Source organism: Chrysemys picta, chromosome 11 (assembly GCF_011386835.1).
Source record: "Chrysemys picta bellii isolate R12L10 chromosome 11, ASM1138683v2, whole genome shotgun sequence".
NCBI lineage: Eukaryota > Metazoa > Chordata > Testudines > Emydidae > Chrysemys > Chrysemys picta.
Genome location: NC_088801.1, coordinates 72,609,343 through 72,670,290, shown reverse-complemented (window position 1 = coordinate 72,670,290; position 60,948 = coordinate 72,609,343). Strand labels below are relative to the sequence as shown.

General features: G+C 47.7%; 1 protein-coding gene and 1 long non-coding RNA gene across 2 annotated transcripts; both read left to right on the top strand.

Annotated features, from left to right (window-relative positions):
* Positions 1-1,068: 1,068 nt before the first annotated feature.
* Positions 1,069-17,122, top strand: LOC122174099 (uncharacterized). The gene is made up of 4 exons (XR_006175453.2): positions 1,069-1,417; positions 12,652-12,796; positions 15,441-15,495; positions 16,288-17,122. It is a non-coding gene; the product is annotated as an uncharacterized LOC122174099 (long non-coding RNA).
* Positions 17,123-21,909: 4,787 nt separating this feature from the next.
* On the top strand, positions 21,910-45,224 carry SPP2 (secreted phosphoprotein 2). Its single transcript, XM_065562162.1, has 7 exons — positions 21,910-22,068; positions 22,158-22,282; positions 25,723-25,845; positions 28,247-28,357; positions 33,997-34,051; positions 34,826-34,934; positions 44,919-45,224. The coding sequence occupies exons 1-6, from the start codon at positions 22,017-22,019 to the stop codon at positions 34,897-34,899; spliced, it is 540 nt and encodes a 179-aa protein (XP_065418234.1). The 5' UTR covers positions 21,910-22,016; the 3' UTR covers positions 34,900-34,934; positions 44,919-45,224.
* The last annotated feature ends 15,724 nt before the right edge of the window (positions 45,225-60,948 follow it).

The window sequence follows — 60,948 nt, the reverse complement described above, 5'->3', positions numbered from 1 at the left end:
AGTGTCACCTCTGGTTGCAGTGTAGACCTAAACCGAAGTGTTTTGATTTCAGGAAGCTGACAATGACGGTGCTACTCGCCACCGCAATAAAGGGAAGAGAATGTCATCTAAGGTAAGAGGAAGGGAAACCTCCCTCCCTGCCTTCTGTGCAGGGCGGGGAAGAGGAGCATCAGTCACATGTACTCTTGCTCTCCATGGCCTTGTCTCCCTTGTCCCAAATTGGAGCCCATTAGTCACTGCTGATGCAGCTGCACTAGTGTGAGGGTGAATGGAAAGCCCCGAGTCCATGGATTTTGTGGAGGAAAGCAGGTTAAGGTTAGAGGGATAGACCCCACAGCTCCATGGCTGTTACTCCAGTCTGTCGTCTGGAACAGAGCCTGTGCCCCAGAGGACACCCCTCTCTGCCAACCTATGCAGCACAAGCACAGAGAGTGCTGCAGTGCAGCAAGGGGCGGCCTGGGGGAAGCCCCTTCGGCACCAAGGTTTAGGCCACCTTCATTTCATTTAAAACCTATATTTCTCGTTGCAGGGCGAACGCCCGGAATAGAAACCGAGGCCAGTGCTGCCTGCCGGAGTCTGAACATAGCCTGAAACAATAGCCCTAAGCTAGGGGTTGTAAAGATGTGCTGGGGGTTTATGTCCCGCCTGCCCTTCCCATGCTGCTAAATAGGACGGGAGCTCTGGTATGGAAAAATCCAGCAGGGGGCGCCCAAATAACAAGGAGAATTGGTCCTAGCACCCATGTTTCAGTAGTATGAGGCTTCTCAGCGTGGGAGTCCATTACTCCTGATCCAGTGCAGCCGGTCCCCAGCTGAGCTGTTCTGCTCAGGGCTGGACGCTGAGCACTCTGCTTGGGCGCAGAGGGATGTTCCTCTCTTCGAACCCTGTCAGCTAAAGCAAAGGGCAGAGTGCTGTAAAACTGGGCCAGTGATGCAACTGGATTTCATTTCACGCCCTGCTAGGCTGGTTCAGAGGGCTCAGGTGTTTGGGTTGATGCCAGGGGCTGGAGCCACGTTTCCCAATGACCCTGAACGGCAGCAGCTAAATAGCTTTCCGGCGAGTCACATCCTAGGGGTTTGCCTGACGCATGCAAATGCTGCTCTGAATCCCCTTCATTCTCCCTACAGTCCATTTACCCTGGTTCACTGCACCTCGGCGAGGCTGATGAGGAAAAGCACCAGCCAACGCTGATCTCTCCACTCGTTCCACAGCTGCCCTTTGGACAGCTACCACGTACATGGACAGGAGTCTTGGAACCCAGCGTCAGGGTTGCTGCAGCCAGGAATGCTGGCACTGAGCTTGGTCTATGAGACTTGTGCCAGCACTGTCAGATCTCAGTCTGATCGACCCTGGGTACTTGGAATCAGCCCCGTACACCTGGTTCCCAGAGCTATGTCATGGACTCAGAGCGGACGAGGTGAGATGAGTTTCTCTCTGTACATAAATTGAACATTAAATGTAGCAAGAGGGAGGCTGTCTCTCTCCTCTGGCTTTGTGCCACGTAATGCCATTGACATGGGTGCGGAGGTTTTAGTAAAGTGATCAGCTCTGCCACGCTATCGGTAGCAGGAAGTACCCCTGGTGTTCCATCTCCTCCTTCATTCCTACGCGGTCAGCCCCATTCTTTCCCTCTGCTCCTGGGCTTCCTGCCAGCATCCAACTGTGCAATTCGTATCGGCACGGTCCTGTCCCGAGACATCATTCTAACCCCAGATACATTTACAGGGTGCTCGGCTGCCGCAGATGGCTCTGCATACTCCAAGGGTTCGTTTTACTGACATTCACAGCTGTGTCAGCTGGTGCTTTACCAGGACCTATGGATTAAGACCTATACATAAAGAGCTAGAGATTACCATCCCAAAGGCAATTCTATTTTCCAGGCACTGGCAAAGGATGCGCACACAAGTTAGCTGACCACCTTAAGATTTCGGACTCCAGTGCTCAAGCATCTGAATCTCTATCTTGTGCCCTCACTTGTGTCTGTCCCGTGTGACTTAGCACAGCAGTACATGACTGCAGCAAGGTGGAGAAGTAGGTCCAGCATCTCCCTAGGTGAAATCCACTGAGGCTCAGAGTCCGTACAAGGCTGCTGTGGTGCATAACCCTCCTTCTGGCCCTCAGCACCACAGTGAATTTCACCCTATGAGATGCAAACTAGCCTGGCTTCCCTTTAAGCTTCCATAGCTTAAACCTTGCCACAGCCTTGGCCCCTCGCCGGGAGGCAGAATTCTTACATTTAAAGCGGCAGAGCACAGCAAATAGAATCAAAGTTGCATGCACCGTGACCTGAGTTATCCACTTGAAAGGGCACCAGGTAACAGCCCCATGCAAAATGCACTGGTGAGGCATGAGCCATGAAGTTAGCAGCAGCAGTAATGAACACTGTGCTCAAGCAAAGCCTGGCTCCAGAATAAAGCATTTTGTTCCCAGAAGTTCCAGAAAGGAGGTGACTGCTACTTCCGTGCCACACATCTTTTTCTGGCAGCCTCCTGGGAGATTTACGAGAAGCCCCTTTGTCCGGCCAGCTGGCTGAAGGGAGGGCCAATGGGTTATATCAGGAAAGAAGCCAATTCTTCAGAAGGAAGAACCTGGTTTTGTGTTCCATGTCTTACTGAGTTTGTCATAAAAGAAGCAGGGTAAAACATAAAGGCCCAGATTCTCCTCTGCTGAGAACCACGCGGGGCAGATTTGGGAGCAACTGAGAGCCAGCTCCAGCTCTGATTTTTCAGGGAGTACTTGCACTCACTGCTGCTTAGAGCAGAACTGCCTACGGCACCTTTAAATTATGCAGGAGACAAAGCCCCCCTGGCCTTTGACATGCCCCCTACACTAGAGCTTGGTGGTGCAGTTTCTGTAGGCGCCAAGTATGTTAGTTTGATATGAGCGGAGACCAATGCCGTGGTGGGGAATTCTTAACAGCCCCGATTCAGCTGTTTTCTAGCCTCTTTCCACCGCCTGGATGGTTTGAAGAAGCTAGAGAGAGAGTGTGTGTGTGTGTGTGTGCGTGCACACATGTGTACACACAGATGTGCCTTAATCCTGTGAGAGAGGATAAACTTAAACTGGGAGCCCTGATCTTCCAAGTGCTCAGATCCTATTTAGACACCTCAATTGTCTTGAAAGACATCCCTTTTTATCACACACTTCATTCGGTGCAAACGCATCTGACGGAAACCCCCAGCAATCAGGAAGAACTTTGGGGATAGATTGTACCGACTGGACACAGCCCATTGTAAAGTCGTTGGCGAGCCATCCGCCTCTGAACAGAGCACCGGCTCAGCATGCCTCCATCAGGCCTAGGTGCACACAGCCTGGGTGTTTACTACTACGCTCTTCTCGGGTGTGCAGCTTGCTGTGCTCATGTGGTTGGTTTGTTTTGCTGCTTCTTCATTCCACCCACTGGCTCCAGGAACAAACAAAAAAACCGTGAACTCCTACTTGGGAAGGGGGGAGGTGGGCAGGGGCACAGCTCCGGGACCACCTGCTCGCTCTTTGTGAAACTTGATGGAGAAATGCCATCTTAGCCCTAGAGGCCAATTTCCAATTCCATTGGCCCATAGGTATAGCTAGGGGATGAAAAGCAGGGTTTTGTGACGGAATGAGCAGGCGCTGAGAGTTAAAGATGAGCCCTGGGGAAGCAGGCGCTGCTTTTTAACAAGCAGAGCTTATCCTTCTTGTTTGTCTGGGAGGCCCCGGAGAGAAAGGAGAGGGGAGCCCGGTTTCCTCCCATTGTTAACATTCATTGGTGGTTTGGTTTCAGAGGAAAACACCATGAAACGTCCTGTGATACCTTAGTCCTCACCTGGGGGATGGATTCCAGATGTTGGTGGAGAGAGGGCTGGTTCTCCTGAGAAAAGTGGGAAAGACTGGGCTATCTGTCAAGCTCCTTATAGCAAAGCATGCTGGGAAGGGGAGGAGTCTGGAGCCTTTATAAGACAGGCGCTTTTGGCTCTTGCATGATATTTGGAGAAAGAGAACCAGAGAAAGGGGCGCTGAAAAGGATGTTAGCAGAGTACTTCGGTGGAACTCTACAGGTGAGGGATTTGCTGCTTGAGCAGGCTGTTCTATATGGGGAGGGATCTATAATGGCGGGAGGGATAGCTCAGGGGTTTGAGCATTGGCCTGCCAAACCCAGCGTTGTGAGTTCAACCCTTGAGGGGGGCATTTAGGGAATTGGGGTAAAAATCTGTCTGGGGATTGGTCCTGCTTTGAGCAGGGGGTTGGACTAGATGACCTCCTGAGGTCCCTTCCAACCCTGATATTCTATATACTGGAGAAGATTTTGGCGACTGCTCTTCTGTGGAGTGCACTGTCTGTTGGAAGACTAGCGCTGTAGTTTCTAAGACCCAGCTGTTCTGCTGGGTGAAGGACAGCCTGACTCGGCTGTGGGCAGTGAGAGGTTTGTATTGACATATGCTGTAACCTTTATTATGGGGAAAGTGCTGGTGACTCCTAATACTGTCTCAGGTTCGACGTGTCTTGCTCATCATTGTTTTGTTTATAATTAGGCCTCTGAGACAATCGTGATTTCATGGACTGGGCAGAAATCACTAAATTAGCCCAATACTGTGATTTCTCTCCCCCCCCCCCCAACAGCAGGGAGGCAGAAAGGTGCACTAGACTCGTGCTTGGTGTGGCTCACAACGCCCCTCCTCCACCGCTACTCTGACACTACGCTGCTGCGCGCGACAATCCGCACTTAGCACGAGACTGATGCATGCAAATGCCGGCTTCTGCCTCTCTGCGGTTGGGAAAATTGCTTCATTCTGGCCGGGGCGGGGGAAGAGACTCAGTGGCCGGTTTTCTGCAAAGGACGGTGGCAGTGACCTTTTGCCAACTGCTTTCCGTGCCTTTCCCATGAAATTTTCTACGTTACCTGTGATGCTGCTGGGATTTAAAAAAAAAAATCTGATTTTTCTCAGGGCTCTATTTATAATGCAAAATTCATATCTGTGCAATGCAAAGGTCCTGAAACCCGACCTTTCCACCCCCGCCCTCACTGTCGGCCTGTTGGCTGACAAACGCACCGACCCAGTGCAATAGGGGAGTTTGCCCATAAGCTGTTCCACGGCCTCTGCCAACAGCTTTATAGTGGTTCGTGATCATTCAATAAGATGTTGAGTTTGTGGTTGGGGACCATTGAAAGGCAGGGAAGTGTGGTGGCCTTCCCATCCCACATGCAGCCCCAGAGAAACAGGGATCGGATGTAGGTGGGGAGGGTGGGATTTGAACGTATCAGCCTTGGGTTCAGGTTCCCGCTCAGTCTGGATCGTCCTCTGGCTCATCAGGAAGGGCGGGCTGAGCTGGGTCCTCCGGGTGGAGGTGCAGGATAATGTGCTCCTCATCCTCTGGGGCCACCGCCTCCAGGGTCACTGCTGCCTCCATGCCCTGTCCTTCCTCGGCATCCCATTGGACAATGAGCTTGGTGGGGCTGAGGAGGGGTGTGTGCATCACCTCAGGCTCGGTACTGGGAGCTTTGGAGAGCACCCGGGCCAGCTCTTTCAAGAATGGGCATGTTGGGGGACCCCTCCCAGAGCCGGAGTCTTTCGCCTTCTGGGCATGCCTGTCTGCACCATCCTCTCTGAAATGTCCTGATCCCGGGGGCTGCGGGAGAAGGGTGAAGTCTGACCACCCATTTATCAGGACCCGGGGGTGTTTGGCTGACCGGGCGGCAGCTCTTGGGTGTAGCATGTTCTACGTTCACGTGTACTGGGGAAAAGAGGCCAGCAGAAAATGGTTGTGAAATGGTCAGTGCCGCTCGCTACAATGGGTGAGAATCAGGGGGGACAGGGACCTTTACAGATGTGGGTAAAGGTCAGGCAGGAAAGCGTTCAGAGCATTGTGGGAACAGAGCTGGAGGACTATTGGACACGAAACACGCCCCCTTACCCCTATCCACACGACAAACTGACATGGGTATGTGGCCGGGCCACAGCATAAGGAGTGTTTATACCCACACCCTCAGACGTGCTAGTGTTCTTATCTCGTTCACACTTGAAACCCGTGTTTCAGGGGTTTAGATGTAGACAGTAGGGGGCTCTGGCACAATCCCGATATTGGACTAGTGTCCTGTCACCAGTCTAGACATAGCCTAAGTGCAAATGAAGTGTCTGTGTCTTGTAAATAAACTATTTTGTATTTCCTTATTTGGGGGAGAAGGAAGCTTACATTTTTTTCTCCAAGCAGTCTTCTGCTTTTCCATTACTAATTTGCTTTAACATAGATGTAGTATTATCTCGAAGCAGTTTTGCATCCATTTCCCCCCGTATCGTTAGTATTTCAGTAATAATTGTTGAGTTTTTACATCATGCCATTTAATTTTGTGTAGGATGTTAATGTATTGCCAATAACACAACTGGCTAAAGCCATATCCAAAGTAACATGTAAATCCAATTATCTCTCCACTAATTTATAATGTGGGATTATACCACTAGGACAATCTCTTTCGATAACAGAACATTAAACAGATTGCATAAAATGCCTTTGGTTTATGATTTAGCTGGCTTCTGGAAGGAATTCATTTTCCTTTTGCTACTTTCAATCAGATAACTGAAATAAATATTGTGGTTCATCTGAAATGCCGGTTAGCTCTGGGATACATTAAAATGACACAACTTGAAATCTCACCTCCACTGAGGATGAGGGACTAAATGAATGTTGAAAAGGTTCTATCAATTCAGGCTGCTGTCTGCTTGCAGATATCGAAGCACGGGGAAGAAAGATTTACCCAACTTAGAAAATTTAATCATGGCCATAATTAAGTCTTGATTACAATAAATCGTCTTCACTTTGTGAAATCTTAGCTTCATTAATATCGGAGTGTTTCAGGGGCAGGGATAGAAATGTGAAATGAGAGTCCGGCTGGGTGGTTCCGCTAGCTGCTGTTGAATTTTTTGACATGAAATGCGTCCGTGTTTGCTCAGTTCCCTGTACTCGAATGGAGGGAATAACTTGCAATGAATAATGTATTCACTAACTTCAGCTTTTTTGTCTGCTCACAAAATATCAGGCAGTCGGTTGCTTCCTACTGTTGATTTGTTGTTTGGATGTCTTTGAACTTGGTTATGAATGTAAAAGTTGAGCTGTTAAGTACTCAGGGCTGCTCACATGGTATCTTGCGTATACTTTGGTTGCATGTGTGTACAAAATACTTACCGCAGGTGGACTCACATATGCAAACTGAAACCTTGATTTCCACAAACAGCTGCCCATGTTCCTGGAACACGAAAACTCCAAATTGGATTTCCGCACATTTTTCTAATGAATCTCAGTCCAGACAAACACAAAATGATCAAGACTTTACGCATCAGCTTTTTTAGTTTCCTGGCTTACTGGTGGTGCATCATATTAGGTGTTGCCACCACATAGCACGAGCCTTGTAATAATACTGTTGCAGTAAAGGGGTCATAATAGAGTTAACTGGAGCATTGTGGGATGTATCCATGCTCCCCTGCCCCCTTACAACCTGTGTTATTAGTGGGAATTCCCCCCACCACATGCACTCTGTTTTGATGCAGTTAAATAAAGCAGCAAGTTCCCAGCCTGCAGGCCTCTGGAAGTAGATTTATTTTTTGTTGCACTGAGCGCTCCCTTTACCAAAGGTGTGTCTATGCCCTAGCTTCTTCAATCATGTTACTACAGTAAAAGCTGTGTTCTCCTGCCCTGTACCAACTGGAAAGTTCTATAAACCAGCATTTCTAATCTTCATAGAAAGTCTGGTATATAGTCAGGTTGGCGTGGAGCTGGCAGGCTCCCTACTTGGCTCCGCGTGGCTCTCCAGAAGTGGCGACCTGTCGCTGATGCTCCTAGGTGGGGGCGTGGCTAGGTGGCCTCCACCCGCAGGTGCCGCCCTTGCAGCTCCCATTGGCCGCAGTTCCCAGCCAATGGGAGTTGCGGAGCCAGCGCTCAGGACAGGGCGGGATGGGGGCAGCGTGCAAAGCCACGCCTCCACCTAGGAGCAGCAGGGACAGGTCGCCACTTCTGGGGAGCCACCCAAGATGAGCGCCCCCTGGATACAGCACCCTGAAACCCCTCCCACACCCCACACCCCTGCCCCAAGCCCCCTCCCACACCCGAACTCCCTCCCAGAGCCTGTGCCCTGAACCCCCTCCTGTGCCCCAACCCCCAACTCCCAGCCCCACACCCAAACTCCTTCCCTCTTAGTTAACTGGAATTTTTCACTTACCGGCACCCGCCATTCTCCCAACATCCTGGATAAAAAAGCTTTTACTGTATATGGGCATCATCTTCCAGTTTTTAAAGTACATTTCTAGTGCTCATGGGTTCAGAGAACCTTGAAAATACAAACCCTGGAGACTCAAACCCAGGAAGGCCAATAAGATCCCAACATTGACTATTTCTTAATTTTAAAAAAAAATTGTCCTGATGTTTTGGGGCCTGGCAGATGTTTGAATGGCTGGGATCGGTAATACGGTACTGCTGCAATTGTGGACTTCAAGTTTGTGGTTAAAAGGAGCCCTGGAGAGGGCTGTGGCTGGGGAACAGCTGACTGGGGAAGCAGCCACAGCTGAGGCCACACCCCAATCAGCTGACTGGGAATGCCCCACAGCTGGCCCTATAAAAGGGCTGTGAGCCAGGCGCTCAAGAGGACTCTTTCTCTAGCCTTTTGAGAGAGCAGGACCTGGCTGCCTGGGAGCTGAGCAGGGTACCTGAGGTGGAGCAGGGCCGGGGAAGGGCAGAGGGTGCTGGGGAGCTCCAGCCTAGCAAAGCCTCAGGCTGCAGGCTGAGTTAAGGGCCCCAAAAGTACTGGGGCTGCAGAGGGGCAGCCTAGATATAGGCAGAAGCAGCTGGTCCAACCCCCCTTGCCGATGATGAGTGGTTTACAGACTGCCCTCTGCCCCAGGGAGCAGGAGCTAAGTGGAGACTGGCAGTAGCCACTGAGGCAAGGTGGGGATGGGGTTCCTCAGGGTGGGGAGACCCAAATTGCGCGTTCCTGCTGGGGGCAGGACCTGACATAGAGGGGCACCAGGGTCGGGGAGGGACACGGGGGCCAGCAGCAGGCAAGGCATCAGCCGGCAGAGGGCGTGCCGGAGCTGGAAAAGAGTTAATTCCCTGGACAACCAGCAGGAGGCACTACACCGGTGAGTCTCACCCTGCCACACATACCATGGTAGAATCCAGACTAATGAGTGACAGTCACCCCAACTTGTAACTTGGGGTGCCCTTTACAATGCCTTGCTGCTAGCACCTCCAGCCTGGACCACTCACAAACAGCCTCCAGCATGTGTCACTCCCAGCTAGGTCTGAGTGTGCCGCAGCCAGTCAGACACACCTTGGCTCTTATCAACCTTCAAGCTTACCCTGGGGTGACCCCACCACACTCCCAGTCTCTGATTTCCCCCCAGAACTCGAACATACTGGATCAGATGAAACAAGTGTATTAACTACAAATAGATAGATTTTAAGGGAGGGCAAGTAATGAGGCATAAAAGTCAGAAATGGTTACAAGAAAAATAAAGATAAAACGCTTACTGGTATCTACTTAAACTATCTTAGTTGCAAAGCAAACTTTGTCACCATATGTTCTAGCCGATTACTGACCAAACTCAGGTCAGGACCCCTCCCCCAGAATCCAATCACTGCTTCCCTTTGTCTCTTCAGGTGCAGAGAAGGGGAGGGAGGGCTTGCGGGGGTTTGTTCCTCCTTTTTATAATTTCAGTCCCAGTCTTGAAAAACACTTCCAGCTGAGAACCAGGAACCAGAGTCTATGTGGAAGGATATTCCCTGCTCATTGCTGGGTTTTTTCACCTGGGTGAGCGGCCTTTGTTTTCCCTTCCTGGTTGATGACTCTGTTTACTGCTTAAATGCAAATTAAGCAGCACACACATTCCTTGGTTTAGGACAGTCCTGTTTGTCAACTTCTGTTTGGGCAGGGTTGTGAGATTCGGAACACATGTTAATAACATCATACAGGGGAATCTTATAAATTCACATACAATGTTGACCAGCAAATTAGAAGATTTCAAACGATGCCTTACAAGGTGTACCTTATACAAACGTTATTGCAATAGAGTGTAGGGTGTGAACACGCGTATATTCTGTCACAAAGTTACATTAACGGCACTTATTGCTTGTGGGATAGGCAGAAATTTTGCAACAAAGAAATTAACTGTTTGATTATCTTAATGAGTAGAGAGGGGAGACTAAAGCAGCAAGTACTTCAAGAATACCGTGAATTTCTAAATCAATTCAATTCAGTCATGTGCATGCACCTGTTTCATTCACTGTCTGCCAATTCTGTGTAATTGCATTTTACTAATATAAATGCTCTTGGGATGTTCGAGTTTGCAGGCTTGATACTTGCAGAAAATGAATTTGAATCACTTTGTCACTTGGCACTGGAAATCTAATTGCAATGGCTAAATTAATCCAGTCAGGGAACAGAACCAGTACCACATGATGCATGTGACTAGTTGCAATCAAACAGCTTGAATTTCAAATAAGTGTTTGAATACACTTGAGAAAATAATGATCTGTCCATGGACATTCCATAAGAGGAGGCAAAATTCAAAAAAGTTCGCTTTGAATTATTCACTCAAATCTGCCCAGTGCAAGGATACCTGAGTGATTTGTTGGCAGTCAGGAGTTCACTGATAACACTTAACAATTCTATTGCACCTTCCAGCCAAGGATCTCAAAGCATTTTGCAAATGTTAATGGACTAACCTTCGCAGCCCCCTGTGAAGTAGGTAAGAATTTGCAGTCCCCTCTTCACAGATGGGGGTAACTGCCACAGATTTTCTGAGCAAGGACCAGAAGCCACAGCTAAGGGGGGTTTTATATGCTCCATGCACCCAAGAGGGAAGGAAAGGGTGGTGCAGGGCCTAGGAAGCACTCACTACAAAGACTTTCCTTCAGAGAAGTCGACTGGCTGGGAGCAGAGGCTCTGATCCGAGCTCCCCAATGGGCTGTAGCTGTTCAGAACCCTTCCCCCACGTACCCCGGCAAAGGTGCAGTTCTCACATAACTAGTCACTGCAGACTGGAGGTACACCTCTACCCCGATATAACGCTGTCCTCGGGAGCCCAAAAATCTTACCGCGTCATAAGTGAAACCGCGTTATATCGAACTTGCTTTGATCCACCCGAGTGTGCAGCCCTGCCCCCCTGGGAGCACTGCTTTACCGCGTTATATCCGAATTCGTGTTATATCGGGTCGCATTATATCGGGGTAGAGGTGTACTAGAAAATGGAAGGCTGTCTCACGCTTGCTCCCACATCCACGGTATCCGAGCACCTCCCAGCTCTGAATGCACTAAGCTGCATAACACACCCTGTCAAGTCTGTGGCAGAGGGAGGGACTTGAACTCTGGGAGCCTGAAGCCCAAGCTAGAGGTCTAACTGCTCTCCCTCACCTATTTTTTTTCTGTAAAGGGAAAGTGGTCAGACCTCTGCTGTGAAACTGAGAGTCTGGAAGTTGGGACAAGGGGCTCTTCCTGTTAGTAATAAATACACCAAACTGGAGGGGCCGAGCCTGGGCTTGTGTGGTAACATTACCGAGGTAGGATTGGTGTCCGAGTACCCCAGGACGAATTGGAAAGGTTATTGACCAGAGGGTGCTCTGAGCTAGTTATCAGCAAATCTGTAAGACGGGTTCCTCGTGGGACATATCACCTAAGCAACGGTTTGATGCCAAAGCACAAACCCGGAACAATTTCATAAAGCTAATCGCCCTGAGTCTTTCAATGAGTCACAATTAAGCAAACGCACTTCTGTGCTACCTTTTGTCAACAGAGCAGATAGGGATGTTGAAGCAATCTCTGTGGAGGGAAGACAGTTCTCAGAGCACGGGAAAATGACTCTTGCAGATGGACCCACTAATGGGGGCCGGGAGGGGAAGAGCCAGACAGGTGTGAGACTAGCTGGTAGGTGTTTTCCCAAGTTCGGACCTGAAGGGTCCAGCTTCAAGCACCAGCTTTAAGCTGGCCTCCAGTTCTGCACATTTTGGCATACACAACTGAGTGAGCATGCAGTCATTCAGCACAAATCATGCCAGTGGGCGTGCACACCGGCTGGCTGGGGCTCAGAAGGCTCCTGACATCCATTCAATGGAAGTGAAGAGCCTAAATGCCTTTGAGGATCTGGGCCTGGGTGCCCAGCTGCCTGGCTTTCAGGTGTGGTGGCTGTCAGGGACCTCCAGAGAGAAAAGCACGAGTTACTGCTGCTTGAGTGTGAGAGCCGGGCTCTAGCTGGGAGCTGTAAGAGACCCCCCTCCTTTGTTGATTGGCACAGCACATGGGCAGAGGGTCACTTGCAGAGCAAGTGCGATCCCATGTTTGCATGCTCAGCCTTCAGTGTGTTTATGGCTTGCCAGGGTGGGGTGGGAAGCTGCTTCTGCGGGAGCTGTTACAGGGTGCGGGGAACCTACAGCACCCTTTGACTTCACTGGGCATTGTGGGTACTCGGGAGCTCTGAGGCTAAAGCCGTGAGTGGGAAAGACATAGCAGCAGGTCTTGGACAGCTGTGACCCAGGATCTCTTTACTTCTTGCTTTGCTCAAATGCCCGAAAGCTTGTCCTCTGGGGCTGTCAAATGGCTGACTGCTTGGATGGCTCGCTACGCTTCACTTAGCCATCATGCTTAGAGATGTACCCAGTGTGAATGCCTGCATTGATCAGACTTCTGTGCTGTAGGTCACGCCAGCTGGGGCTACTTCTGACACTCAGACCTGTTGACAGTTTCCAAATGTCCCCCACTAGCAAGAGAACCTACCACGCTGCCGGCTAGCTGCTTCACACTTGGTAGAGGAGACAACGGCGGGGGTTGCAAATGAAACTGGTAAAGTATCTTTTTGTTTGGAAAAATATGTAGCTAGCCTGTGCGATAAGCTGTGTTCCCCATACTCCCCCTGAAGGTGAGTAGGAATAGGACAGTAGCAATAGGGCAATGAAGGAGTTAATGGAGGCCAGAGGGACCAATTAACCTATTAGGTTGCAAGCTGAGGGAGTTAAGGCTGAGAGGAAGGCCTTAATTAGGAGATGCTCACCTGTGCAGGAAAAGGTGGGGCTTCTGTAAAGCCAGGGAGCTGATAGCAGATAGGAGCTGCAGGGCAGTAGTCTGCAGTCACTCCCGGAGGAGGTGTGTTTGGGGCTATAGAAACTAGTCCAGTTATTCCCTGGGAGGAGGAAGTTTGAGTTGGCAAACCCAAAGGGGGGAGACAGAAGGTATAGGAAAGGCTCAGGGAAAAGGCAGCAAGATTCACAATGGTGCAGACCTTGGTTGTGGATTACAGGGTCCCTGAGCTGGAACCTGAGTAGAGGACAGGCCCAGGGTCCCTTATCAGCCTAGAGGCAGTGAATGGGAAGACTGCCTAAGACTGCTGGTGAGGAAAGACTTGGATATCCCCCAGAGAGTGAGAGACCGGCAGCAGGGCATGCAGTGAGTATGAACCTGGAAAGAGCTAATCCCCAGAGCGGCCAGGAGGAGGTTCTAGCTATGGTATGTGGACCTCATGACAGTCTGAGGAAGTTGTCTTTTGTACCACTTGCAAACAGGCTGAAATTCATGACCATCATGCTACTCACAATGCTCACAAACACAGCAAGGAATGCACATTACTTATAAATCAGACTGCTGCAGTAGCAATAGGGCATTGACAGAGAAACTCTTATAATGGGCCAATACCTTAATTTAGCAACAGGAAGGCCGTCCAGAGTGTACCAATGATAGAAGGCTTTCAACAGAGGGAAGAGTGAGGGTTGACTGGGTGTCACCTTGAAGACACTGGTTGGCTACTGTTGATTTGCCTGGCATAGGGAAGATGTGTGTGGGAGAGGCTGTGGGTTTTAGTCTAAATTTCCTGGCTCTTGTGGGCATTGATTTGCTTATTTGCTGTTAACAGCCTTAACTACGTAAACTGAAACATACAGAAAACAACATACCTGCAGAGTGCACATGTCCTGCATATTGGACTACAGAACTTTGTGAAACTTAATGAATATAGTCTTTAAAAAATCTGTCCCTTGCTTCATACTTGCCAATTCTTTAGATTTCTAGGTTAAAGTTTGACTCTCAGTAACAAAACTAAAATGTGTCCCCGTGACTCCGTATCAGAGCTGATAACTGCTGAGCGTGCAGAAACAGCAAACATAAATATTTAAGTTTCAAAGGCAGCTAGGTTCAAAGAAATGAGAACTAAAAGCTGTGGGATTCTCATGCACCCTCTGATGTTTCATAAGGGTTGTACGGTGTTATCAAGGTTTTGTTTGAGGTTATAAAATGTTTCCTACACTCCAGGTTCAAAGTCCACTTCCAGGAACACCAGTGGAAATTGTGAGCGTCTGAGTGCCTTCTCTGTACCAACCAAAACCTTTTCACACACAACAAGCCAGGCCCTACCTATAAATACTTGTTTAAGGGGCTAAACTAAATCCCAGTGAAGTCAACAGAAAGGCCATAAAAGAACAAGGCAGTAACTTTGTTGGGTGCGTCTCTAAGGCTGATGAAATATAGAATTGCTTTAGGCTGGAGCTCTTACAGGGGCATACAGTCCTACCCTCAATTTGATAGCTATGGGAGAATACGCTCTCCTCTGGTGGCACATGACTGTTTGAGTTTGCTTCCTGTTCCTGGCATTTCTGTTCTTTCACTGTTCTTGCCCACATGAAGCTCCAAGCCTTCAGCTGCGTTGCTCTTTGCCAATCTTTAAAACAAAGGGCTCACCCTTGGTGGGCCGGAGCTCGCCCTCTGCTCTTGTTGACAATGAGGGCACGTGTCACATCGCAGGACTGAATCTGAGGAGAGAGCTTGAGAACAATCAGGGAGAAGCTAGAAGAACAAGCAGAATCCATCCAGTTCTCTTCCATCCCATACTCCATCGTAGGGACATGTAGGGCAACAATGTTCAAGCGTGTTTGCAGGGAGTGACTGTGGGCTGGTCAGGGCAGACTTTTAGCCCGTTTCTTAAAGGAAATATGAGCCTGATCCAAAGCCTATTGAAGTCAATGAGAGTCTTTCCAGTGGGCTTTGAATCAGGCTCCATAACCTTTGTGGCTGACTTTGGTTTAACCAGTAGAGTCATAGAATTACTGTTTCTGGATTCTGCCCAAGCACAATAGTGCCACTCTTCAGAGGTTCTAAGGAGGAAATCTACCATGGAGGAACAATGAAGAGGCAGAAGGTTATCGACAAAACCAACAGTATCTTCCTAGGAAGCTATGCAGGGAGAATGATAGTTCTAAATGCCCGAGATGATGCAATTGGGCATGTTCTCAGAAGTGTAAACACGCAGTACTGCCTCATGATTTACCCTTTTAGATGACCGTGTATGTTGTAATTATCTAAACATCTCTCCTAAAGGGAAATTATTGTTCTCTCAATTTTCTAGGAAAGGAGTAGTTTTGTTGCAGGGAATGAAACTGGCCTGCAAATTGTCATCTAACTGAGGGCTATTAAGTTCCTTAATTTTCTCTTTTCATTGCAGAAATGAAATTGGATACAAAAAGCTCCTCCGAGATCTTGGCATCTGGAACTTGCTGGTAGGGGATCTAATGAACAACACTTAAATTGCCTTAAAGTATCTCTTTTCCCCCTTAAGTTTCAGGAGATTTAAGGTTATCCTGAAAGACAGACTCAGTTCTGTTTCCAAAGACATTTTTGTTTGTGTCCATAAGGTTTTCTATCAGTTGTGTGAGTTCAGGCTCTCTTTGAAAGTCTCCTAGACCTTCCCAAATCTGATTAAGTTGGAAATACTGTCCAGATAGTACAGAAATGCTGTGAGTTTTCTCTCTCTGGCCCTGGCAGAGAGAGAGAGAACCAAAACGTTAAGGCTGTATTTCAAGTGCTCCATATTGGCGTAGCTCTGTTTCCTTGAAGTCAATGTAACTCCCATTGGCTTAAGTGGGAGCAGAGTTGGATCAACAATGGAGTACCTTTGAAAAAAATCAAATGGTTTAACTTTTTGATCCTTCCACATCTCCCTCCATGCCCTAAAAAGTCTGGTTTTGGTTCTGTTTGCGACATCTGATGGATACAACTATACACTTGCCTTATGATTAGTTCATAGCATTAAATAGCTAATAGTAGAGTCTTCTCCCAAAGATACTTGTATACAGTGAAGATACTTGTAGGCGAACTTTTGAATTGAGGTACATAATCCAGGTAGGCCATAATGCAAATCCTCTTCAGAAACATATGTGCTGTTGAAAGTCATGTGATATGTTCTATGTAATTGCTTTGGGTTTTTACTTTTTTTCAACTGATTTTATAAAGAAACCGTGAAAAATAAAACAAGGTGAATGACTTCCAGCTTGTGTATGTTTCCAAAACAGCATGCTACATGGGATCTCCAATCTTACAACTCATCAAAGCTGCAGGAGCAGACAAGACAAAACCACACACTGCTACAAAGACATAACTCGTTAAGGTGGGGGCGACAGTAATAAATGTGTTTGTTTTTAATACAGTTGAAAAACAGCCTTGGGTCTGGATGTTGAACACTCTGAGGTGTTTTGGATTGGGGGATTTGATCTGGCCTCTACCAAAGCTATGGCCACACTCAAACTTCAATCTGGATCTAAATTCAAATTATAACAACCTTCCTAAATTCAGGTATGTTTAAATCTTGAGTCTAGTTTAGGGCAGTCTCTAGTTCATAGGCAGTGTGCTAGGGGCTGTCAGACCTACTTAACTTTGAAAGGCAGAGCTCGTAAGAGTGATGGGTGAACTGGCTGGACTTCTGCAACAGATCTGAGCAGAACCCTTCAGATCTTCCTTTCTACTTCTTCAATGGATAAGCCTCTGGTCTGTGACTTGGGAGAATGAGGTTGGCTTCCCAGCCCTGCCACAGACTTCCTTTTCCCTCCCCCCGGTGTCCCCTGTTTCTTTCCATTCTTCTACTTGTAGACAAGATTCCTCCTCCCTGCCTCCAGATTTCTGAGAGTCTCTTTTCCCAGCTCTCCCTGTACCCATCCCTTATCTCTCCCATGGTTCCTGCCCTGGCTTCATCAGAGTCCCCCATGCCTGGGGCCCACTCTTCCCCCCCCCCATCCTCTCTCCACAAGCTACCTCCTCCTGTATCCTCTCCCAGTTCTCTTGTGCCGGCCCCCATCTCCCTTCCCCACCACAGGTCCCTTCTGTCTTGTACTCCTAGTTCATCCCATCCCCACCAAAGATCAACACCCCCCCAAGTTCTACTGGTGCCCCCCAAAAGTTCCTTTCCTTCTAGGAGTCCTTTCTTCCCACCCACCCTGCAGCTACCTGTCTCCTAAAGGGTGGAGAAGCTGCTGGTGGTGGCTGACTGCTTCTTGACTGGCCCAGCTCCCTCCTGTGGGGACAGATGCCAGGCTACCTCTGCCTCACTAGCTCTTGGCTCCTTTGGAAGTGCAGGGAAAGAGGTGGGCTAGCTGAAGAGAAGCTCTCTGCTGACCGTCTGCCTAACCAGGAGTGGGGTGGAACGGCCCTTGCTGGCAGGATGCTGCAGTGAGATTCCTGCTGAGGCCAGGAAGTGAACCGCTATTAGCCAGCTAGCCAGAGGGAGGAGAGCCTAAGGCTCAAAGCAGCCACCTCAACTGCACTCCCCATCCCACCCTTTTTAAGCAAGCCGAAAGCTGGGGAAATATTAGGGTGGGGAGAGGGGTAATTTCACCCATCCCCCTGCTTACGATAATACCTCTGGACCCAAGAGTCAATCTGGGGTTGGATATCTCAACTGAACCCAAACTTGCCTCTCCTTAAACTCGCCTGCTACTAATACCTTGAGCAAAACCAGTTTTGCTAAACTTCAAGAACTACTGGAGTGTCTAAAGTATCGACCGAGACACGGGGGAAATATTTACCGAGCTCATTACAGACTTAATGAGCCAAACTTCAGGTAGATGAAATGCACAGTGTCCAAGTTTACTAGGCAAGCCAGAAAGAGGCAGAGGAAGTTTTTATTTCAGTAAGTAATTATTTCTGAGCACCCATCGGCACCTCTCCTATCTCCGCGTGGGGAATGTCTCGCTGTAGCTGTGATAAGACTGGAATCTTCAAAACACTCAATCAATTCCTTCGTTGAAATGACTATTTATTTTATGATGGAGCTTGGCATTTCTATGGCATTCTATGTGTTCAGCCCCCTGGATGAACAGTCTGTGTTCAACCTGTCTAAGATGGGTAAATGTTGCTATTTCTCACCTGGAGAAACTGAGATGATGTGACTCTGAGATGGGGGATGTAACTTGCCATGGTCTCACAGTGAGTCATTGTTAACCGATCCCGAGTGCATGCTAACTCCTCATCCTGAGCGTGGTACTCCAGAGGGCACGGTCTGAACTCTCATTTTCCTCTGTGTTGCATTTTGCTGGTTCTCTTATGGCCTCTGGGGGCTACCCTGGAGATGGCGCATTGACTGACTTTGGAGAAGATTAAAGAGCTGGTCTCCAAAGCAAGCTTCTGAAGAGTTTCCTCTAGAGCCCAGGCAATGTACTGTATCTCTGCGGCACAGCAAAGCCAGTCTCCAGTTGGACAGACTGCAGCAAGGCCTGGTTCTAGACATGCCCGGGTTTGCAGTAGTTCAGGGTAAAAAGACTGGATTACGGTGTGACGTCCCCTTGGGAGGAGGAAGCTTGCAACAGCCTGTCTGCAGTGTCACGGGTACTGGAGCTAGTGGATACTGACCTCTGTGACATGAGGGGAGTACTAATCTTTTTATATCCCTGATCCACACTGAGTAGCAAGAGCTGGGGGGGGTTCAAACTCTTAACAGCACTGCTGTGTGCCACTCCTGTATGGCATACTGTAACAATAATGCCTAGCTCTGTCATAGCACTTTTCATCAGTAGATTTCAAAGTGCTACCCAAACTAGGGATTGTGAATCTTCACCACCCCCCTGTGAGGCTGGGCAGCTCTATTATCGCCATTGTACAGATGGGGAACTGAAGCACGGAGATGCAAAGTGACTCACCGAAGGTCCCACGGTCTGCGGTGGAGCAGGGACTCATACCCAGATCTCCCAAGTGTAGCTTCATTATTAACTGGGGTTGCAAATGCACTTGTTGCTAATAACAGGTTTGTTCTTTGGTGGCTGCATAGAGATTAATGAAGACACGCAGAGACTGAGTTTTATTAATACCACCATCAATATAAGCAAAATTACAGAACTAGAAAAACAATATGAGAATAACAGCAGAGACGGTATCCCTTATACTCACGAATCTGGGGGGCTGTGGGTTCCCTTTCAAGCGAGATTAAGTATGAAGGTTGATTCCCTTTTATCCCCACCTATTTCTGAGAACATATTTAATGAAGTCGTGGCCTCTTGTCCATATTTGTCATTCCTGCTACCCATTTTGGGGGTTGACAATTGTCGTGAGCATTTGCTCAGCTGGGAAGGTACTCTGAGCAATGTGGTTAAGGAAGTCTTTGCTGATTGGTTAACTGCCTTGAGGTGTTAGTGGTGGTGTTGGCGGCCAGGGCCGGTTCCAGGCACCAGACGAGAAAGCACGTGCCTGGGGCGGCACATTGTAAGGGGCGGCATTCTGGCCAATTTTGGGGGCAGCCAGCCCAGCCCTGCAGGGGCACGAACTAGCAATCCCCGCCGCTCACCGTGCCGCTGGGCTCCCTGGGACGCGCCACTCCCCACCGCCTGCATCGACCTCCGCCTCCCGCACCGCTCTGAGCCCAGCCCGGCCGAGCTGCGTTTAAAGGAGTGGCTGAGCCAGCACCTCCTGCAGCCCCCAGGGGCTCTACCTGCCTGGCCGGGAGAGGCATCCCAAGGCCGGAGGGCTGCCCAAGGGCTGCCCTTCACCCCCCTGCAAGCCACCTTGACCGCCCTCGACGCGCTCCCTGTGGCTGCCGTTTTTTTGTTTTGTTTTTTGTTTTGCTTTGGCAGTCCGGCCGGATTTTTTTTTTGCCTGGGGCAGCAAAAAAGCTAGAGTCGGCCCTGTTGGCGGCAGATGGAGTCCCCCTAGAGTGTTTCTGGCCCTTTCTTTGCAAGTTCCCAGAGGCTGCTTCTGAGGGCTCTGATACGTAAGGCTCTGTCTCATCACCTCACCTGCTCAAGGTGTGTGTGAGGCAGCTAGACGGATTATCCAGGAAGCACAAGATCAGTGGTCCGGAGGGCTGATAGACTCCACCAAGCCTTGTTTGTCCCAGCCCCCAGCAATCTAATGTAATGTTTCTCCCCCTCATTTCTGCAGTACTTATTAAATCTGGGCTTCTGACCCAGTACATTCCGGTACTTGACATGCAGCTGTCTAGCAAGTTCCCTTGTGTCCTCTATGTTCAGGAAGGTCAAACGAGGACTCAGCCACCTATATGGTAAGAATAATCCTGCTGTTTTCAAGGCTATGTCAGAAATCTTAGCGGTCAGATCTGCAAACGTATTGTGTATCAGGCACTAGCTTAATGCACAGAATAACATTCATGACAGTCCTGTTACTCCAGATAGGCTTGTAAATCACTTGAGTGTCCTCACTCTCACGGAAAGTTAGCGAGGCTGAGGCACCTACATTACTTAGGTTCTTTGGAAAACTTTACCCAGACTTGTTGGGTGGCTTCCCTGTGGTACAGGCACCAGAGCTGCCTCAGACATCTGATAATGTGGAAAAATTGGAAAGAGTCCAGCGGAGGGCAACAAAAATGATTAGGGGTCTGGAGCACATGACTTATGAGGAGAGGCTGCGGGAACTGGGATTGTTTAGTCTCCAGAAGAGAAGAATGAGGGGGGATTTGATAGCAGCCTTCAACTACCTGAAGGGGGGTTCCAAAGAGGATGGAGCTCGGCTGTTCTCAGTGGTGGCAGATGACAGAACAAGGAGCAATGGTCTCAAGTTGCGGTGGGGGAGGTCCAGGTTGGATATCAGGAAAAACTATTTCACTAGGAGGGTGGTGAAACACTGGAATGCGTTACCTAGGGAGGTGGTGGAGTCTCCTTCCTTGGAGGTTTTTAAGGCCCGGCTTGACAAAGCCCTGGCTGGGATGATTTAGCTGGGAATTGGTCCTGCTTTGAGCAGGGGGTTGGACTAGATGACCTCTTGAGGTCCCTTCCAACTCTGATATTCTATGATTCTATGAATCTGAACTGAAGGATTGACTGGTGCTTAATCGCTTCGCTTTTGGCATGTTTGAAATCACATCTCATGAACCTCTTGATTAGCTGCCTTCTGGCAAAATAGAAGCATGAAGGCTTTAAATCATCTGTGAGCTGACCTGTCATGTGTCCAACTCCTGTTGTGTCCGATTTCACCCTGTAAACTCTTAGAGCTTGAGCAAAGATCACTAACTTTAAAAGTTGACTAAATATCCATAATTACTCTGCAGCAACTCAGATCGGCTTACCGCAGCATCAGCGGGGTATCAGGGAGCTGGTTCTGGCCATAATTTCTTTGCTTAGCTTGGTTCTAAACTTGGTAAAAGTTAGAGCAGCCTAGAGGCTTCTCTAGTCTGCACCAGCTGGCAGTGGTTCTTGGCAGGACTGTCCGCCAGCTGACAATAGCCAGAGTGCAGCAGTGCCCTGGCCATGCCCCTGCCACCAGCAGCACATCCCTTACACCTGGGCCAGGTGCAGGGGTGGCTTAAGAATTGGCCAGACCAGCTTTACATGGACAAAAAAATCCCCATGCCAGGGGAATTCTCTGCTGCCCAAATGGGACCAGAATGTGGACCCTTTGTCTCAGGAGTAGTGCAAAGGGGCTGGATTAGGTCTGATCCCGTGGCTTTAAACTGAAGAGCAAAGGCCAGAAGCAAACTGATATAACTGGACGTGGAGCTTGTTAGGAGCTGTATTTCTGATGCTCCCTGAGGTCTCTAATTTGGTCGCAGACTTGTGGAGAAGTATTGCAGACAGTACTCCTTTGATGAAGAAATCCCACAAGCAGTAGAAAGCCTAACAAATATTTGCCATTAGATCAATCCTTTCTGTTTAAAGTGCAATGTTTGTAGTTAAACTCTGACACCAGAAGGTCAGGTGGAGTATCAAGGTTGCAGTATATAAAGGCAGAGAAATATATGCTGGAAAGCTGATGGGAAGAGTTCGCTGCTTTGAGGGGAAAAGTTAGGTTTTCCAGAAGAGAAACCATGAAGACCTTATTCATTTTTGCCCTTGTGATGAGTGTTTGGTCTTGTTCTGGTAAGTTCCTCTAAACAGGAAGAGCATCCATTCTTGCTGGATGAATGACCAATGCTTGTTTTAATGGGCCTGTGATATGTTTGTGTCAGGATTGCCGGTGTATGACTATGAACCATCCATCATGGAAGAAGCTCTGCGTGCCTCCATTGGAAGAGTGAATTCTAGATCACAATGGCCAGCCCTGTTTGGCATCGTCAGGAGCTACGTTAGAGGGGTGAGTGTGGAGCTGGTCAAAAGAATGTCACTGACATGTTTGTGGTTGGGAAAAACCAGGAAATGTCAACCAATTTTCTTTTGGTTTGGAATGCACTAATTTTCTTCCCCAAAAAAAGTCAACATTCTTGGTTTTCAAAAACTAAAATCATGGTTTTTGGAAAACCAAAATGTTGTCGGTTTTCAGCTTTTCATTCGCCATAAAAACTTTTTTTTGTTTTTTGAGGGACACTTCAAGGAAAAGCAATGTTTTCAAAATCTTCCATGGAAAAATAATTGGCATTTTCATTCAGCTCTAGAAAAGTGCTCTCCAGTTTTGGGTGCATTGTAATGTGGCTCAGTTAAATGTTTCTTGGCCAGCATTTATAATATTTAGTAGATGCACTTGTCCTTATCACTTATGGTCACCATTCATGCAGTCTAAACATAGACTCATAGACTCTAAGGTCAGAAGGGACCATTATGATCATCTAGTCTGACCTCCCATATGATGCGGGCCACAAAAGCTGACCCACCCACTCCTGGAATAATTCTCTCCCTTGACTCAGCTGTTGAAGTCCCCAAATCATGATTTAAATACTTCAAATCGCAGAGAATCCTCCAGCAAGCGACCCCTGCCCCATGCTGCGGAGGAAGGCGAAAAACCTCCAGGGCCTCTGCCAATGTACCCTGGAGGAAAATTCCTTCCCGACCCCAAATATGGCGATCAGCTGAACCCTGAGCATGCGGGCAAGATTCTCTAGCCAAACCCTCTGGAAAAAGTTCTCTGTAGTAACTTTTAATATCCCATCATTAACCATTGTTACTAATTACCAGCGATGGCACGTTATTGACCTATTGACTAAAATCACTTTATCCCATCAAACCATCCCCTCCATAACCTTATCAAGCTTAATCTTAAAGCCAGAGAGGTCTTTCGCCCCCACTGTTTCCCTCAGAAGGCTGTTCCAAAACTTCACCCCTCTGATGATTAGAAACCTTCGTCTAATTTCAAGCCTAAACTTCCCGACGGACAGTTTATATCCATTTGTTCTCGTGTCCACATTAGTACTGAGCTGAAATAATTCCTCTCCCTCCCTGGTATTTATCCCTCTGATATATTTAAAGAGAGCAATCATATCCCCCCTCAGCCTTCTTTTGGTTAAGGTAAACAAACTGAGCTCCTCGAGTCTCCTTTCATACGACAGATTTTCCATTCCTCGGATCATCGTAGTGGCCCTTCTTTGTACCCATTCCAGTTTGATTTCATCCTTTTTAAACATGGGAGACCAGAACTGCACACAGTACTCCAAATGAGGTCTCACCAGTGCCTTGTATAACGGAACCAGCACCTCCTTATCCCTACTAGAAATACCTCACCTAATATTCAATCATCTGTATGTAGTATCATGGCAGCAATTCTACTGGTCATGTGTCGCTGGCACTAGCTGCCTTCAGTGCCTACAGCTTCCTCAGAAAATTGCTTTAACAGGCTCACGTTTCTTATGCTCAATTGTTATTCCACAATGGACTTTTTGAAAAGCAAAAAAAAAAACAAATGTGATTGTTACCCCCCTAGCCCCAGTGACATATGCTGTAACTACTGCATTTTGATATAAAATTAAGAGGCTTGCATTCCCGGACAAACCCAAAGCCCCACTTTGTTTCTAAACTTTGAACTTGGAATGTACCTAGTCCTGCATGATGAGTGGTCCCATGGTCCTGCTGGAATAAATCTAGTTTGGAAATATTGCGGGTAGCAAGGTTGGAAAATAAGGTGCTGAAAGTGAAAGGGAGATTCACTGGGTCTGAAAGGTCAATAAGAATGGGAGGAAGAGGAGAGAAGACCTTAATACATATAACTGCAAATGTACCTACCAGTCTTTAAAGTTTTTCACGTTTCCTGCTGGACGGTACAACTCAGCACCTGTTCCGTTAATAGTATTATTGAACACTTCTATTGTGAGTAGTGCCAAAAGGCAACAACCAGATTTGGCCCCAAGGTGCTAGGCACTGTACAGACACTCTTTTTAAGGGTCTCACTTTGGAAATTGATTGTTACACAGCTTCTGTGACATTTATAAGCTAAAACAATGAGATGACAGACTTATAACATAGCTGGGCATGAATAAACCATGGGGTGAACGGTAAGTTGCAATTGCAGGAGTAATGACTGAAAGAGGAAACGCAGGAAAGATTTCCTTTTAGCTCAATAGGGAGCTTTCTTCCTAACACAATCATCCTTGGGGTTTTTTGGTATAACAGATTCCTCATAAATAAGGTTAGTTAACAGTAGATACAGGTTAACTGTCACTTGTCTGTGATTCTCCACCCTTGACAGCTCATTGTTGGAACCTTTTACAACACACAAGGCAGAGCTGCAATTCAACAGTAGCTTTGCTGTTGAGCTGAAAGGTGCTAATGACGTGTGTGTGTGTGTGTGTGTGTGTGTGTGTGTGTGTGTGTGATATGCATAACCAGCCTGACTCTCTCATTAGGGAGACCATGTGAGTTTCCAGTGTCAGCCCTTAGAGCAGGGGTGGCCAACCTGAGCCTGAGAAGGAGCCAGAATTTACCAATGTACATTGCCAAAGAGCCACAGGAATATGTCAGCAGGCCCCCATCCGCTTCCCCCTCCCAGTGCCTCCTACCCACTGGCAGCCCCCCCAATCAGCACCTCCCCACACCCCCGCATCAGCTGTTTCGTGGCGTGCAGGAGGCTCTGGGGGGAGGAGGGGGAGGAGCGAGGGCATGGCAGGCTCAGGGGAGGGGGCAGGAAGGGGTGGAGTGGGGGCAGAGCCAGGGGTTGAGCAGTGAGCACCCCCCCGGCACATTGGAAAGTTGGCGCCTTTAACTCCAGCCCCAGAGTCGGTGCCTATACAAGGAGCTGCATATTAACTTCTGAAGAGCCGCATGTGGCTCCGGAGCCACAGCTTGGCCACCCCAGCCTTAGAGCTCCAAGGTTCTTTTTGGATGGCAAAGCAGCCACCCAGGAGAGCTGATGCCCAGACTCTTTCAAAGCTCATATACTCCCAGAGGAAGATCTGTGAGCTCCAGGGGTGCACCAGGTGTAAAATTCCAGGACTGGGGCAGAAAGGGAACTGTTTAATTAAGCAATTTACACTGGCAAGAGACCATAGAGAGTGAGGTGCTGCTTGGGGCCATCACGCCTTACCTGAGGCTTCTGCAGGAGGAGTTGCTAGTGTGGAGCTTTTACCGACTCTGATCAAGGAAATAAGATGTGGTGTAACTGGTTTATTTACAAAATGTCCACAAGAAAATACGCTGACCCAGTCCCTGATATTCTGCTCCAGTCCCTGATATTCTGGTGGGATACTGACTCTCAAGGCCCTGATTTCTGCCACAGTTTGGCAAAGAGGCAGTAGTACTGTGTACTTTACACAGGGGAAAAAAAACCCAAGCAGCAATCACACATGCTATTGGCCTTTCCTTCTTATACAGGTTGACCTGTTGGATAACAATGACTACAGTATAGTGCTGGACTTCATTGTTCGAGAAACCACCTGCACTAAAGATTCAGAGAAGGATCCGTCCTTGTGTGACTTCAGAGTGGGACGCTATGTGGTAAGCATGCCGGGTCTCCTAGAATGGAAAACACCCTCTGTGTGATTGAACATGGCCTGGGAATCGGTCAGCTTTTTTGCTGATCATTCAAGGCCTTTGCTAAGCAAATACTTGGCTTGAAGCATTAAGTAAATGACATTTGAGGACTGGCCATAATACATAACCTGCTGTAGACTCCTCCCTGCTCAACATGCACAGGGTGGGAGAAAGGGGGGTATTCCACGCCACGTTAGAAAGGACCAGACCAAGCCCATCTTCATTATTTTACATTGCCGCACTTAACAACACAGGTGTAGTTAAGATGTTTTTTTCACAGCAAAAAATACCCGACTGAAAAATTGCTCCTGCATCTTCCTCTCCACAATGAGCATATTCATAAATTCCAAGGCCAGAAGGGACCATTGTGATCATCGAGAATGACCCCTTGTGGGTGGAATCCAGGCCAGAAAACTTCCCTGAATTAATTCCTGTTTGAACTAGAGCAGATCTTTTAGAAAAGCAGCCAAGCTTGATTTAAAAATTGCCTGTGATGGAGAATCCAGCACAACTCTTGGTAAATTGTTCCAATGGTTAATTCTCCTCACTGTTAAGAGACACTTCTTTTTTCTTGTCTGAATTGATGTAGTTTCAACTTCCAGGCATTGGATGCTGTTGTATCTTTTGTCAACTAGATTGAGGAGCCCTCTGTTATCAAATGGTCCATTACCTGTGTAAGTACTTCGATGTTGACCAAGTCATCCCTTAACCTTCTGATTGAGATCCTTGAGTTTTCCAGTCCTTTAATCATTCTCGTGGCTCTTTTCTGAATCCTCAACAATTCCCGAAGGATATTGAGAAATTAGAGACGACAGAACTGGACACAGGATTCCAGTAGCAGTCCTACCAGTGCCAAACAGAGAGAGAATAGAACCTCTCTACTCCTACTCAAGATTCCCCTGTTTATACATCCCAAGGATCACATCAACCCTTTGGGCCATGCTATCACTCTGGAAGTTCAAGTTCATGGTGGACACCATGATGTCCAAGTCCGCCCTGCATCCCAGGGTAGTCCCCCATGTAGCTGGTCTGCTACCTGGATGAGCATAATATGAACACCAAGCTGCTGTTTGAGGATATTTAGGATTCAGTAAAAACCAATGCTTATCTGATGGTCACTCAACCAGCTAGCCCCAGGATGGGAGTGGAAGGAAATGTGGCTTAAAGCCACCCCTGTACACAGTCTCCCACTCCTGAGCTATATATGCAGGCCTGTTCCCTGGCATAGAGCAGAGCAGCCCATAGGACTCCGAGTCCTCTATCAGGCAACACTTGTTAACAGGCCAACTGAAGTCCATCACAGGGCCACACCCAAGTCCATTGGCAACTAGACAGTGGATTTTATCATTTAGGGGAGTCCCTATCCAGTGGCTGAATTTGATGCATGTGTGTATGTCTGCGATTGTGTCCTTACTCAGCTCGGTCAGGTAAAGTACAGGAAAGTTCCCCCAACTGAGGGAATAGGAATTTCCAACTGTCTTCTCTGCTTTGTGTCGCTTACAGGCAATCCTAATAAATGTGCAAAAGTATGAAAGTACAATATCAAAATATCAGCAGGAGGGAGCTAAGGGCAATCCTACAGTACCCCATCACCTAAAATAGGTGTGTGTTGTGCTTCAGTTTGTGTGAAACTACCGCTTAATCATTAAAGCCTCCAGTCTGGTGACTAAAGAAGTAATTTTAAAAAAAGTGGGACTACCACCAGCTCAGCACCATTTGGCTCCCCATCTGCAATCTCAGAGAACCAAAGGGATGAAAAGGGCCTCTGAAATGTAGATGGTCATAGAGTTTAAAGCCAGAAGGGCCCACCAGATCATCGAGTCTTACCGCCTGTATGACTGGCCACTAAACACCACCCAGCCCAACAACCAGAATTAGACAAAACACTATAGCCTTCAGAAGACTAAATTATTGGGTGGATCAGAAGGGACTGATGTTCTCCCTGCCCTGGAGGAGTTCCTTCTGTGGGGGCTGAGGAACACTGGGGAAGCAAGGTGTGAGGCACCTCATCTTAGCGCTGTCCATGCTGCACCTATTTGTGGTTGGGCAGAGAGCAACAGTCTCCAGAGCATGGGGGTGATGTCTTTCAGGAGCACGAAAGCCAGACACGCCCAGTTCAAAAATGGAAATACTCAAGAGACTGGTGACTACACTGAACTGCCACAAATAAGTTTTGCTGGAAGACCAGAACCAAAGGCTAATCCAGGGTTGTGAACAATGTGCGCTCTCAGGTCCCTGCTCTTGGTAGCTGGCTATCAAAAGGCTGTATGACTTTTGATTGAAACTTGTTCTCCGGACAGTGCCAGTAGGCTTATGCCATAGCCTCCATAGCTGCATGAGTGAACTCTATTTTGATCTGTTACAGCAAACGGCCTTCTGCAGAAGTACAGTGCGGGTCTCTGAAGAGCAGATACAGAACTTGGCAGTTTACTGCAGCCAGGATGGGTCCAGCTCAGAATCCTCAAGCAGCGAGGAGGTAAGGAAGCGGAAAATTTGCTTTTGCCATGCTACTTCGTCTTAGGGAAAATTCCGCCTCGGGTGCACATGGGCTCGGCTTCCAGTAACCTGACTAGGAGTTGCACATGCATATCTGAAGACACCCTGCCTGCGTAGATCGTTCCACTGAAGCAGTGAATGACAGAGACAAAAGTGGTGATCGCTTTAGGGGGGAAAACAGCCCTTCAGCACACCGCCAACAAAGAACAAAAACTGCCTCTCCTGACAGGGCTCTGTTCCCCTCTCCGGGTCTGGAACTTGGCTATTTTGTCTCATGCATCACCCCAGATCAGCTGGGATCTTTGATTTTCCCTGATGGATGCCATGGGAGAACTTGAGTTGCAGACTCTAATTCTACATTGTCCTGCATAGTATTTGTAGGCATGAACATAGAGATGCAGATATGCAGCTCTAATAGTCAGAAATAAATACAATTTAGTCACCTACTCTTCTGTTTTGCTGTTCAAGTCATAACTAGTCCAAGCACTTCTTGTTACAACTAAAGCACTTTCACTCTGGGAACTGTTCCACATCCTTCTTTGGTTTTGATCTGCCTCGCTCGATTCCTAGACTTGAGTAAAAAGTTGGATCAAAACAGCTGAGCTCCACCTGGCGGTTTCAAAACCATGCAAATGTGCACATTTTCAAAGACTTTGATGCAAAACCAGGTTCATCTGGGTGCCAATTTTCCCACTGCTGGACAAACATGTTCCTGCATTTCCAGATTGTAACAAAGCAAGAAAGCAGCTGAGTTCTGGATGGTGTCATAGAATTATAGAAATGTCTGGGGGAAAGGCCCTATCTAGTCCACCCCTAAAATTTTCCTAAAATCTAATTGAAATCTTCCTTGCTGCAGATTAAACTCAGTATATCTTGTCCTACCTTCAGTGAAGACAGAGAGCAATTGGTCACCATCTTCTTTATAACAGCCCTTAACTTATTTGAAGGCTATCAGGTCCTCTCCCCACCCCTCTGCCCCAGTCTCTCTTTCTCAGTACTAAACATGACCAGTTTTTTTAACCTTTCCTCATAGGTAGGCTCGGAACGATTAGATTTTTGTCAGTAAATGTCAATTTCATTGGCTACACACAAACCGACAAAAAAATAGTTCCATCAATAATAATCAAAATGTACAGATAGGCAAAGTAAGAAAAATGCTGCTTCAGAATTTCTTAGTTGTATATTTTGACATGTGATATTGGCGATTTATGATATTGGCGATTAAACTATTACAAAGCTTTAACTTTTTATATCGGTCTACTGTCTTTAACCAGGCATTCTCTGATTCCCCCGTAATTTCCTGCAACTGGGAACATTTAAATAAATAAAAATAGAAAAAATGCTTAAAAATAAATATTGAGGTTATCCATAGGTTTTTTTAATTTCAAACTCGGCCAAGCCTACTCATAGGTCAGGTTTTCCAAACCTCTTATCACTTCTGTTGTTCTTCTCTGGATTCTCTCCAGTTTGTCCACATCTTTTCTAAAGTGTGGTGCCCAAAACTGGACACAACACTCCAGCCGAGGCCTCACCAGCGCTGAGCAGAGCAGCAGTTACCTCCTGTGTCTTCCAGCACTCCCGTTAATACACCCTCGAATATTCGCTTTTTCTGAGACTGCATCATACTGACTCATATGCCATTTGTGACCCACTATAACCCCCAGATCCTTTTCAGTAGTACTACCACCTACCCAGTCATTCCCCATTTTGTAGTTGTACATTTGATTCCCCCTCCCCGCCCCCAACTGTAGTACTTTGCACTAGTCTTTATTGAATTTCATCCTGCTGATTTCAGATCAATTCTCCAATTTATTTAGGCCATTTTGAATTCTAATCCTGTACTCCAATGTGCTCACAACCCCTTACAGGTTGGTGTCCCCCACACATTTTATAAGATACTCTCCACTCCATTATCCTAGTCTTTAACAAAAATATTGAACAGTACTAGACCTAGGACGGACCTCTGCGAGACTCCACTAAAGGCATCTTCCCAGTTTGACGGTGAACCATAGATAACTACTCTTTAAGTACTGTTCTTCAACCAGTTGTGCCACCCACCTAGCAGTCATTTCATCTAGGCCACACTATCCCTGCTTGTTTCTGAAAATGTCATTTGGGACTTTGTCAAAAGCCTTATTAAAATCAATATATATCATGTCTACTGCTTCCCAGCCATCCACTAGGCCAAAGGAAATTAAGTTGGCAAGATTCTCGGTGGTGGCAGATGACAGAACAAGGAGCAATGGTCTCAAGTTGCAGTGGGGGAGGTCCAGGTTGGATATTAGGAAACACTATTTCACTAGGAGGGTGGTGAAACACTGGAATGCGTTACCTAGGGAGGTGGTGGAGTCTCCTTCCTTGGAGGTTTTTAAGGCCCGGCTTGACAAAGCCCTGGCTGGGATGATTTAGTTGGGAATTGGTCCTGCTTTGAGCAGGGGGTTGGACTAGATGACCTCTTGAGGTCCCTTCCAACCCTGATATTCTATGATTCTATGATTTGTTCTTGACAAATTCATACTGGCTATTCCTTATTACTCTATCAGCCTCTAGGTGCTCACAAATTGATTGTTAAATTAATATTTGTTCAAGTAACCTTGCAGGTATCAAAGTTAGGCTGATTGGATCATCTTTATTCCCCCTTTTAAAGATAGGTACTATGTTTGCTCTTCTCCAGTTCTCTGGGATCTCACCCACCCTTCGTGAATTCACAAAGATAATCGTTAATGGTTCTGGTTGCATCAGCTAGTTCCAGAAGTACCTTACAGTGGATTGTGTCAGGCCCTGCCGACTGGAAAACATGTAACTTACCTAAATATTCTTTAACCTGTTCTTTCCTTATCCTGGCTTGTGTTCCTTCCATCTTGTTAATATTAATTGTTAAGCTTCTGGTCACAATTAAGTCTTTTTAGTGAAGACTGAAGCAAAATAGGTATGAAACACCTAAGGCCTCTTGATGTCCTCCATTATTAGCTATCCTTGCCCACTTAGTAGCAGACCTACATTCTCCTTTGTCTTTCTCTTGTTCCTGTGTATTTACAGAACCTTTTCTTAGGACTGGTCTACATGAGGAAATTAGGTTGGTATAACTACGTGGCTCAGGGATGTGAAAAATCCACACCCCTTAGTGATGCAGTTAAACCGATCTAATCCCCAGTGTTGACAGAGGTAGGCTTATGGGAGAATTCCTAGCTATACTGCTGCAGTACTTTAAGTATAGACAAGCCCTTATTGTGTTTTATGTCCCTTTCTGGGTATAACTCATTTTGCACCTTGCTTTTCTGATTTTGTACCTGATTTTGTTACATTTGGTGTATGAACATTTTGCACCACTCTGGTTCTTGTTAATTGTCATGGTGTTTAAAGTTGGGCCCAATAATTATATTCAGAGATTAAGTTTGCATTTCAGGCAAAAGCTTATAGTGCCAGAGTATGGGGATAACTTGTGCCTGTCGCAAGGCAGTCTGGTTCCCAGCTGCCCTGGAGAGGGACGAGCCCCTCCGGACGCCAAAGTGGGCGGAGCCAGTGGAGCTTGCGCCCGCCCCCCAGAGGTCAGGGCGCAGGACAGGAAGTACAAAAGCCCAACCCCAGAGCTCACTAGAGCCCCAGCCGCCAGAGAAGCCAGACGCTTGTGACCTAGCTCCCGGTTGGGAGACTCCTGCAGTCTGCGATCAACCCAAGGACTGGCCAGACCAGCCGAGGCCTGATGCTGACCAGACCCTGGAGAAGCTGTTAAACCTGCCTGTGGCAAGTTACCCCGAGGAGCTGCCAAGCCTACCGCTCGCCGAGTACCCTAAGGAGCCCATGGTGCTCAATTCCTTGGAGGACACCGTCCAAACGCAGGTACCTCTAGAGGGGGAGTGTGGAAGTAGCCCGGGGGCAGCCGACCCCAGTCTGGCTGCAGCACACCCAGAGCCGATGTCAGTGTGTTGCGGTCAGGATCCCCACTGACACAGCAGCGGGCCATCTGCTGCTGTTAGGGCCCCGGGCTGGGACGCAGTGGAGTGGGTGGGCCTGCGTCCCTCCTGGCACCCAACATGTGGGTGGCCGTCTCCCCCTCTCCCAGGCCCTTCGGAGCCAGGGCCTAGGCCTCCTGAACTCATTTGTTTGCTCAGCCCCTGCATAAGGGACTCTCGACTGCCCCGCCCTGAACTAGGGCCTGGGTCTGTGGAATCGAGCTGTTTGTTGGTCTCTACTGTTGCCGCGGCGTGAAACCCTGCGGCCAGGCTAGTTCCCCTGAAATAACCTGATGGATGTAGCGAGGCGGTCTGGTTCCCCGCCCCCCAGAGAGGGCCGAACCCGGCCGAACCCTTCTACCGTGCCATTCGTTAAATGTTAGAGCACAATGAATAACTTGGAGCAAATAAGATTCAAACTTCAGCATCTTTAATTTGTCAGACTAGCTTGTGACGTTCTTGTGTTCAGTCCCTATTCCAAACTGTTCGGAGAATACGTTCTAGGAATTCACAATCTGTAGCATGGAAGCAGTGCAATTTGAGTGTTTAAAATTCAAGCTATGTGGGTAAATTTGGAGCATTGGTTCTGTTTCCTGACTAACATGACTCCTACAGTGGGGTTTCAATGTAAATACTCACTTTTTGGAGTAGAGTCCTTCCGGTGAATACTCTTTTAACAGTCATTTAAAATTGTCAATTGCAGCCATTATTCCTGTCAGGAAATACAGTTGCTATAGTATTCATGGAGCATAGAAGTCAAAGGGAAGTGATGCCAGAGAAAAAGGGAAATAAGTTTCTTTCTGCAAAAGGTGCCCTGCAAATCTGCCTTCGGAGGTTATGGTTTAAATCAGGAGTTCCCAGCCCAGCATGTTGTGAATAGGTGTTGGGAGTGGGATGAGGGTGCACATCCACCCTGTCCTTCCTGGTCACACCACAAATGCTAGCTTAGCCGAACCAGGGTGAGGCAGTCTTGCCATGGATTGGCTGAAGGGCTGGGCACCAGTGAAGTCAGTTAGAACCACAGAGCACGTGTCTCTGTAGCAACAGGAGAGGGGAGAATTCCTGCTTGCTTGCGGGTGGGGTTGGTTAGAAGTGTTGCACAGCATCAGAGAAGCTGGCTTGGAACAGAGAATTTCTCTGGCCATATGTTTGTTACCATAACTGGCCTGGGGTGGGGATCAGTCGTCTTCCAACAAAATTCCCAGTGACTTCAGGGGGGCAAGATCAGGCTTATGGCCATGTGATGCTACTGGCAGGCAGGAAGAGAGTGACTGATATAAACTGTTCAGGCTTTTAGAAAACCCCAAAGGCTCCAAGCCAAGGTCCCTAATCTCATTGGTTTCAGAGGCTCTAATTAACAACGGGATACCTTTGAAAAGCTCCTCTTGATTTGGCGGGGGGTGGGGGGAGAGAGCCTCTATTTCCAGGGTCCCATTTTAAAGGTGATTTCCCTGCATGCCAGCCAGGGCTACCAAGCCAGTTTCCTCTTGGACTGGTTGTCCCGTTTTCAGTACTCATATTTCCTTAGGCTGGTTCGGTGATGTTTTTTCCAAACAGAGTAACTTTAAACGAGATAAAATCATAGCAAATCCAAAAGGCTGCCTTTGACTGCGGCTTACTTTGACAGCTCGGTATATATGCCTCTTAAAGATGTCTTTACTTTTAGATGATGTTCATGGAAATGATGGCCCCAAACAGAAGGGGTGACAGTCGCAATGAAGGTAAGTAATCTGGGTGATTGACTCTTCGTCACTCAGAGGTTTGATGCATATCGTTGGCAGCCCAACAGACAAGATTTCTCTTACCCCCTTAACTATCATATAACCACCCTAACCTAAGCATAGGTGTTTTGAATTCTTGATATACTCTTGAGGCAATGAGGCTAGGGTGAATGATCTGATTGGAACGGGGTCAAAAAAAACCCTGACTTACTGATCCAAGGTGGGGGAAGCATAACTTGAGGGAGTGGCCAATGTCGAATGATAGCGATGCGACCAGACTATCGCTACCTTTCACAGGGATGGGAGGGCGTGTAATTCTGAGAGCGTGGAGAGGGGAGCAATTTCAGGCAGTGGTGAGACTTGCATTCTCCCAGTGCCCACGAGCACAATCTCTTTCCAAGCTTCCCCTGGGTAAGTGTTCTGGAATGGAATATCGATTTAACCTTTTCAAAATTGGTTTTGGGCTGAAACTCTTTGCCAAATTTGAGCTGAATTCATTAATAGCATTTTTGGGGTGAATTTACTCTTTGCCCAAAACACTTTACACCTGCTAGGCCAATGTTTAATAGCATGGTGTATAGATCTCTCCATATTTACCTCAAGTCTGTACATCACGATGTTCACCTCATCAGAAGTTGGTATGTGCTTTTTCCGTATGGGGTTGGATCCCGACTGTCCTAACCGTTACTCGGATGCTTTGAGGGGATGTCCTGCTCAAACTGTACATGAGAATGCTGAAGGGACCCACTAACATCTCATGTTCTTTTCCAAAAGCTCAACTTGCTCCTGAGGCCTTCTCTGCAGGGAGAAGACGCCAGAGCTATAAAGCTCAGCGCCAATCCAGTTAAAGCCAACTCCTACGCATTGGAATAACCCCACTCAGGTAAATACACTTGCTTGAATGTGCCTTCTCTCAAGGTATGTCCTGGGACTTCAGAGGCTGATTGCTTAGAATAGATGACCTCCTGGGAATATAGGAATCCATAAACTGTGACTTGGCTACTAGTGTGCTAGAAGCCAGCCTGTCCTGGGAATTTAGGGTACGTCTACACAAGCAGTAGCCCACGGCAGTGAGTCTCAGAGCCTGGGTCTACAGACTCGAGCCGACAATAGCTGTGTAGATGATGGGGCTCTGGCTCTGAAGCCCGCTCTGGGATCTGAGCTTGAACATCTGCAGCTATTTTTAGCACTACGGTGCGAGCCCCAGTCTGTGGACCCAGGCGCCTAGACTCGCTGCTACTCGTACAGACTTTACTGGTGGGAATGCCAATGAGACAAGCAAGAATGGAAACAGCACTACCGCTGTGTTACTCAGGTAAAAAGAAATGCTTGCAGTTCTACAACGCAATGGCCACATTAAGGGAACACCTTCACATGATGTGCTGTCTAGTCCAGTGTGGAAATGAACTAATAACTAATGAACACTAAACTGAAGTGTCACAGCAAGCAAAGAAACGATATGAAAAGATGGAGTTTGTCTGTAGCCCATCCAGTCTGCTCTCTCATCCAAATGTAATGGTTTGGCAGTCTCTTTAACTGCCCCCTTTCTCGTCCCCCCACATTTTCTGTGAGCCTGGCAGGAATTCAGGACTGAATAGCTCCATGGACAGGTAGTGACTGGAGGCTACTGCGATCAGATAGCTTTTGGGGAGACTGTGTCATGTTTATGGGTTTAATCCCCTTCCACATCCCCAAAACCACCCCCACAAATAAATCCTTGACTCAGCAGGCTAGAATGAACTCTGGTGTTCACAGACCTGCACTCTTCCATCTCTACCACTTTTCTCAACCTGTCTTGGTTGATACAGGGGAAATTTCTGTCAGCAATAAAGCACATCATGTATAGTTAGGGCCTTTTCAATTGACTTTGGCTCTGGATCATGCCCTTGTTGAGATGTCTCATGTGAGGGCACATCTTAAATGCTCTCTCTCTCTTGGTGAGTCGTGACTGTGTTCCTGCTGTGTAGCCATGTTTGATTCAAATGCACACACAGGTACAACTTGGCAGCCATTCAGACTGTTCTAGGAATAAAGGCTAATGTAAAGCTTAATCTAGAGCTGCAGGGCGGTCTAGTGGCTGGAGCACTGGAATGGGAACCATAGAATCATAGAAGATTAGGGTTGGAAGAGACCTCACAAGGTCATCTAGTCCAACCCCCTGCTCAAAGCAGGACCAGCACCAACTAAATCAGGGGTTCTCAAATCAGGGGGTCATGAGGTTCTTACATGGTGGGGGGGAGTCACGGGCTGTCAGCCTCCACCCCAAACCCCGCTTTGCATCCAGCATTTCTAATGGTGTTAAATATATAAAAAAGTGTTTTTAATATATCAGGGGAGTCGCAGTCAGAGGCTTGCTATGTGAAAGGGGTCACCAGTACAAAAGTTTGAGAACCACTGAACTAAATCATCCCAGCCAGAGCTTTGTCAAGCTGGGCCTTAACCTGTAAGGATGGAGATTCCACCACCTCCCTAGGTAACCCATTCCAGTGTTTCACCACACTCCTAGTGAAATAGTGTTTCCTAATATCCAACCTGGACCTCCCCCACTGCAACTTGAGACCATTGCTCCTTGTTCTGTCATCTGCCACCACTGAGAACAGCCGAGCTCCATCCTCTTTGGAACCCCCCTTCAGGTAGTTGAAGGCTGCTATCAAATCCCCCCTCATTCTTCTCTTCTGGAGACTAAACAATCCCAGTTCCCTCAGCCTCTCCTCATAAGTCATGTGCTCCAGACCCCTAATCATTTTTGTTGCCCTCCGCTGGACTCTTTCCAATTTTTCCACATCCTTCTTGTAGTGTGGGGCCCAAAACTGGACACAGTACTCCAGATGAGGCCTCACCAATGTCGAATAAAGGGGAACGATCACGTTCCTCGATCTGCTGGCAATACCCCTACTTATACAGCCCAAAATGCCGTAAGCCTTCTTGGCAACAAGAGCACACTGTTGACTCATATCCAGCTTCTCATTCACTGTAATCCCTGGGTTCTTTTCTGCAGAACTGCTGCGTAGCCAGTTGGTCCCCAGCAGTGCATGGGATTCTTCCGTCCTAAGTGCAGGACTCTGCACTTCTCCTTGTTGAACCTCATCAGATTTCTTTTAGCCCAGTCCTCCAATATGTCTAGGTCACTCTGGACCTTATCCCTACCCTCCAGCATATCTACCTCTCCCCCCAGCTTAGTATCATCCACGAACTTGCTGAAGATGCAATCCATCCCATCATCCAGAGCATTAAAGAAGATGTTGAACAAAACCAGCCCGAAAACCGATCCCTGGGACACTCCGCTTGATACCGGCTGCCAATTAAACATTGAGATATTGATCACTGCCCATTGAGCCTGACGATCTTGCCAGCTTTCTATCCACCATATAGTCCATTCATCCAATCCATACTTCTTTAACTTGCTGGCAAGAATACTGTTGGAGAGGTATCAAAAGCTTTGCTAAAGTCAAGGAATATCATGTCCACCACTTTCGCCTCATCCACAGAGCCAGTTATCTCATCATAGAAAGCAACCAGGTTGGTCAGGCATGAATTGCCCTTGGTGAATCCATGTGACTGTGCCTGATCACCTTCCTCTTCTCCAAGTGCTTCAAAATGGATTCCATTTTTTAAAGACTGGCACTATATTTGCCTTTTTCCAATAGTCTGGAACCTCCCCTGGTCACCACGAGTTTTCAAAGATACTGGCCAATGGCTCTGCAAACACATCAGTCAACTCCCTTAGCGTCCTTGGATGCATTGCATTCAGCCCCATGGACTTATATATGTCCAGCTTTTCTAAATAGTCCTTAATCTGTTCTTTCACCATTGCGGGCCGCTCACTTCCTCCCCATACTGTGCTGCCCAGTGCAGCAGTCTGGGAGCTAACCTTGTCTGTGAAGACCGAGGCAAAAAAAGCATTGAATACTTCAGCTTTTTCCACATCATCTGTCACTAGGTTGCCTTCCCCATTCAGTAAGGGGCCCACACTTTCCCTGACCACCTTCTTGTTGCTAACATACCTGTAGAAACCCTTCTTGTTACCCTTCACATCGCTTGCTAGCTGTAACTCCAATTGTGCTTTGGCCTTCCTGATTACACCCCCGCATGCTTGAACAATATATTTATACTCCTCCCTAGTCATCTGTCCAAGTTTCCACTTCTTGTAAGCTTCATTTTGTGCTTAAGCTCACTGAAGATTTCTCTGTTAAGCCAAGCTGGTCGCTGGCCATATTTGCTATTCTTTCTGCACATCAGGATGGTTTGTTCCTGCACCCTCAATAAGGCTTCTTTAAAATACAGCCAGCTCTCCTGGACTCCTTTCCACCTCCATATTAGCCTCCCAGGGGATCCTGCCCATCAGTACCCTAAGAAAGTTAGTCTGCTTTTCTGATGTCCAGGGTCCATATTCTGCTGCTCTCCTTTCTTACTTTTGTCCAGATCCTGAACTCGACCATCTCATGGTCACTGCTTTTCAGGTTGCCACCCACTTCTACTTCCCCTACCAATTCTTCCCTGTTTGTGAGCAGCAGGTTAAGAGTAGCACAGCCCCTAGTTGGTTCCTTCAGCACTTGCACTAGGAAGTTGTCCCCAACACGCTCCAAAAACTTCCTGGATTATCTGTGCCCTGTAGTATTCCTCTCCCAGCAGATGTCAGGGTGATTGAAGTCCCCCATGAAAGCCAGGGCCTGTGATCTGGAAACTTCTGTTAGTTGTCCAAAGAAAGCCTCGTCTACCTCATCCTCCTGGTCTGGTGGTCTATAGCAGATGCCCACCATGACATCACCCTTGTTGCTCTCGCCTCTAAACTTAACCCAAAGACTTTCAACAGGCTTTTCTCCAGTTTCATACTGGAGCTCTGAGCAATCGTACTGCTCTCTTATATACAGTGTAACTCCTCTACCTTTTCTCCCTTGCTTGTCCTTCCTGAACAGTTTATACCCATCCATGACAGTGCTCCAGTCATGTGAGTCACCCCACCTAGTCTCTGTTATTTCAATCACATCATAGTTCCTTGACTGTGCCAGGACTTCCAATTCTTCCTGCATGTTTCTCAGGCTTCTTGTGTTTGTGTACAGGCACTTGAGATAACTAGCCGATTGCCCTACTTTCTCAGTATGAATCAGGTGGCCTTCCCTGTTGGACCCTCCTCCTGGTGTTTCCTCTCAGTATCCCACTTCCTCACTTACCTCAGGGCTTAGGTCACCATCCCTCAGCAAACCTAGTTTAAGGCCCTCCTTAGTAGGTTAGCAAGCCTGCCTGCGAAGATGCTCTTCCCTCTCTTCCTAGCAATCCTCCTTCCTGGAACATCATCCCATAGCCCAAGAATCCAAAGCCCTCTCTCTGACATCATGCATTTACCTCCACAATTCGATGGTCCCTACCTGGGCCTTGTTCTTCAACAGGGAGGATGGACGAGAACACGACTTGTGCCTCAAACTTCTTTATCCTTCTTCCCAGAGCCATGTAGTCTGCAGTGACCCACTCAAGGTCATTCTTGGCAGTATCATTGGTGCCCATGTGGAGAAGTAGGAAGGGGTAGCGGTCTGAGAACTCGATCAGTCTTGGCATACACTCCATTACATTGTGAATTCTAGCTCCAGGCAAGCAGCACACTTCTCGAGTTTCCCGGCCTGGATGGCAGATGGATGACTCCATCCCCCTTAGGAGGGAGTCCCCGAGCACCACCATCCATCTCTTCTTCTTGAGAGTGGTGGTCATGGAACTCCCATCCCTAGAACAATGCATCCCATGCCTTCCGGCCGATGGGGTCTCCTTCTGATCCCTTCCCTCAGATGACTCTTCCAAACTATTCTCCGCCATAGTACCTGTGCAGAGAGCCTGAAAACGGTTTCTTACCTCTATCTGCATTGGGGGTACATGGGTTCTCCTCTTTCTTCTTCTGGAGGTCACATGCTGCCAATTTTCTTCCCCGTTCTGCACTGCCCTCTCTGATTCTTCAGCATGCTGTGCCTGCAATACCAAACACTGACTTCTATCCAGAAAATCTTCATTTTCTCTGATGCAACGCAGGGTTGATACTTGGGTCTCTAGTCCTTTAACCTTGTCTTCCAATATGGAGACCGGTTTGCACTTTGTAGAGACGAAGTCGCTTCTGTTCTCTGGGAGAGAGACAAACATGGCACATCCCATGCAGGTCACAACAGCTGATCGCTCACTATCCATATTGTCTTCCTTCTAAGAGCCTCTTCAGATGTTGTACTTACTGCTCACAGATGCCTGAAAGGCAAAAACTCTTTGGGAACTCCCCGCAGCTGAACTCCCTCTGTTGGCTTCTCCTCTGTTGGTCGCTCACTCGGTTTGCAACTGGCTGCTTTTTTATAAGGCTGCTGTTTGGAAGCAGTTGCCCCGGTTCAAAGCCTTCTCTCCAAACAACCACTCAAGGCAAAAGCACTCCCAGTTCACGCTTTTCAAACAACCACCCACCCAGTCAAACAGCCCCTGCAACTAGCTCCAGTCAAACAAATGATCACAGCAGACAGACACTCGAATATTGACCCCACCAGCTCACAACACAGCCCCCCTAACGCAGCACTCACCGTAGCCCCTCTCGGACCGTTCCCAGGCAAACTCCCTATGTTGGCTTCTCCTCTGTTCGCAGCTCCATCACTGACCTGCTCTGTGACCTTGGGCACATCCACTTCCTGTGTCTGTCATGTCTATTTAGAGTCTAAGGTCTCTGGAGCAGTCTCTTTGAATCCTGCCTAGCACAATGGAGCCTTGAGGCCCTACTGTCATACAAACCATTATCTCTGTATTACAGTATCGAAGAGAACAAAGACGCAATGTAACTGCAGCAGCTGTTCATTACACCTCCACCTGCAGTCTGGCTGCAAGGGGAACAGTATTTAGAGTCTAATTAATGCAAATAACCGTGAAGGCACAAGCAATTCGTTGGCTTCAGTAAGCCTCGCATTGCACAAACTGCCTTTGCTAACCTACTTCTGAGAGGCTGCGTGGGAGTCGTTCTAATTGCTACTGCTGTTTCACCCACCGTATCATGCGACAGAGAAGTTAATCTAACGGAAAGTGACTTTAAATGAGATGAATGTGCACATCATGGAGATAGCTGGTTAGCATTTTAAACACTTTCAAAGTCCGCTGAGGAAAAGGAAAGTTGTTCTTTAAGCAGAAGGATCTTTCTGCAGGATAAAAGATGGCCTGTGTGCAGTTCCTATGAACCATGTAACCACAGCATGATTGGCACCATTGCTGACAGCCGGGCAGAAAGAGTTAGGATACCATGCCATGTGTGAGGAGACTGAACTAACTTTTCCGGTTTGGCAAAATGATAGTTTTAGACAAAGATTAATGTCAGTGAGTCGCTGACAAACCCCGAGCAGCTAAATTACACGGAAGGGGAGACTTACTTTTTCCTTCAAACAAGAGGTCAACATTAAAAAGAGAAAACTCAGTGCTCTGCTAGCTCAGGGCTTGTTTTAGTTCATCATGCTATTTAAAACATAATCCTTTCCCTATGTCTGTCCTCTTTTATGCTCGTCACAAGTCATGGCAAGCTGGCACACCGTTTTCATTAGTGCTTTTCCTTTTTACGTAATCTTTGACCTTTCTAATTTCTTCCGACTTCCAGTGTGAGGCTGCAGCATCGTTCTAGCATGCAATTTATTTTCTTCTAGCTGGCTTTTTTCCCATTACGAGGCTCAAGAGGACAAAACTGAAGCTAAATCAAGAGGAAAGAAAAGGGTTGATTTCCCTTAATGTGCTAAAACAAAGATTAAAATAAATCCAACTGGCTGTGGTTGGATTGTGAATTCATTCCAATGAGCTCAGTGGAGTGGCACCAAGGATGAATGTAACTCGTTCATCTATAGACCTATGGCAGGGTGCGCGTGTTAATTTTATGTATAATTTTTATTTTAAAAACTTCTTTTGCTCAGATCTTGCATTAGAAATACTGGGTTTTCTTTGGTTTTGCTGGCAAACTAGTGAAATGACCTCAGAAGGGTCAAGAGACTGTAAGAAGCATGATTGGGAGGGGAATGGAGTGTGTCAGACTGCCTAAAAATCTGTGTGCATTTTTAATAGCTCTTTAAACCAGCTTCTACTAAAACTTGGGAGGGAGGTGAGGGATTCTCTTTGAATGAATTCACATCCCTTCTCCTTTTAATCTAAAGAGTGCAAGGTCTCCCAAACCAGTTCTTTAGTCCCCCAAGAAGTCATCTGGATAAAACAGCAATATCACCAATATTTTGTGTTCCCTAAGGTATAACGCATACATACCCCCCTCCTCCACCCCAAAATAAAACCAACCACACCTAAAAACAAGCAAGCAAGAAAACATCCTTTTAAAGGAAAATAAAGCAAATGGAGAGGAACGTATGACTCTTAAAAATCTTACCTGCTTTCTTTCTTAGGATCAGCTGAAAATGTTAAGCTGCCAATGGTAAATATGGGCCAGAGACTCCCAGCGGAGGGCTAGGCTTTGGATGTTCCAAAGGTCAGAGGTGTGTGGATCGGGAGTTTTAGGAGGAGCTTGTCAAAGCCACAAAGGGCTGTGGAGTGCCTGCTTCCCCTTTGTGCCTCTGGAAATCTCTCTTTGCTGGAGTCAGCTATGAAATCTGTTTGTTTTCTGAACCCCTCTCATGTCCAGGGTTGGGGGTGTGTCCCTGAAGTTTAAGGTAAAACAAACAAAGCAACAATCCCCTGATTCTACTTCAAGTAACCTGTAGGTCATCACTGTTACTAATGTGTTTTCTCTGGCTAATCACACCAGGGCAGTCTCTCCTCAAAGCAGATCGGGTCCAAAGCAAAGTAATGGGGGGTTTGAAACATAGACAAGGCCAGATTTTTAGCTGGGATAACTTGCCATTGACTGCAATGGAACTGGGCATCTGACTCCCATTAGAGTAGACCCTGAATACAAAAGGTAATTGAGAAGGGATCGAACAGAGTGGATAAGAGTGTGACAGCATAGACTAGTGGGATTTTCCAGCAATGAAAGAGCCAGCCTAGCCAATCATGGACTTAGCCTTATGTGTGTACCCTAATAGGAATCCTGGATGAAAAATACAGAGAGGATCTGAGAGCTGCCCCAGTCCTTCTAGGCAAAGGATAGTCCCAATGCAGGATGCATCATGTTTCCAGGGTGTGGGAGGAAAAGACCTCATCCCTGGTGTACTCATTAAGAGACCACCTCTTTAGGCACAGCGTTGCATTCTCCATAACTTTGTGCATAGCCCTGGGTTATCATTCACTTCCCCCCACCTCCCCTCATCCTCCACAGGAGGTTTGTCTCTGTTCGGTGGAAAGACAAAAACCCTGCAAGCTGGGAGCTGTTGCATAACTGATGAGCTCGGAGTGAGTGTTCATCCTGGCACAGAGCCAGAGCCAGGGCCCTTTATTTCACCATTATGCAACTTGGGTGAGGTGGCAGGCAGCGGCAAAGTTCCTATTTCCTTGCAGCTGTGAAGAAAATAAGAAAAAGAAAATTCTCCAGCAGAATCTGCTCTTGCTACCTCTGCGCTCTGAATCCGATACCCCCGGCCTGCTTATAACCCAGAATGCCACAGACTGCTTTCTGCAGGAGAGCAAAGCCCAGGTGACCTGACAAATAGAGTGGCTACAATAGTCCACTGTTCTAAAGACTTGTCACTTTCTCTGCCATTTAGCAGTCGAGGAAACTGTCTCTATGACTTTCCAGAATGGGCCTTTCCCTCTCGGACCCGCTGTCTATAGGTCTTTGCTCTTGTTGCTGTCTAGGAATTGCTACTGCTCCCAAGAGGCTCCGAACTAGGTACAAAGCCTATTGAAGCCAATGGCAAGATTCCTTTTGACTCTGCAGTTCGGAGGGCCTGATCCAAAGTCGCTGATTTATTCCCAGGCAAAGGCAGACTGATGGAGGCCCCATAGCTTTCTCCCGCACTGGCAAGCTAGCATCTTTCATAAGCACCAAAGATTAAATCCGTGTTTACCCCCACAACTGATACGTAGCCCAGGGAGTGGTGATGTCTGCTTCCTCACATAGGTGGGGAGTTACACACCGGGAGGGCCACGGCTAGCCCAGAGAATAGCTCTTTGTCCATGATCCTACCGTCCTTCTGGTCTCTGAGACTGAGTGCTAGTTCTCTGACCTGTTGGTGAGGAACTGAGTTGAGGCCACAAACTTGTTCACACAAGCCAGCCAATGGCTGTTAGCTGGTGGGGGAAGTTTGTGCCTCAGTTGTTTTCACTTATTTATAAAACGGCAGTGTGCAGGGAAATGCTTAGAAATGAGATTTCTGGTTATGATTACATCATGAAAATGTGGTGGAGCACGCTGGAGACATGCTCATATGTCCTCCAGAAACACCATGTAACCCAAGTGTACAGTGCCCACGGTAGCCTTTGATTTAACTGCATTTCCCATAAAACCTGGCACCATGTTATGACTAGAAATGGCTCCTCCTTTTCGACTGTCCATTGTACGGCTAATTGTCGTTCGCTAAAGCTGGTTTAGGTCACTTTGTACAGTTTGTATTGTGATCTCTTCAGTTTTGCCGGGGTTAGCCAAACATGGTCTTGCTATTTGCAAAAGTTTGAGGGACTCCTTTGTAGGCACATGAGAGAGACAAGGTGGGTGAGGTGATATCTTTTATTGGGGAGAGGGACCTTGTAGGATTGGCTTTTCAGCATACCTTTGTGAGCAATTGCCATGGAATATTATGGACCCTCTTTACTGAACACCAGAAATGTGAGATGGCACTGCAGGGGGTGAACTGATGTTGATGCTAAAGGAAATAATTTGTAGCTGGTATGAATACAGGTTTATTCACGGTCTCCTTTCTGAAGCTGTGTCTGGTTAGGTTTTGTTAACACTGAATGCTTTAACTATGATTTGTTTCCTTTTCTTTTCTTTTTTTTAAAGTAAATTGAGGATCCAACAGGACCAGAAGCCAAAGAACCAGCACATGAAGGAGGAACTTGACAGCAATTAACTTTATTACATCAGCAAAAGCCATTCTGTAACATATAGACTCTCCCCCACCGCACCCTTTCCTTGCATGGCAAATGTCGATTGAAGTATGCACACAAATGTGTGGAAATGGGCATTCGATCGCATTGCTGTATATTAGGGCTCATTTGGAGAGCTGTCTCATGCGCCTAGCATAACTGTCTCCAATGTGTGGTGCGTCATCTCATAATGGTGCTATTAAAGGATCATTATATCATCTACATGTGCTGGGTGGCTCACTGGCCGGCGACACTCATCGCTTTCTGTTGCGCTCGTTACTAACTCTTGTTCAATTTAAAACACAATAAACAATTTCTGCCCTCTACGCCTTTCTTTCCACACAAAACCAGGAAGGGGGTCTAGTGTCTCTACAGAAGGTATGTGCAAAAGGGGCAAAGGCTGTGTGGATTTATTTAGTCGCCTTCGTGGAAAAAGGTCAGCTCTTCAGATAAAAGGTATGTGCCGCCTCAAACATTGGGGTACAATTTACTGACAAGTCTACTCTCTAAATTTAGACAAGGGGACAGTAAATCAGGGTAATTGTACCAGCTTCCTCTTGCTTTATTGTGGTTTCCCATCACAATTAATTAATTTGTGTAATTCTTTGCATATGCAAATAACTCAGTGTAGTGCGTGGTGGAATGGGGGAAAGGAAGGGCATACTGAAAAGGGGAAGGAAGAACCGTGCTTCTGGCTACTTGCTAGCAGCCAGGATCCTTCCCTTAGAGCCCTGCGCCAGTAGCTTAGAGAGATAGTAAATTCCTTAGGGGTGGTACTAGTCTGAGTAATCTTCCACAGAGCAGCAGTGACACTATCGGCTACTACCTCCTAAGAGGTGGAGTAAACACTGTAGTCCTTGTACCCTTTCTTCATAGCAGGTGGAATGGAAGAGAGAAAGAGCAGAAGCTTCATGGTAATGACAGATCCTGGTCCTTGCCTTTGAAATGATGCTGCGTGAGTCAGCAAAAGACACCTTGACAGAGCAGGGCAGAATGGCACAGAATGAGGGCAGACCCCCTCCCTGGACTTCTAGTGTCCTGGTCCTAGGGTGACCAGATAGCAAGTGTGAAAAATCAGGACGGGGAGGGAGGTATAGGTGCCTATAAGAGATAAAGCCCTAAATATGGGGACTGTCCCTATAAAATCGGGACATCTGGTCAACCTACCTGGTCCCTCCATCTGTGGAGTGGCAGTGAGGATTGCGGGAACGAGTAGTTAGAAATATAAAAAACAACCCAACATAAAAAATAGGAGTCCTAGGTTCTATTAGAGGTGGTTGGAAACTTTTCTGACAAGAGTTCCATCAGAAAATGCTGATTTGTTGAACCCAGAATGTTTCACAAAACCAGTTCAGTTTTGTCAAATGGCAGGTAGGGTCCTCCAGAGCTCTCCCTTCCAGAAAACCTGCCTGGCTCCTTGCAAGCTAAGCTGGGGTTCCAGCTTCTACCTGCTCGGGAGCTAGAAGCCTGAAAGTCCTGGCTCTGCAGCAGGGTCTAGGGGCCAGAAGCCCAGCTCCCGTTTAAGCTAGGGCTTGCAGCCGCCCCGTCACAGCACCCGGAATACGGAAGCCTCTCCTGGCTATGCATCCCCTGCCCTGAGGACAGCTGGGCGTTTGATAGCTCTGGGCTCACCTGGGCAGTTCATACAGCCGGGCTTCCCGGGAGCAACAGACCATGGGATCCTCCTCAGCGGCCGAGTGCAACTGACATGATCTTGTCAGTTTCATGCAGGGCCACTGAATAGCAGCCATGAAACTGAGCAGACTGACTAGTTCTGTTCCTAGCTGTGCCACTGACCTGCTCTGTGCCTTTGTGCAAGTCATTTCACTAGTTGTCCTCTGACTCCTGTTTGGTGCTTTTAGACTGAGAGCTCCTCAATGAAGGAACTGTCTTACTGTACGTCTGTACAGGGCCTGGGGGGTGGGGGGTCTGTATTCTACCTGAAGCCTTTGTGCACTGTTGTAATAGAAACATCTGTACCGTAGTAGAGAGTCTGAGCTCAAAAACAACACGAGGTGGCATGCACACATGAGAGAACATGGCTCAGAAGAAAGATGAAGCTTTTACAGTGGGCTCCCTTACGTTGATAGAAATGTCGACACAGTAGTTGTCAACTGCAGACCTATAATTAATCTATAATTGAGGCTGGTAGTTTAGCTAGCTAATCAAATTGCTCACTCAATCCTGGCTATTTAATAAATTCCAATTGAAAGGGACATGCCATTCCCACGTTGTCTTATTTCATTGATGGTGACACTAATAAGGAATGGACGGGATCAAAATGAAGGGGTCTTTGTTCTCCATAGCAGCAGCACAATGTAATTCACAGCTGGCAGAGCACAGGGTAAGGGATATAATTTCAATGACAAGTATCTGAATTAGGCAACCTCTTGTATTAGTCCGAGTCTTCCCCAGGGCCAGCTCCAGGCACCAGCGAAGGAAGCAGGTGCTTGGGGTGGCCAATGGAAAGGGGCGGCACGTCCAGGTCTTTGGCGGCAATTCGGCGGCAGGTCCCTCAGTCCCTCTCGGAGGGAAGGACCTGCCGCCGAAGTGCCACCGATCGCAGCTTTATTTATTTATTTCCCCCCCCGCTTCGCTGCTTGGGGCAGCAAAAAAGCTGGAGCCAGCCCTGGTCTTCCCTGTGCATGTCTTTCTGTCTATTTACCTAGATTATTTATTAACCAAGTGTGGAACTCACCCCTCTGCACCATCATAGCTGGTCCAAAGGGACACAAGCACTTTTCAGTGAATATCTACCGTGCTGGCCCCAAACCCCATCTGCTTTATCCCCTTGTCTTTCCAGCCAAGCGTCCCTGCTGCAGGGCTGGGCCTGGGGAGGCACAGCCGGTGTGTTCATACACCAGGCCATTCTGCAGCAGGGGTATAATGTAGGGCGGCCCTTCGAGCTGCTCTAACCAGTGCCCGGCTCTGAATCGGTCCCTGGCAGGTCCAGGCTCTGGGGCCTCAGCACTGTTACAGGGAAGGACTCTGCTTGACATGGCAGCATTTGACAGCTGGCTAGAAAACTCTGGCGCTTACCTAAATGCTCAGACTAAAAGGTTGGGGTTGTGTTTGTAATACACACTTTTCATACAATCCATAGACAATCCAGTGTGTAGAAACCAGAGCTTCTCAAGCTGGGGCTTCTGACCATCAGCTCTGTCTTTAAGAACCCATGTGAGTGCGATCTCGGGACTTTTCTCTGTTGTAATAGAGGGTGTCACAGTCGGAAAAAGGTTGAAACCTCACTGCTAGAATCCAGGGGGCTCCTGAGCTTTGGGTGAAATTAAGCAGGGATGGACAGAAGTGTAAAGCATTGTCCAATAAAAGCAAGTACCATGCCACTGAAATACAGAGATGGGGGCATTTACCTCTGCCATTAACTGCTCGCACCTTTGGATTGATCTGGAACAGTTCAGTCAGGGTCAGTCTGCTGAGATGGCAAAATCAAAGGCTAATTGGGTAGCTGTGGAACGGAGTGACCCTGTCACATGACAAGGTCATCAGAATAGACAAACCTACAGTAAAATTTTTCTCTCGTGGCAGATTAAAGAAAGCATCAAGCAGAGTTTAAATCCTTCCCGCTGTCATTGTTTATACCAAGCGTGCGCAGCATCAGTTTGATCTGCAGCCATCCCGCCAGACTCAGCCACTCGCCTGTCTCCCTGGATATGTGCCATTGTACAGAAGACGGATGCTTGGCATTTTATTCCCTATGGGACCTTCCCAGTTTGGAAGCCTGCTGACTTTTTTTTTTCTGTAGGGTGACTTTTTCATGCTGTTTCCCTCTCTGCTAATTCGCTTTCCAGACTGCAGCAAAATACTCCAATTTCATATGGGTTGCTGTCCTTTAAATGCAACACCATGGAATCAGAACTCCAAGATTACAGCGTACTAGCTGCAGGATAAGAAAGGTGTTGAAGAGACGTAGGGGAGTGGGCAAGCAAAGGAGCATCTGCCCTCTTAGGGGCTTAGGTGTCCTTTGTCTGTGGAAATGGAACAGAAACCATCAGCCATGCCTTCATTACAAGATATGGCTTTGAGTTTGCATCTGATTGCCAAAGACTGATACCTTACTGCAGGCACATCGTTTTTGCAAAACAACATCTTCTATATGTGAGACCTTATCACAGAATCACAGCAACGTTGAGCTGGAAGGGACCTCAAGAAGTCCAGCTGAGGCAGGACAAAGTAAATCTAGACCATCCCTAACAGGTGTTTGTCCATCCTGTTCTTTAAAATCTCCACTGAGAGGGATTCCACAACCTCCCTTGGAAGCCTGTTCCAAATCTGAGCTATTTTTATAGCTAGAAAGTTTTTCCTAATATCTAACCCGAATCACAAAAGATTACGGTTGCCAGAGACCTCAGGAGGTCATCCAGTAAAACCCCTGTTCAAAGCAGGACCAATCCCCAACTAAATCATCCCAGCCAGGGCTTTGTCAAGACAGGCCTTAAAAACCTCTCAGGATGGAGATTCCACCACCTCTCTAGGTATCCCATTCCAGTGCTTCACCACCCTCCTAATGAAATAGTTTTTCCTAATATCCAACCTGGACCTCCCCCACTGCAACTTGAGACCATTGCTCCTTGTTCTGTCATCTACCACCACTGAGAACAGCCGAGGTCCATCCTCTTTGGAACCCCCTTTCAGGTAGTTGAAGGCTATCAAATCCCCCCTCGCTCTTCTTTTCTGCAGACTAAATAAGACCAGTTCCCTCAGCCTCTCCTCATAAGTCATGCACCCCATCCCCCTAATCATTTTCTTTGCCCTCTGCTGGACTCTCTGCAATTTGTCCACATCCTTTCTGTAGTGGGGGGCCCAAAACTGGATGCAGTACTCCAGATGTAGCCTCACCAGTGTCGAATAGAGGGGAATCATCACTTCCCTCGATCTGCTGGCAGCGCTCCTACTAATGCAGCCCAATATGCTGTTAGCCTTCTTGGCAACAAGGGCACACTGCTGACTCATCTCCAGCTTCTCATCCACTGTAATCCTCAGGTCCTTTTCTGCAGGACTGCCGCTTAGCCAGTCGGTCCCCAGCCTGTAGCAGTGCATGGGATTCTTCCGTCCTAAGTGCAGGACTTTGCACTTGTCCTTGTGGAACCTCATCAGGTTTCTTTTGGCCCAATCCTCCAATTTGTTTAGATCACTCTGGACCCTACCCTCCAGCGTATCTACCTCTCCCCGCAGCTTAGTGTCATCTGCGAACTTGCTGAGGGTGCAATTCATCCCATCATCCAGATCATTAAAGAAGATGTTGAACAAAACTGGCCCCAGGACCGACCCCTGGGGCACTCTGCTTGATACTAGCTGTCAACTAGACATCGAGCTGTTGATCACTACCTGTTGAGCCCGACGATGTAGCCAGCTTTCTATCCACCTTACAGTGCATTCATCCAATCCATACTTCTTTAACTTGCTGGCAAGAATACTGTGGGAGACTATATCAAAAGCTTTCCTAAAGTCAAGGTATATCACGTCCACCACTTTCCCCATATCCGCAGAGCCAGTTATCTCATCATAGAAGGCAATCAGGTTGGTCAGGCATGACTTTCAAAATCTCCCTTGCTACAGGTTAAAAACCATTCCTTCTTGTCCTACCTTCAGTGGACATGGAGAACAACTAATCACTGTGCTCTCTGGAACAGCCCTTAATGGATATGAAGTGTGTTATCAGGTCACACCTCAGTCTTCTTTTCTCAAGACTAAACGTGCTCATTTTTTTTAACCTGTCCTCATAGGTCAGGTTTTTCTCAACCTTTTCTCATTTTTGGTGGTTTCCTCCGGACTTATTCCAAGTTGTCCACATCTTTCCTGGAGTGTGGCACCAAGAATTGGATGCAGCACTCCAGCTGAGGCCTCAGCAGTACTGAGTGAAGCAGGCCAATTATCTCCCGTGTCTTATAATATGACACTCCTATTAATACTCTCCATAATGATAGTAGCCTTTTTCGCAATAGCATCGCTGTTGGCCAAAGTAACCAGTGATTTTGGCGGTGCAAACTGAGGCAGCTAAAGGGGCCTAATTTTCAGAAAGAGGTGTGTACCCACCTTTGAACATCAGGTCCTGATAAGGTGGTACATTGGGCAAACAATTGTTAAAAAAAAAATCTCAAAACAGGTCCCAAGAAATGACAAGACTGGCTTCAAACTCATGAGATTATAGAAATAATGCATTCGGGGTCCTTTTCCCTTCTTTTGTTTGAGCCTTTACAGGGCCACATTTTCAAGCTTTTCTCTACACACCGGAGAACTAGAGATGGCATTTAAAATACAAGCTGGGATCTTCACATAACTCCAGCAGCCAGCCTTTAAGAAAAACACCAGCTATCGAGATACTTGGCAACACTGGATTTCCTTCGCTCTGTTTTGGGGGGGGGGAAATACTGTAGCATTTAAAAAAAATCTTTTTGCAGATGGGAGCGGTTGAGAGCAATGAAAATACCGTATTTGGAATGAACACTTCCACTTGCCAGCTGTACACAGGTCACATCGCCAAGGAACTATTGCATTTGGGGGCCTTTGAAAGGACCTGACTGGTGGAAAAATATCATTCTCCATGTTAATAGAGTATGTGGGCCCTTTGGGGTTCAGTCTACATCAGAGGAATGCTGGGATTTGTACTTCCAAGGGCCGATGAGAGTTGCTAGCTCTGGAGAAATGCATGCTCGGAAGGCGTCAGGCTTTATATATGCAGCTCTCATTCCTTACTCCTGTGAGATGCTATGGATAGTCCTTGTTATTGCATGGTGTTCTGCAGAACCAGACAGCAGAAGGCACTTGGGGAGAGGAAGTGCTTCTTTGGAGGAACTTGGGAAGGAAAAGATATGACAGAGGTGGCCTCAGGCAAGGCAACATAGCAGGCCTGATGTTCAGACTGGGCATTTGCTTTCTGTAGCGGGTGAGTGGAAGTTTCCCTGAGCCCCACTGCATCAAGGGTGGAAATCTGCATAGCCCTCTGCTGTAGAGCCTGTGTACCACACACTGGGAAAGAAAATCTGGGCTGTTGGTTTGGACTCCTATTCCCTGAGGAGAAGTGGGTTTTTAATCTGCCTGGAGTGCTAAACCTAAAGCAACGACAAAGGCATCTGGGTGAAGAGAGAACTGAGGAGGGCTGTCTTGGAGCACTAGGTAGGAGACTGCAGCGTGTGTGAGGGCTTGGGTGGAAGCCTTGCTCTTTTGGCTCAAATTGCCTAGAACAGTGACAAAATCCCTCACCAGGTCTAAGGGAAACACGTTCGCCCCAGGTGGAAGTGGGAGACAATTTCACTTAGAGCACATCTTGCTCGTCTAGAAAACCGAGGGGGAAAGTCCAGGGGCAATGACAATGTGTCCCTCGTTATTCAAACTCCATTTTCCTGTCAGTGTGACATTCTGCAATGGGTTACCTTGGAAACCCAGGGTGTGGCTGGGGCTGAGAGCAGTGGCCATCACCACCATCGCCTAGAGGGCCAAGGGTGTTTCGTCTGAATATTCAAGAAGAATCCCTAAACCTGGATAATTCCCTTTCATGCCTGACTAAGCAAACCCTGCCCTAGTCCCTGATCCTGCAATGACCTACATGCTGGTGGATCCATGTGCCCGCTCTCAGTGGGCTGTGTGTGTCTTTATGCGCAGCGCTCATTGCACGACTGGGGCTCTAAGGTTGTACAGTACCTAGCACAATGGGCCCCAACCTGATTGTGGACTTTTGGTGCTACTTTAATATAAATCTTCAATAATACTAGGTAGCATGACATGCTTGTGTTCTGACAGTAGATTCCCACTAACTGTTGACTTACTTCATGCTACCCTCGGTGTGTGCTGTGCCATGTACTGTGTTTCTGGTAGCAGCGAGGGAAGCATATTTGCTAGATATGTTGTTCAGCACTAAAGCAACTAAGCCCTGGTCTACACTGCGGGGATAGATCTAAGTTACGGAACTTCAGCTACGTGAATAATGTAGCTGAAGTTGACGTACTTAGATCGACTTACGCGGTGTCCTCACTGCGGTGAGTCGACTGCTTCCGCTCCCCCGTCGACTCTGCCTGCGCCTCTGGCGGCGGTGGAGTACAGGAGTCGACGGGAGAGCGCTCGGGGGTTGATTTATCACGTCTAGACTAGACACAATAAATCAATTCCCACTGGATCGATTGCTGCCCGCCGATCCGGCGGGTAGTGTAGACACACTATAAGAAATAGCTCAAAGTTCCTTGAGACTAGTTTCGAACCAACTTGATTTCAACATAGAAGGAACTTTCTTGAGTGAAAAGCAACAGAGGGTCCTGTGGCACCTTTGAGACTAACAGAAGTCTAGGGAGCATAAGCTTTCGTGGGTAAGAACCTCACTTCTTCAGATTTGAAGAAGTGAGGTTCTTACCCACGAAAGCTTATGCTCCCTAGACTTCTGTTAGTCTCAAAGGTGCCACAGGACACTCTGTTGCTTTTTACAGATTCAGACTAACACGGCTACCCCTCTGATACTTTCTTGAGTGAGTTCGCTGCACAGAGCTGAAGGCTTGTTAGAACGGAAGGCTTTTAGTCACTCGAAGGGAATACAGTGAGTTCAGGAATAGCCTTTTCTGCCATCAGCTTAATCTCGGGTGAGTAACGAAACAGAGAGAACTTTGCTGGTGGATGGGCCTGCATTGCAAAACCTCAGTCTGATCAGCTGATTCACATTTGACGTTAGCCCTTTCCCCAGTTCCAATGTAACATAAGGCATAAGATATAAAAGCATATCGCAGACAGAATTCATCATAATTACACCGTTCTTCTGAGAATGGCATGAAACCTCTGGTGGCAGTATAGGGTTGGTCAAAAACTGATACGGGGACTAATGCTAGTTCAGAAAGCGCTATCTAGTTTCCTTTTCCACTTCTGTTCTGGCTCGTGATCGAGGGGCCAGTAGGTGGCAGGCTTGAATAACGGCAAGTCCTGAGGCTGTGAGGGGTTTCTTGTAAAATACCAGGGGAGCTGGATGAAGGATGATCATTTTTTAGCCAATGACCTGTTTGGATCTCCTAGTTGTATCCTCTGAACAATGGCAGATCCAGTGGCATCTTCCTGCACTTCTGCTAAGCACTGTGCTCTCCATTAGAGGGGTTAATTTACTCCAGAATCAAACCCTACATTACGGCTTCTTTCTGCCCGCTCTACTATCTAGGCATTGGGCCTTCCCAAGGCTTGGTCCACGCTACAAAGTTAGGTCGATGTAAGGCATCTCACGTTGACCTAACTACGTAAACGTCCACACCACAACGGTGCTCCCGCCAGTGTACGTCACCCGCTACCCCAACCTAACAACTCCACCTCTGCTTAGGTTGATGTAGTTAGGGTGAGGCAGTGTCTGTGTAGAGGCTGCGTTACTTACATTGCCTGTCGGCTGTCAGCCCTGCACTGAGCAGTATGTTATTTGCTGTCTATTGATGTCTTACGTGATACCTTCTAGATCCAGGTCATGACATTAGTGAGTTGAGGTAAACTGGTCAGGCTGGCTGAAACTTGCTACCAGATACCAGTGAGCCCCTGGCCTTCTTGCATTGGGATGCTGTTAGGGTCATAACTCTATTTACCTCTCATTGGACTTGCAAGGAAATCCCAATTCCCAGATCTTTCTTTTCCATGGCAAGTTCCTTTCACAGAGAGAGGCTTGTAAGGGGGAGAGCACATGGCCATCATATTTAGCGCATTGTTCACTGGACTCGACTGAGATATCGATGGATCTTTTCATCCATTTTTAAAAATCTTTTACGAACATCTCTCCAACTGTTTTCACAAGCTCGGTGCTGAAGGGGCTCAGATACAGGGCTAGCAAAGCTGCAACCAGGGTATTTCTCCTTAAAGAGGATCAGCACACCTCTTGGCTGAGAGACGGTGTGGCCCAGTGGGTAGAGTTTTGAGAGACCTGTGTTCTGTACCCAACTCTACCATTGACCTCAAACAACAGATTCCTGTCTCCCCTCCCACCCTCTGTCTATCACAGGGGTGGGTAAACTTTTTGGCCTGAGGGCCGCATCAAGTTTCGGAAATTATATGGAGGGCAGGTTAGGGGAGGGGGTCGTGCCCCCCCCTTCGGGATTCCTGCCCCATCCAACCCCCCCTGTTCCCTGACGGCCCCCCCGGGACCCCTGCTCCATCCACACACCCCCACTCCCTGTCCCCTGACTATCCCCAGACCTCAGCCCCTGACTGCCCCCCGCCGCCCCATCCAACCCTCCTTCCTGACTGCCCCCCCTGGGATCCCTGCCCCCATTCAACTCCCTATTTCCCTGCCCCGCCACCTATCCACACCCCCGCCCCATGACCACCACCCTGAACTCCCCTGCCCTCTATCCAACCCCCCCACTCCCTGCCCTCTTACCGCGCTGCCTGGAGCACCAGTGGCTGGTGGCACTACAGCCGCGCCGCCCGGCTGAAGCCGGGCCACACTGCCGCCACCGCCGTCACCACGCAGCTCAGAGCACTGGGTCAGGCCGAGCTCTGCAGCTGTACTGCCCCAGGAGCTCACAGCCCCGCCACCCCAGAGCATTGCGCCGGTGGCGGAGCGAGCAAGCTGAGGCTGTGTGGGAGAGGGGACAGCGGGGGAAGGGCCGGGGGCTAGCCTCCTGGGCCAGGAGCTCAGGGGCCGGGCAGGACAGTCCCACAGGCCGGATGTGGCCCGCGTGCCATAGTTTGCCCATCCCTGGTCTATCAGATCGGTTTTGGACTGGAGGTTCTTTGAGTCAGGGATTTTCTTGCTATGTCCATACAGCTCCTGGCTCAATGGGGTGTGATCTCAGCTAGCACATGATCACCTCAGATCTATCTGGAGCTGAGCTGCCAAACTCATCCTCTGCGTTTTGGGCAGGCCTGATTTCCGTCTGAGCGGACTGATTTTATTACTGTTTTTTTATCCCACATTGTCTGACTAGTTTTTGGCCCAAATTCCAGCGTAGTCTCTGCTTGAACTGTGTTCACTGCACACATTCCTCCTTGCTGTGTTGTGGTATTGTACCTGCCCCTGCTGCCGGGGGTTGCTGTGAGTCCTGTAGTATAGTTCCCTCTAGTGGGATACCCACTGTACCAGGAGCCTGGGAGGCTAGTGTTGAAAGTGTTACGGGAGCTACCTCTGTGGCCTACACAGCTGCAGGTTTTGGGTTTGCATGATTGCTTTACTAGGCCGGCCAGAAACTAAAAGGAGCAACTCCCCTTACCTCCAACACAAATAAAGAAGAGTACCTAGACCAGCCCTTAGGAGCAGCTGGTACAGGGTATACACCGTGTAGGGCTTCTTGGGCTGCCTGTATCTTACCACTGATACCTTGTGAAAAATGTCTGCTTCCCTGCCTGGCTCTTAGTCCTAGTTCTCAGGCTGCCTGCTGCCCACCCAGCCTTCCCTCTGCTCTCACTGCACCCAGCCCTCTCTGATCTCCAGAGTGATCCTTCCTTTGCCTGCACACCAGAGGTCCTGGAGCCCTGTACTGGCTGGCTGATAAGGGGCTTTCCACTGGCTCGATCTTGTCCCTCCAGCTCTGCTGGGGTGAGGGGTGAGCTGCACCGAAATGAGCTCGCAGGGTCATCCCAGCTTTCTCTCCATTTCCTGATTTACAGGAGTGTAACTGAAGTAGGAGATGAGGAGCACAATCACTCCATTGTCCCAGGGAGTCAGAGTCACTTGTGGCATTAAGAAGGGAGGCCAGCAGGGTTAGAGGAATTGTTCAGACCTCTTACACCTCTTCCTTTCAGGGAACTGGGCCCTGAGTGTGAGAACAATGAGTCTCTTGTAATATTATAAGCTGGGGTGAATATATTTTTTTTAAGATCTGGATATAAAAACTGCATGCAACTGCAGCGCCTCTACTACAGCGCCTAGACAGTCCTTTGTCATTGGGCCCTGATCCTGAAAGGTGTACAGGTGCAGTCCTCATTGGGCAGGGTGCAACTGGCTCTCTAGAACAGCCTCAGTGTCTGACTTCTATGTGTCACAGGCCCTATACTGTATGGCTAATGGTGATTCTTCTTGAACTCCGATGGTGGAGACTTGGACTTTCAGACCAGGAAGATTTAGGTTCTCTCTCTGCTACTACTGTGGAGTTCTGGACAGCAACAGGCTACAGCAAACAAATTGTAGAAAGGGAGTCTCTAGAAAAATGAAGCGCATAGATAAAAAAGGCCCTAACTTTAAAAGTAAAGGAAGCAAAATCCTGGGAGATGGCACGGATGCTACTTAAGAATCAGTAATTGTCTCAGAAGATGCTTGCTGAGGCACAAAAAGGGAATCATTGAGGCATGGAGTAAACCATCTGGCTAAATAGCAGGTTTGAGAGGCTATTCGTGATACATAGAAATCATCCAGGCTTGGAAATCTGACCTTAGAGAAGCCAATAAACAGGAGCATAAATCACAGCTGGCAGGATGTAAGAGGGATATTAGAAGGGCCAAAATGGAATTCAGAGAGCAAATAATGAAAGGTGTAAAAAAACCCAGCCCACCAAGAGATTCTGTGAATATATGAAAAGCAGGACGTCTGTGAAAGAACTGGTAGGTCTACGGGATCCCTCAGGGTTCAAGGGAGAGCCAGAGCAGTGTCTCATGCCATGAACCCCTTGTTAGACCTGTCACAGTTAATTGTAATTCAACACAAAAGTGTCCTGCTGGGCTTTAACTCCAAAATGATGCTTGTTGAACGCTTGAAGTGAAGGTGCAGTCAGGTTGTGAAGCCCTGACCCAGGCCTGATGCTTTTGGGGTAGGACTGTGAGCTGCTCTCCTGCCCTAGCTCCACCAGCTCTCCTCTTAGAAGCAGTCAAGACTTCCTATCTATTTGGTTATATAGATGGCTGGCTGCTGCCTCCTCCCAGCCCTTCGAGTTGCTAGGGAATCAAGTCTTGGTGGTTCTGCTGATGCCAGAGCCAGAGCGGCCTCTCTAGGCAGTGTTTGGAGGTCTAATCTCACTGCCCTGCTTTCGCAAGTGACACGTTTCCTACAGGTGGATGTGTCGGGGAAGAGCTCTTTGTCAGGGGGCAGTGAAGGCCTGGTCTGCCCTGTCACAGGGTGTGATGAAGGGAAATAAGGACATTGTTGCAAAGCTAAATGAACTCTTTTAATCAGGCTTCACTGCCAAGTCTGTTGGGGCTGCTCTTTTCTCATAATAAAGATGAGGTGCCATCAGAGACTGAGGTCTCGGAAGTTCTGGAGCAAACTGATCCTTTAAAAAACGGTAATTCACTGGACCCAAATAGTCTACATCCAAGACTTTTGAAGGCGCTTAAGCATGAGGTGGCTGAGTGCCAACTAAAATATACCATCTCATTAAAAACAGCCACTGTGCCAATGGATTGGATTGAAGTGTAGCAAAATTTGATCCTAGAAATTAGCTCAGTTAGCCTTACATCTATACTTTGCAAATTGATTCAAATGATCATTTAAAACAGGCTAATAAAACATGTAGAAGATCATAATACACTAAGACCTAACCAGCACTGTTTCTGCAAAGGGAAATTGTCCCACTAATCTCTTTGGAATTCTTTGGGAGTGTCAATAAAGTAATCGATGAAGGAGAACTAGTTGGCGTAATTTATTTAAACTCCCCAAAAGCCTTTGACAAGGTCTGGCATGAGACTACTAAAGAAGCTAGTCATGGACTGAGGCAAAGTATCATCAAGGATCAAAAACTGGTAAGGCCAAGCAAAGAGTAGGATTAAATGGTGAGTTTTCATCATGGCAAAAGGTGGGGACTGAAGGCTCTGTACCAAGTCCTGGGTTTAATATATTAATTTGAAAAGCAGGGTGAGTAGTGAGGTAGCAAAATCTGCAGATGACAGAGTTATTTAGGTTAGTCAGGTACTGAGAGCTAGGGAATGGGCAACACATCGGCAGATGAAATTCAGTATTAAGCCTGTTTATAAATCAATGGTGACTACCTGGAATACAGTGTGCAGCACTGGTCACCCCATCTCAAAAAGGATATAGAAGGCGTTCAAGACAAGGGCGCCGAGAATGATCATGGGTCTGGAAAAACCTTCCCACGTAGAGAGATTGAAGAGACTGGGATTCCTTCCCTTAGGAAGGAGACAAATAAGAGGGGACGGGATAAAATTCTGTAAAATAATTAATGGTATAGGGGGGACACTCACCTGGCCTCAGAACACAGGACAAGGTGACATTCAGTGAAATTAAAAGGAGGCAATTCAAATCTGACAAAAGACCACGCTCTTTCACACCACGCGGAATTAGATGGTGGAAGGAACTCATAGCCACAGGAAGTCTTTTAGGCCAAGAATTTAACAAGAGTCAAAGGGGCCTGGGACACTTACACAGATATCCAGAATTATTGGGATTAATTTTGTTGAAACCTCCTGCTTCAGTGTTTGAGCCAATCTCTAGCTATTGGACCTCAGGATGAGACCTATGTCAGAGGAAGAGTATTCCCACGTCTGCCACTCCTTCCTCTGGGACATGTGGTACTAGCCATTGATCAAAGATCTGATCCAACATGGCAATTCTTATGGTCCCAATGACCACCAGGATACCCTATGTGGCTACAGATTTGTTGCAATATTTCACAAACACACACAACTTTGACCCTGCAGCTGGAAGTCCTTCCCTTATCCTCAGCTCACAAAGCTTTCCACCCACTGGCCCAGGAAGTGCAAAACCAGGGTGGGTCTCCCATGTGGTGTAACTCCACCATATTTCATCATTCTGTTGTGGGTGCCTCTGTGCCAGGCTTCTATCCAGCTACTCCTGGGGAAAATTTTGCTGGCCTCACCTACCATGTGCTAGTGGTCCTGGGTAATGAAAGCATTCGGAATATAAGGCTCACGTGCTCTGCTGGCTTACCACAGTCTCTCCGAGTTTTAACGGGGGCGTTAATGCTTGTTCAGCAATGACTACTATCTTTGTAGAGCAACTCCTCCTTAGCCAGCATGCTTGCCAAAGAATACAGCTAGATCTTCCAACCGGGACACTAGCTGATTGGCATAGGGGGTCAGTAAGGAATATTTCCTCCCATGCACCACGCAGCACAATGGAACAGCCTTTGTTAGAGGCTGGTAAAGCATTGGGTGTAGGGCACTGCCAGGGGCAGGATATGAGACACGATGGTCTGACTGGTGTTCCTAACAAATTGTAAAACAGCAACCTGTCTTCATCCTGGATACTTGGGCTTTCGTCTCAGAAGGCATCTGACAACGGTGTTTGGTTTTGGATTTGTTTCTTTAGCTATTTAGACTTCCAGCTGAGTGCTTTTAAGTGATAGATGCCGGGTGGTGATGCACTGTTTCTTTAATGTTTAATCAGGCACAGATAGTCCAAAAATAACCCACCCTTCACACCAGCCTTCCCAGAGAAAAGACAATGATCAAAGTGGATTAGGTTCTCTCCAGAACATTATGAGGGTGAAAACAGTAGTGTGAACCTCTGGTGAGTTCTGAAAGGGTCTGGAGTAGCAGATTTGAACTCCTGTGTTCCTCTCCACAAAACATTGTATGAAGCCTCTTCTCAAGCAAAGCATAAATTGCTGGATTTACATATTTGTATTGAGCTGGTGTAGGTATGTGAAAGACAGTGGAACCCTTTGAATCTAGCTATACACCCTGTCTGTCAAGCAGAGCCAAAGGGCAGAAAAGAAGCGGCTGTCGTCTGTTTTCTATCCATCACTTCGGGGAAAGGCAGAGATAACATGTTAACAAGTTTAAGCATAAAGGAGGAGAGTAACTGCAGCATTTCAAGAGCTAATCTGCAGGGCAAAGTTGAATAAAGAATTTTTTTTTTTTGCATCGTACAAAGTGAGAAGTGCACACAGAGAAGGATTTCTGGCTCCATGTGGTTAGTCTGAGATACTAAGAGACTGATCTGAGGAAGTGACGGTGCTGCAGGTTGTTCTCAGTGAGGCAATGTTACTGCCAAGAGGAGTAAAAAAAATCTTCCTGTGCAAACCACAGGCTGGTTTCCCACTGGGCCCTACTTGGGTGAAGTCCTC

Bases quoted from the DNA above. Each gene is read 5' to 3' on its own strand.
- SPP2 (XM_065562162.1), top strand. From the start codon at position 22,017: ATGAAGACCTTATTCATTTTTGCCCTTGTGATGAGTGTTTGGTCTTGT. The intron at 22,069-22,157 runs GTAAGTTCCTCT...TGTTTGTGTCAG, and splicing joins GAGTGTTTGGTCTTGTTCTG to GATTGCCGGTGTATGACTAT. The intron at 25,846-28,246 runs GTAAGCATGCCG...GATCTGTTACAG, and splicing joins TCAGAGTGGGACGCTATGTG to CAAACGGCCTTCTGCAGAAG.